At 38.8% G+C, this 64054-nt stretch overlaps 5 protein-coding genes across 8 annotated transcripts in view; all 5 read left to right on the top strand.

Moving 5' to 3' along the window:
* The first annotated feature begins 2588 nt into the window (after positions 1-2588).
* On the top strand, positions 2589-9164 carry sec13 (SEC13 homolog, nuclear pore and COPII coat complex component). Its single transcript, XM_033626257.2, has 9 exons — positions 2589-2742; positions 2944-2988; positions 4366-4481; positions 4802-4953; positions 5139-5272; positions 5478-5611; positions 6904-7024; positions 7526-7672; positions 8082-9164. The coding sequence occupies exons 1-9, from the start codon at positions 2740-2742 to the stop codon at positions 8190-8192; spliced, it is 963 nt and encodes a 320-aa protein (XP_033482148.2). The 5' UTR covers positions 2589-2739; the 3' UTR covers positions 8193-9164.
* A 3858-nt stretch (positions 9165-13022) lies between these two features.
* Positions 13023-22286, top strand: LOC144464502 (deoxyribonuclease-1-like). 2 transcript variants are annotated; one of them, XM_078171723.1, is made up of 10 exons: positions 13023-13100; positions 14273-14358; positions 15226-15314; positions 15775-15861; positions 16575-16678; positions 16905-17017; positions 18210-18364; positions 19491-19587; positions 20420-20491; positions 21850-22286. In XM_078171723.1, the coding sequence occupies exons 2-10, from the start codon at positions 14278-14280 to the stop codon at positions 21853-21855; spliced, it is 804 nt and encodes a 267-aa protein (XP_078027849.1). In that variant the 5' UTR covers positions 13023-13100; positions 14273-14277; the 3' UTR covers positions 21856-22286. The 2 variants fall into 2 exon arrangements, with proteins under 2 accessions (XP_078027849.1, XP_078027850.1); XM_078171724.1 differs by lacking the exons at positions 19491-19587; positions 20420-20491; positions 21850-22286 and adding an exon at positions 18600-18668.
* Positions 22287-26887: 4601 nt separating this feature from the next.
* Positions 26888-36290, top strand: LOC144464505 (deoxyribonuclease-1-like). 2 transcript variants are annotated; one of them, XM_078171727.1, is made up of 10 exons: positions 26888-26965; positions 28153-28238; positions 29106-29194; positions 29721-29807; positions 30522-30625; positions 30828-30940; positions 32133-32287; positions 33414-33510; positions 34352-34423; positions 35782-36290. In XM_078171727.1, the coding sequence occupies exons 2-10, from the start codon at positions 28158-28160 to the stop codon at positions 35785-35787; spliced, it is 804 nt and encodes a 267-aa protein (XP_078027853.1). In that variant the 5' UTR covers positions 26888-26965; positions 28153-28157; the 3' UTR covers positions 35788-36290. The 2 variants fall into 2 exon arrangements, with proteins under 2 accessions (XP_078027853.1, XP_078027855.1); XM_078171729.1 differs by lacking the exons at positions 33414-33510; positions 34352-34423; positions 35782-36290 and adding an exon at positions 32523-32591.
* A 4683-nt stretch (positions 36291-40973) lies between these two features.
* On the top strand, positions 40974-54129 carry LOC117256686 (deoxyribonuclease-1-like). The gene is made up of 10 exons (XM_078171657.1): positions 40974-41072; positions 42606-42691; positions 43722-43816; positions 45241-45327; positions 46591-46973; positions 47239-47351; positions 49885-50039; positions 50127-50223; positions 50312-50387; positions 52390-54129. Exons 2-10 carry the CDS (start codon positions 42611-42613, stop codon positions 52641-52643), a joined length of 1341 nt encoding a protein of 446 aa, XP_078027783.1. The 5' UTR covers positions 40974-41072; positions 42606-42610; the 3' UTR covers positions 52644-54129.
* A 3415-nt stretch (positions 54130-57544) lies between these two features.
* The window catches only part of LOC144464487 (uncharacterized), a 7733-nt gene continuing 1223 nt past the window's right edge, over positions 57545-64054 (top strand). The window contains exons 1-10 of one of the 2 annotated variants that reach the window (XM_078171605.1): positions 57545-57689; positions 59256-59347; positions 59445-59539; positions 61721-61807; positions 62011-62123; positions 62200-62312; positions 62996-63150; positions 63238-63334; positions 63447-63579; positions 63948-64054. The exon at positions 63948-64054 is cut by the window's right edge and continues 1223 nt beyond it. In XM_078171605.1, coding sequence (XP_078027731.1) covers positions 59267-59347; positions 59445-59539; positions 61721-61807; positions 62011-62123; positions 62200-62312; positions 62996-63150; positions 63238-63334; positions 63447-63579; positions 63948-64054 — 981 coding nt within the window. In that variant the 5' untranslated portion in view covers positions 57545-57689; positions 59256-59266. Of the gene's footprint in view, positions 57690-58884; positions 59348-59444; positions 59540-61720; positions 61808-62010; positions 62124-62199; positions 62313-62995; positions 63151-63237; positions 63335-63446; positions 63580-63947 lie in introns of those variants that run through there. The other variant, XM_078171609.1, reaches the window with a different exon arrangement.

The raw sequence follows: 64054 nt of genomic DNA, 5'->3' as shown, positions 1-64054 counted from the left end.
AATTTCATCCCTATTTCCTCAATATTTCTTTTTAATTTTTCTCTTTCCCTTTCATACTTTTTACATTTCATAAAAATATGTTTAACACTTTCTTCCTCTTTACAAACACTGCACTCTCCGTTTCTGTGTTTCCCTATCACAAATAACGTTTTACTTAGTCCTGTGTGTCCTAATCTTAACCTTGATAAAATAACCTCCTCCCTCCTGTTCCTGCCTCCCTGTCTCAGTCCCCCTACAGAGGGGTTTATAAAAAACAGATCTCTTCCTTTCCTTTCATTATTCCAACATTTCTGCCATATATTCTTGATTTCTTGCTTTATTAAAGTCTTAGTTTCTGCTTTACTCATCTTAGTTGTTGCTGTAATTTTATCATATTTGAGAGCTTTCTTTGCATACCTGTCTGCAAGTTCATTTCCTTGCACTCCTACATGTGCTGGTACCCAAACTAATTTTACATGCAACCCTAATCTTTGAATTTTAAAAAGTAACACAAATATGTCATATATAAAGTCCTGTCTGCAACCTGAAATGTCTGATTGCATATTTTCCAATGCTGACAATGAGTCTGTGCATATTATGGCTCTTAATGGTTTTATTTCCTCAACCCATTGCAATGCTAGAATTATTGCAACAATTTCGGCAGTAAACACTGACGGACATATCTGTGTGCGATCCTCAAACTGTTTTTGTTCCGGCAGTAAACACTGATACACCATTACTTATCCTTACAGCTTTCTTTAATTCTAATTCAGGTATCACATAAGCTGCACCTACCTGACCTGTTTCTGGACCTTTTGATCCATCTGTAAAATTTTTAATATATCCATAATAGTTATCTAGATGCATTGTAGTCATCTCTCCACAATTTTTACTCTTCTTAATTTTTGTTTTCAATGATATATCTACCTCCGCTCCTGGTGACAACCATGGAGGGATATGTGGAAACGCTGCAGCTGAACAAAAGTCTTTGCCTGTTATCCCTAACTTCCTTGCTTCTTCCTCTAATGTCCATCCTATACATTTTTGCTTACTGTGACTATGCTCCCATGATGGTTCCAGAGCCCTCCTTGTCGGATGATCTTCTTTATGTCCTTTTAAATTTACCCATTATACCAAACTTATTTGAAGTCTTCTTAAATCTATTGGCAATTCTCCCATTTCAACTTGCAATGCAGGGATTGGGGTAGACTTACAAGCCCTGCAACATATCCTTAAAGCTGCACTTTGTATTATTTCTATTTTATCCAGATGTATTTAGATGCAGATCCATATGCTATACATCCATAGTCCAATGTTGATCTTATTAACCCTATATATAGCATTTTCATTGTTTTCTTATCAGCTCCCCACTCTCTACTTCCTACACTTCTAATTACATTTAATACTTTTTTCACTTCTCAATTGTCTTACCTATATGCACCTGCCATGTAAGTTTGGAATCAAACCACATTCCTAAAAACTTTATCACATTCACCCTTTCTAAAGTTTTCCCATATATTTTGAACTTAAATTCCTGTTGTATTTTCTTTTTGGTAAAGAATATAGCTTTGGTTTTCTCCCCTGAAAATCTGAATCCCCATTTCATAGACCATGACTCTACATTATCAATTTCTCTTTGTAAAGTCTTCACAATGTATTTTACATTTTTCCCCCGTTTCCATAATACTCCATCATCAGCAAAAAGAGATCTTCCTACATCACTTGCAACTGAACTATATATATCATTTATCATGATAGAAAATAAAACTGGACTAATCACACTTCCTTGAGGTACTCCATTCTCTACCGGCAAGCACTAAACTAAACAACTAAACAAAAACTTTTATTTATTCTTACCTTTATTTTCCTGTTATTTAGAAAATCTTTGATCCAATTAAACATGTTTCCCTCTAATTTTTATCAATACTCCCTCTTTCCATAACATATCATAAGCTTTTTCTACGTCAAAGAAGACTGCAGCAACTATTTCTTTATTAGTTTGTGCATTTCTAATTTCTGACTCTAGATTTATTATTGGGTCCATCGTACTCCTCCCTTTCCTGAAACCACTTTGGTATTTTGATATCAAATTCCGTACCTCTAAGTAATATGTTAGTCTTTCTACTATCATTCTTTCCACTATCTTCCCTAAATGGGAAGTTAAGGCAATAGGTCGATAGTTTGTTGCTTTGCCTGACTCTTTCCCTGGTTTCTTGGTTGGAACTATCACTGCTAATTTCCAACCATTTGGAAGCTTTCCCTCAGTCCATATCTTGTTGAATAATTCCAATATAACCATTAATGTATCATCGTTTAAATGTTTCAGTATTGCATAACTTATTTTATCTTTTCCTGGAGAGGTAATTTTTGCTTTCATAATTGCTCTTTTCATTTCATCAAGTGTAAACAAAGAGTTTAACGTATTTTCTTGAGCTTTATTGCTCTCTAGATATTCTACATTCTGCCTTTTCGTATTTTCTCTTCCTTTCCTTCTTCTTCTTCTTCTTCTTTTTTCTTTCTTTCTTCTTCTTCTTCTCTCAATTTATTGGGGGATCTTAATGGAATACGAAGTAAACGTTTGCTATGTGGAACTTTTGTTTAGCGGCTTGGCCGTTTCCGCCGGTAGAAACAGTTGACGGACCCGGTGGGAAGCGGCTTCTGTGCTTGTTGCCACGTCGGAGTAGTTGTTGAACCTGACTTATTCATTTAGAGGAATATAAGAAATCATTTTCTGTAGTGTTTTCTGGTTTAACCGCAGTCATGGTGAGTGTGATAACTTTATATTCAAGCTGTAAGTGAAGCTGTTCGCTAACGTTTGTGTTTAACGGTGACCGTTTGTTTTGCTGACGTGCCCCAGTGGTTAGCTCGTTAGCAGACAGGCTAATGACAGAAAGCTAATCCTTATTGTGAATATCTTAATTCCTGTTTAATTTTAATGCTGCTTTATGTGTTTGTGAATTTCAGGTTTCCGTTATTAACACGGTGGACACCTCTCACGAGGACATGATCGTAAGTTTTCATTATTTTTCATTTAACTGTCGCTGAGCATTGAAGCTAACGTTAGCATTCACTAAAGAAGCAGGGTTGATTGAATGTAGCTTTAGCAGGTTCCAGAAATACATATATGTATGTTTATATGTTGCATTTTTATCAGACAGTGTTTTCACTGTAACGTGACATTATTGTAGGGTAAGGATCAGGTGACTATACGGTGAAACATGCATAGTGGCTACAGGTATCATGTCAGTATTAACACATAGGGGTGGAGGAAGTGTTCAGATTCTTTAAAAGTCCTAATACCACCCTGTAATAATACTGTCAACATTATCAAGCAAATATAGTTAATCTAGGAAAGTCTTACAAGGTCCCCATGACTGTCCAATTTTATATTTAAAGTCATTAGATTATTATGACCCATGCGTTTTTCTAAAAGCAGGATTTTACTGTTGTAGTTTGTTGAGGTGGAACTCATTACTATTAGCTCATTATTATTTTTATTATAGATGAAAACTGATTATTTTCTCCATTAATTGATTGTTTAATTTGTCAAAATCGTGTAAATAGTGACAGTTGGCATCACAGTGATCGAGAGCCCAAAGTGACACCTTCTCAATGTTTGTTTGGTCCAGCCAACAGTCCACACCTCAACATTATCACTAATATATAACAGTTATTAACCTAACAAAAGGAGAAGCTGCAAATCTTCACATTTGTGAAGCTGGAACCAGAAATTGTTTTTAATTAAAAATTACATCAGCCATTAAAATTGTTTCCAGTTAATTTTCTCTAAGTCCACTAATCGTTTCAGCTGTACTTGTATAAACTGTTAGGTAGTTCATTTTATAACAAACACAATATTTTACAAGGTTTATGTATGTTTTGTGTGCAAATACATTAATTTTTTAAAGTAACCAAAGCTGTCAGACGAAAATAGTGGAATAGAAATTACAGTAATTACCTCTGAAATGAGTAGAAGTATAAAGTGGCATGAAAAGAAATAATTAAGTATTGCAGAAGTACCTCAAATGTATACATAAGTAGTACAGCACAAGGGCCAATGTAGTTAGATTCACCACTGTTTTTTTATGATTTACAGATGTAGTGTGGTTTTACTGGTTGTGTCACACTTTTGTTATGATGGCTAAAGCCAAGGAGGTGGTCCAACAAACCAACATTTCAACACAGTGCATCAGAGGACTGAAGTAGAAGTTGGTTAATAACATAGAAACTGTGGATTGGAACTGTTCAGCAGTTCATTGTGTTAAATACTTCTTATGAACATGCTGCAGTCTTGGATTATTTAGCTGATAGTGTCAGTCTTGCTGGGAAGGAAAGGTAGAGTGTGAGATAGTTTTCTCATTTCATGTCTTGTTCTGTCTGTTTTAGCACGACGCCCAGATGGATTACTACGGTACTCGACTCGCCACCTGCTCCTCCGACCGCACTGTAAAAATCTTTGATGTCAGAAATGGAGGGCAGATCCTTGTAGCAGACCTCAGAGGGTAAGACACCCTCGTTACCACCACCAAAGCATGGAGCTGATGTCACTTCACGTAGATAAATACATTAAAATAAATTACAATGCATAAATAAACTGCAGCCACATAAGTATTGATAAAATTATTATTCCGTTTGTAAGTTCTTCTCCTGTAATACCCGATTATTTTGTCAGATCATACATTTAAGAAATTGTTTTTTAATCTGGGCTGTAACACTGAAATCCCATGTAAGCTTTTCCCTTAATTATTGGCACATTTGTATGACATAGTTTGTTTCACATACATATTTTCACTTAAAGTTTTTTGTCTCTATATTTATGTAGCCACGAGGGTCCTGTGTGGCAGGTGGCGTGGGCTCACCCGATGTTTGGCAACATTCTGGCTTCCTGTTCTTACGACCGTAAAGTCATCATCTGGAAGGAGGAGAACGGAGCCTGGGACAAGATGTATGAATACTGCGGGCACGAGTCATCGGGTCAGTAGCTCTGCTGTGTGTTCAGGTGTCATCTGGTTTTGATAACATTAATTTTCCCATTTTTGGTTGTGTCTTCGTCTCCTTCCTTCAGATAAAATCACTAGTGTTTTGGTTGCAGTTCCAGAACTCAGTGTGACTGATTTTCTTGCAACTTTGTTTTTAAATCTGTTCCTGTGTCTCCGCAGTAAACTCTGTCTGCTGGGGTCCGTATGACTTTGGTCTGATCCTGGCCTGCGGCAGCTCAGATGGAGCCATTTCCCTTCTCACATTCACTGGTGATCAGCAGTGGGACGTCAAGAAGATCAGCAACGCACACACTGTAAGTCTGAGACGCTTCTGAGTACTGCAGAACTGATGTTTCTGTGTATTTCCATCAATGCACGAGATGGAAAAAATGTCTAGAATGATCTAAATTTCTGTTTCACTCTGCTTATTAATACTTTTTTTGCATGGTCATGCTGTGTAGCTCGAGCTGTTTTACAGATTTGTTTCTGTTTATTAACTTGGATGTAATTTTCCCGCAGATTGGTTGTAACGCAGTGAGCTGGGCTCCTGCTGTAGTTCCAGGCAGCCTGATTGATCAGCCGTCAGGACAGAAACCAAACTACGTCAAACGCTTCGTCTCCGGAGGCTGCGACAACCTTGTCAAGCTCTGGAAGTAAGTTGTTGTTTAAAATACATTTTCTTGTGTTTAATATTTTTCTGTGTTGTGTTTAATGACTTGAGATGGAGACAGTGGCCATTTTTACGCAGAAATCGTGCTAAGGGATGTTACAAAGTCGCTTCTTTATGCCTCCATTGCATTTTTACACAGAACCAAACAACAGCAGCATCATTCTGCTTCAGTGTGTGATTATAGATGGCATCACAGCTTTGCAAAATCAAAAGAAACGCAACAGGGTGACATGTAACACAACAATGTCGGCCTCTAATGTAACATAAAACTTAGGCGTCGGGCAGCGCTATCTATATAACTGTGGCATAACATGGCAGTAACAATAATTTAGCATCCCTGTTATATGGTGGCTGATTTCCCGAATTCCCAATTTGTGGACATTTTCAGCTGCTGTTCTTCTTGTAAGTAATCTGCTAGCTGCTAACAACTACTTTTAAATCTCCCACAGTGGGTTGCACTCATAAAATGTCATCAAACCGTCACACCCGTGCTGCCAATGATCCTGTCTCGCAGGCTGTCCTGTTAATACAGACTACGTTTGGCACTGTTACTACCTCCTGTGGCAGCTTAAAGGCATGACAACTCTGTCCCCCCTTTCCATGTTTGTACCTTATATACAGAGCAGCATAACAATGCAATATTCCCGCCTTGAACAGGCAGTTTAAAAAGGGGTTAATATGTGGCAGAGAATAAACACATTGTCTGTAAGGCAGAGCCACTCACACTTTTTAATTAACATTAGATGCTCAAAACAGGGTTTTCTTGGCTTTTAGAGACACTTAATTGGTAGCATCAGTTATGTGGTAGGTTTGCATGTTAAAGATATAAGAAGTGTGTCAAAGTAACAAACAGAGACGTTAACAGAGTTGAAAATTATTCAAATGCGTAGAATTTAAGTTTGTCACTCAAGAGGGACTGCTCAGATTTTACACATTCAAGTCTGCTTACAGGTCTTTTGGAGTACTACTGCATTTGCAAAGTTGTATGAAGCCTTTTGTCTCCAGTAAAGTGCGCTGTGGGTAACGTGGGCATCAGCCCAGTTTTGACAAGGAAGACGAATTTACGGAATAAAAAAGACTATCTCTGGTTTTGCTGTGTCAAGTTTGGTTCTTTTTGTTAAAATTCTCTATCATGAGTCAGACATCCTTATAGTAGAGCAATGCTGAATTATTAGAGCACTCTTGTCAGGGAAGTTATTGTTTTTATTAAATAAAGGCTCAAGGTGCTGAGAGTTTATGTCTTTACTGTTGCTAATGGTTACTTCCTGCCTCCAGAGAGGAGGACGGTCAGTGGAAGGAGGACCAGAAGCTGGAGGCTCACAGTGATTGGGTGAGAGACGTTGGCTGGGCTCCTTCTATTGGTCTTCCCACCAGCACCATCGCCAGCTGCTCCCAGGTGAGATTTATTGGAATCAAAAGGATCATTTATTTAATGTGGCACTTTCATTGAGACACTTTTATCAGTCCAACTTTTTCTGCTGCTCAGCTGCACCCAAAATTTTTAAGTGTTTCAGGGAATCACTGCGTAAACAGTCAAACTGCTTCTTTTTATGAGTTTATTGGGAAACATTAAATTATGTATCTGCACCACTAGATGGAGCCAGAGATGACATCCAGTTAAGTAATTTCTAACGTAACCTGCAATATGATTGGAGGTGAAAGCTGAAAATAAAATCTGTATTTACAAACCCACATCTTTTATCCCTGAACAGGCTGTGTTAACTGTCATTACCTCTTTTTAAAAAGCAAGTGTGATGATTTTAAAATGAGTCAGAGTGGAAAAAAGTTTTATTGACAGCTCATGTGTGAAACCAAACACTGTCAGCTCGGTCACATTCCACTAGAGTTTAGTGGGGATACATTTTTTGAGATTTTGGTTTCCTTTGAACGTCTGCAGGACGGACGCGTGTTCATCTGGACGTGTGACGACCCAGCGGGCAACACCTGGACGGCCAAACTGCTCCACAAGTTCAATGATGTCGTTTGGCACGTTAGCTGGTCGATCACCGGAAATATCTTGGCAGTTTCTGGAGGAGACAACAAGGTAGAGTACAAAATGTAATACAGGCACACATACTGGAACTATGGTTTTCAAAAGTGATTTAAAAGATGAGTCTGAGTTTGCAGCCCAGATCTCTTCAGGCAGGTCACTCCAAAGTCGTGGAGCTCTGACTGCAAATGTTCTATCACCTTTGTGAATTAATCTAGACCCCCAAACAACAAGAAAAGATGCATCTGAGGATCTCAGGGTGTGAGATGGCACATGGGTTAACAAAAGATCTGTTGTATAACTTGGAGCAAGGCCTCTCAGGGCTTTGTAAGCAATCAATAGAATCTTAAAATCAATTGTAAAAGCAACGGGTAACCAGTGTGGTGAAGCCAGGATTGGTGTGACGTGGTCATGTTTTCACACACTTCTCTTACACGTGTTTGTGTGTTTTATTGTTCTATAGGTGACGCTGTGGAAGGAGTCGATGGACGGTCAGTGGGCGTGTATCAGTGACGTCAGCAAGGGCCAGGGCGCCGTCTCCACCATCACAGACACACAGCAGAACGAGCAGTGACAAACACAAACACAAACACACACTTTCATAATAATGACCTCTGACTCTACAAGAATGACCTTAATCTTCAAAGATGAGTTAACTTTTTTTGAGCGAACATTGTCCACACAGACTGAGCTACTTTTAATGTCTCTGTTTGGTAATGACATTATGAGTCAAACAGGAGTTCAGCTGTACAGTTTGTTCAGGATAAGTGTTTCTAAAGTTTATCAGAAAGGTAAGAAACCTTCACAGTTTAAAGACGGAGAGTCTCCGCTAAGTGTTTGGGTTCTTTTCCTCTCTGATAATGTCTGGAAATGCAAACATGACTGATAATTCCCCTGACATATTATTTTATCAGATACACTCCACCGAGTTTCCACATGTACATTAATGCCGGTTGAAACAGAACTTGGTATACAGCTTTACACCCATCCTCCCATCTCGTCCCATCACTCTCTGCTCCTGAAACATTCCACCTCCACCAGCGGAGAACAAAACTCTACCATCGCCCCGGATGATCTCAGCAGTCTCTTGACTTTCAACACTTTATTTTATTTAGTTGTTCACTCAAACAGTGAAACAATCTTTGTATTGAGCAGAAAAGCCCCCGTGTGCAACTGTAAAACTGTTACCTCCATTATATCTCATGTATTTGGTGCAAAACTAGCTTCTCTGCTCAGGCTCTAAATAAATAAATCCTCGTGTTCTCACAGTGAGACAAATCAGAGAAAGAAATACGTCCTCAACGTCAGCCAGTATATTTAATAAGAATGAATAAATGATTTATAAAGTAAGCTGTTGACGAGTACACTTTCTTTTCAACACAGTACCACAGGTGTCAACAACCACAAGTCAACAGGTGTTTGTGAATTCAGAACCTGCCTTAATTAATCAGCCACTACGCAGCTATGGCAACCGGATGTGAAATCAGTAAACAGTGGATGTGTTTTTCATATTTGATGTAATTAAATAACTATAATGTTTAAACAATCTTGTTTCTTTGGTTTTTTGACAGCAGTTTGTCGACTGATGTGTTAATCATGGATGAAGTTATCTTTAATTACAGTGCACTCTAATTTTAAGAGTTTAAACCAGTGGTTCCCAACTGGTCCAGCCACGGGGTCCAGATTTGTCCTTAGTCATTAGTTGAAGGTCTACACAGTTTAATATATTCAGCGTCATACTTGCATTTGGCGATGTCGTTGAGCTCATTTGCTGTCTCTGTCAAGGAGTTGTTTGTTAGTCACTCACTCCACGGCAGGAAACAGCACTTCAAAATAAAAGCTCTGTGCTGGAAATTCACTGTACTCTGTACTGGTCCTCTCAGAATCGGCCCGTGACCCAGTTTTGGACCATGACTGACCATTTGGGAACCACAGGTTTAAACCATGATCAGCATTCATATTATTGGCAGAGTGCTGATCATGCGATTACACTGACGTGAGGTACTGAGGGTGTGTTGGGAACCCTCCCAGCATGCACATGTAGGGCTGGCTATCAGTACTTGACACCTTTAAAGTGTCAACTGAAATAACCTAGACTTTTTTCTATGGTTTTGTTCACAGCCAGTCACCGCAAGCATTCATCAGTTTAACGTGACGTGTAATTGGTCCACTACTGCAGCAGTTATCACCCATACATTTTGTGATGTGGTGTATTTGACGGAGTTGGTAGTTCAGCATGCCAAGATGGCACCAAAACGTTCAAAAGTATGGCTATACTACCCACCTGTGGAGTCTGGTGCCATTTTGTCCAACTGAAAGCTTCCATTCACATGATGGGTACTGAACGAAGTAAAACAGGTTTATAGTATTTATACTTTTATCAGGATTTTTAAACGAGCTCTACACATAGGTCAGTATGTTCCTGTATTTTTGCTCTGTTATGTATCCACACTTTGATCTCTGTTAAATATTAGATATTAACAGTGAATGTGGTCAGACTACGAGTGATGTTGGTGCGTGATTTTTGAGGTACTCCCCCACCAACATGGAAGAGATCGTAAAACGATCATCTGAAACCGAGACCGAAACCGCGACACAATTCATCCATGTCTCATATCACCCCCCTCCCTGAGTATTATGATGGAGCATTACTGATATTTGTGTTTGTTTTTGTTACTTATATTATCTTATTGATAATATGTCAGCACTTGAGTGCCTCGATTGTTACAGTAAGAATTATACCCAATGAGCCGATGCTGACTGATAAATTTTTTCAAAGTAAATGACAAAAAAAAAGATAATTTTTCTACTTCTTTTCACCCCTGCAGAACTGAAAATGTACTGAACCGTGAATTTTGTGCATCATCAACACTCTAATTAATCAGAAGCTGTTTTTTAAATGAAACCTCACTAAAATCTCTTAAAAGCAGTTTTAGTTACATTAATAGTTTTCGGCACAGTGAGTTCTGTTCAAATTAAAAATGTCTACGTTAATATCAAATTAAATGCCAAATGTTCCAACTTCTACCACTGGTAGGAGGCCCTGGGGCAGACCCAGAGCACGCTGGAGGGACTACATATCCCATCTGACCTGGGATCACCTCGGATTCCCCCAGGAGGAGCTGGAAAGCTTCACTGGGGAGAGGGACGTCTGGGGTGCTTTGCTCGGCCTGCTGCCTCCGTGACCCGGCCTCGGATAAGCAGACGAAAATGGATGGATGTTCTGACTCCTCTTGAAACAGCTAGAATCTTTTAGAGGAGTTTATTTCTTTTCCCTCACAGTATCTCAAACTGCATTCTGTATATTTTATCATGTATAGGAACAGGTCACTCTTCACTGTGATCTGTTGGTGTGACTTTCAGAAGTAAATTTTCATCATGGTTTCTCAGCCTGCATGTTCTCATCTGGGGTACTGAAGGAGTCCTGGACAGCTGAGTGGTTACAGTGCATAACAGCTTTGGGACCTTTGGAGCATGTCATACCCCTCGACCACTCTCAGCCATTTCTACACTGTTGTCATTATAATAAAGATGATAAGGTGAGCATAATGTGAATATAAGGGCATACATAGAGGGCAGACCTCTGCTAAGGCCAAATGCCTTGTCTCACAGTGTTAACAAAAGTGAAAAATAATTTGTGTATCCTAATGTTAATAATATTCAGATCCGCTCCAGTATTTAAAAGGTTCTCTTTTGGCCCACGCTTAACACTTTCCCCATGAAAATCGAGCCAGTAGTTTTTCTGTATTCCTGCTCACAACCAAACAAAATGAACCAAAACATACCAGTCTCAGCAGAGGTAATAATATCTATATCAAACCTCTTTTATTCTCAACCTGAGAAAGCCATTTTGTCTTTCAAAAATGACTTCATGTTTGTGGTTCACAGTGAAACGTGGGTCATTAGCCAGCTGTCAATGAGCTGCACTTTGCAAGTTAACAAAGAACCCAGCTCTGTCATCACGGTCAGTTATCAGTGAAATACACAGCACGAGTCAGGAAACATTAAGAGGAGGCTACTGACTGCTGTGAGTCACTGGTTTCCTTTCATCATTGTGTGATTTAAGTCTGAAGACATGAAAAGAGAAACTCTGTGCAGAGCTGTGACCACACTGGTTACCACAACAGGTCCTGATGGTGTTGCTGGGGGAGGTGGTGGTGAGGGGAGGAAAAGTAACTAATTTTCATTTACTCAAGTACTCCTGTGATTACAATCTTGAGTTACTTTATTATTCTACTCCATTTCATTTCATTTCACTGACAGATATAGAGAGATAACAGATGTAGTTTACATGAAAATATCTGAACATTTTATAATATAAGAGGATTTCTAAGTTATAGTAATTTTATTCAGCTGCTCACAGACTGAGTGATTCATAAGTGCGGAGTAAAGCCTGGTTATTAATTTGAAGTTTTGGTTGTTTTTCTGATCTGACAGTGAAACAAGGAACAGGATCAGTCCGGTTGTTTCAAACATCCAAAGGAGGAGCTTCCTCTCTTCCTGCAAAGCCATGGAAATATTCAGTAACCCTGTGTGTGGATGGGGGTGGTGTTGGAGGGTTTCTTCCCGCCGATTTTTATCAACCATTTTTTATATGACTCACTGACCACCTGACACTCTGACAGCCAATCATCTGTCATTAAAGTGCAGCAGTATTATCAGCAAAAGTACTTAACGTATCAAAAGTAAAAGGTTTTTTTCGGGAGAAAAATGTGCCCTTGTTTTGGTAGTAATAATGTATGAATGTCAGAGCAGCATGTCACCGCTGTAGCTGCTCAAGGTGGTGCCAGTTTAATGCTGTTTATTTTGTCCAGGGGTTCCCAACCTAGGGGTCAGGTCCTTCCAAAGGTGCACCAGATAAATTTGAGTGGTTGTGAGATGATTAATGAGAGATTGGAAGAAAAAGAAACTAAGCTCTGATTTACGTTTAGAAGTTTAGAGAGGGATGAACTGCCAACACTGCAGAGAGACATCTGAAACACAACAAGGAGACACCACTGAATAATTAGGAGGTGAAAAGACAAAAAGGCTGGTTTAATCTTCCAATGGACTGTATGTTATAAGCTTAACAACTTGATCAGAAGATACAATATCTCCTTGTGAAATGTGGTGGAGAAGAGGTATAAAGAAGCAGAAAAAGAAAATATTTGAGTAGAGTACAAGTAGGCTTCCTCAAAATACTTCTTCTGTTCAGGTTTTACTGAGTTACATCCCTCTGTCGCTTACAGTTCAGGCGGGAAAGAAAAAGAATTAATGCCCTCAGAAATTTTTTTTTCTGGCAGATACTGGCATGAATTTTGACATCAGTGGTTTGAACATCTGTTTGCCTACCAACTCTTTTTGGCGGGCAGAGAAACTTCCTGTATCTCAGAGTTAATTCAGGCTGCTCTCTGCAGAGCAATCACTCATGTCTGACTGCTGACAAAGAAACAACCTCTGCTGCCAGTGAACTGATTGGTTTTTACTCATCTCACAAAGACTGGTGAGGTTTTTTTTACAATTATTTCTTACTAGTTTTCTACTTTTCAGTAACTAAAGATACTTCAGCATAGTAAGTGTTAATTTAGCAGCAATGCAGTTTTTCTGACTTTATGCTTGGTATCATTTTCCACTGTGAAATGCAATGTTATTTTGGTGGGAAAACAAACCGACATTAAAAATATTTTTTAATGGCTGCAATGATGAAATCATGATGTTCAGGTTTTATTTTTAAACATGATTTCCTTTTCAACCAGTGCCTCACTTGTCTTTTCTTCTATATATGTGCTGTTGTTTTTCCTCTCTTCCTTCGTTCTCCTTCAGGCATTTTAGATGTGCATTTACTTGAATAGATGTCTTAGGGAGATGTTCATACAGTAGTATATCCGTATAAGAACAGGCATTCATATTGTATGTATGTGTGAATGCCAAATGTTTTGTATTTTAGTGGTGATCAAAATAATATAACCGTGAAGATTATTTTCTTGTCAAAACCTGATATTACAAAGTCCTAAAAATAAGTGTGAAGTTGCAAATCTGTTCTGTTACTAGAAGTTATCATTTCCTAATCATTCATTATATTTCCACTCCGCTGAATATTAAAGGTATATTCTCAGCTCGATGCCCGTTTTATCAGCTGGATACAATGAAACCACCACCCTGCTGTATGAACTACATGCAGAGGTTTTAATTAATAATGACTAAAAATACACTAAGATAGAGGAAACTACCTGTTGTCTGATGTTTTCAGTGCAACTAAAACTTTAAGCTGTGGCTTTTCTGCTTTCACTTCGCCTTTTAATCAGGTATCTCATCTCTTTCTTCTTCTTCTTCTTCTTCTTCTTCTTCTTCTTCTTCTTCTTCACACTTCCTACTCATATAATGATTTTTCTTTCAAGTTTGATAGTACGGCTGTAGACTTTAAACCTCTGAAATCATGTGAATTTTCCAGGCCATCTACAACCTAGCACCTCTGTACTCTCCGAACTCTTGCACACCTTATTTGGTGTTATGTTATGTTATCATTGATTTCTTATGGTACTTTATCCCTTATCTTGTTGACTTTTTTAAAAAATCTGATGTTATATTCTCTATCTTTGCCTGTGAGGTGACCTTGATCATCTTGAAAGGCGCCTATAAAAAAAATGTAATAATTTCTTTAATTTTGTTTTACAGTTAAAATGAAGATCGCAGCCTTCAATGTCAACAGGCTCGGAATGGCAAAAGTCAGTGATAAGGCTGTGCTGAAAAATCTTATAAAGGTAACTCTGTATGCTGGACTGTAGTGTTACATTTCAAAGTTTATTCAGTAAAATGTTTTATTTCATTTCATATTTTTGTGATGCAAATACAATGAAAGGAGTTGTTTATTATGTTGCTCAGAGATGTGATGGCCACATTCAGTTTCCGAGTTTGTTTCTATGATCATCACAGAAACAAACCTCTTATTGTTTTACACCTTATTACAACAGTTCAGCTTTGGTGGCAGACCTGCACAGTTTCTGTAAAAATTACGTATTGTTTTTCAAAAAATACCGTACGTACATGTTTCTTCTACAGTTACAAATACATTATAATATGCTGTATTTGGTTCTACAGCGCAAATATAAGTGTTAATTTTCTATGGACCTTTTTCACAGAAGACATTTTGACATGTCTCAGTGAGAAAATCTGTAAACAATAAAATGGATGATGGCTCAGAATCTAGTTTATTGCCATGTAGGTTTTCACATATAAGGAATTTGCTTTGTAGTATTGATGCATAACATAAACAAATTAAGAGAAAATTAAGTTTATAATAAGAGCAAGTATCGCAAAAATCATGAGACATAAATGTAGAATTGAAGAAAATCACAATAAAAATATGGAAAAATACTATAAACACCTGAAGAGAACTGAGCTATCATTAATGTTATTAGTTACACCTGTTTTCTCCACTTTGACAAGTCAAAATATCCACTATGGAAAGGCTGGTTGTGTTGTATGTTGCCCCTTCAACCATGTTTCTGCTCTGCTTTATTGAATTCTGTATCAGGTTTTTCTCTGAAGTCTACTCTAAACTTGATGCAGATTATTTTTCAGACTGTATTTCATTGTATGAGTAAGTGGTGTTGTGTGTTGGCTTGCAGATTGTGTCACGCTACAGTGTGGTGGTGATGTTGGAGGTGGTGGATGGGAACGGTGACGCCATGGAAATATTTCATACGGAACTCAACAAGTGAGTACTCTACCCATGAACACAAATGCAAAGTGATTTTCCTGGACTGTCAACTGTTTTAAGTCCAGTAGGATTTAGTGGCATGGAGCAGTGAGGTCGCAGAACTGAAACTTCTCTTGTGTGCCACGTGTGTAGGATAATTATGGTGACTGACCGTAAATGGCCCTAATCATGGCACGATCTCGAGCCAGTGTTTGATATGTCCACTCTGGGCTACTGTAGAAGCAACGCGGTGGATTCCGTAGAAGAAGACATGCTCTTTGTGTAGATATAAACATCTCATTCTAAGGTAATGAAAACACAATGATTCTTATTTTCAGGTGATTATACACTAAAGAAAACATAGTTCTGATAACAAATGCACCTAAATTCTACACACTGGTCTTTGAGGAGACATCCAGAGAATTTTGACTCGGTAAACACATTTGTTGTTAATCACATTTGTTCTGTTTTCCGACAGAAAAAACAGACATAATCCATACATGATGCAGGCGAGTCAGCCTCTGGGACGAGGTGCCTACAGGGAGAAGTTTGTCTACTTCTACAGGTATGATGTAAATAATTCACAATGACTAAGAACCAAGTACAATATCTGTCATATATGTCCAACAAAATAATAAAATCAGCTCTGTCAAGGCCGCACAATCCTCTAAATCTCTCAACATTTAAAAGAAAAAAAAAATGAAGAAGTGAGCCTGCCTCCGGATCTGCATCAAAATGGATAAAGTGGACAACATTTAAAGTGAATTCAAAATTTTTGCCCATTTGAATGAACTGCCATCAAAGTTTGACATCTGTATTTATGTCTCAAATAGACCGTGAATTTGGTATTGAATCATAGGAAAACTTTGTGGAATGTTAAAATCAAGTATTCACTTCCAAAAAGGTTTTGTGAATTCTTTAAAATGATCACATGATGGTGCTATTGGACCAAACACCTCAAACAACTTCCACAAAGTTTCATTGAAATTCTAAATAAAAATATAAATATAAAGACAATGACAGACTTTATGCAGTCCTCTCTGAAATAATAATAATAATAATAATAATAATAATAATAATAATAATAAAAAGACCAGAATTATACATTTCTGTCCAATTTTATGAAACCAAACTAAGACATTGCAGGACCAAAAAAATAGTTCCTGTGTGAACATCATTTTGTTTAATAAATTATGGATTTTATTGTCTGTTTGTTCTGATATGTGTGCTTGTTTCTTTGTGTGCATATGTGTGTTTGTGTGTGTGTGTCTGTCTCAGAGAGGGTGAGGTGAGGATGATCAGCTCCGACCAGTACGTGGAAGAACATGTAGATGCGCTCATGAGAGAGCCTTATATCCTTGAGTTCGAATGTCCAAATACAGGTACTTGTGTGTGTGTGTGTGTGTGTGTGTGTGTGTGTGTGTGTGTGTGTGGTATCTTTATGGGGACCGATACCAGTTTTAGATGTTGTGAGGACATTTTGGATGATCCTGACTTTGGGACAGACCTTCAGCAGGCTGTTTGGAAGGCTCCGTCTTAAGGTTAAAATTTTAGTTAGAACTGGGGTTAGAAAACACATTATGCCAACTCCTGTGTTTCTGCTTGTAGTTGTGAAGAAGCTGGTGCTGATCCCTGTCCACACCAAACCAGAGGATGCAGAGACAGAGCTGAAAGCTCTGCACGATGTGGTCGAATATGTGAGGGGAAAATGGAAGAATAATGTGAGTTGGAAATGTATGAAGTATGGTAACAGTAGTTATTGCTATTTGATGAGTTTGGATGGAATGATTGATATTTGCGAACTCCAAATCTTTTTGCTCTTACCAGGATTTAACACTCTCATGATCCGTTAAAGGTGTTTCACAGTAACAGTGTGCAAGAGGTAGCCAAGTTTACAGTTAAATCTCTCTAAGGTTCTGTAAAATTCACCTAAATTCACCCAAATTGCCAGTCCAAGACATACCCAAAGTAAACTGAAAGCTGTTCTTGGTCAGTTTTTAGAGGGCTATATACATACATGGTCTCTTATGAAAGGTAACACTGGAGTTTTTCTTCAACAGTGTGCGTCACCTTAAGTGCTTTTGTCATTGAGTTATACAAGTTTCAACACACTGAAAGGTTTTTTTTCCATCTTTGCCTCAATAATTTACTGAGAAAAGTGCTGCAGATGACTAGAATTGGGAGGTTTTAGCTGGAAAAGGCAGCTTATCCAAATCACAAAGCCTCACATGGCCCAAATTCAAAATTGATAACAATATCACAGAAAATACACATTCTCTACATGTTTTTTTTTCTAAGATTTTGTCCTGGTGCTTTTAAAAGAATGAGAAGAGGGTAAAACAAATTTACTGAATGTGTAAATATGAGTGAAAAACAAATCAACACAGACAGAAATGTCTATTTAGGAGCTTATTGTATGTAAACACTTCTAGAAAACCTAAATTGTTAAGAAAGACTGTTTTCCCTTAAGACATAATAGGAGCCATTTTTCTTTATCATTACTGTACATTTATAACAGTCTATGGTGCCCATATCGAGTTAGAACCTCCTCCAGAGGTGAGGAATGTCTTTGAATACAAGACCCTGTTGAGTCATGTCAGGTCATCTGTCTGAAGTCATGTCAGGTCATCTACACTATAACCCATAAGACACTGGGCCAATATCTGGCTATTGACTGGCTCTGAGGCCTTACAAATTAAGAGAGGGCCTTTATTTCACCAGAGGCCCTAGTTGTCTGTTGAAGCCTACATGTATACCCCATACCCCTTTTCCACCAAAACTAGCTGCTCAGTGACTTTAGTGTTCATTGCTTAATACCCAGTATGGTTGCTATATTGCATATTACTGTATGACTTTGTTGGTATTTACTGATGGTGGTTTATAGTGAGACATTATGTTGTCTTTTTTCTGCAGAACATTATGATTTTGGGGGACTTTAATGCAGATGGCCGTTATCTTTCCAAGACGGTGAGGAAAAATATCCGCCTCTGTTCTGCTCCGTACCATTGGCTGATAGACGAAGATGCCGACACCACGACAAGTGACTTAAATGACAACACCTATGACAGGTATTTTCACATCTTGTTTTGTAGTTTTTTTGTTTTATGACTTAGTAAAACAATGGGATGTGAGACGAAACAAGACAGAATTTACTGCATTGGATAATATGACAGAATTAACACGACAGGGCAAAACAAGGTTTAGGGTAGTGATGGGCAAAGCAGTTCTTTAGATGTTACTGAATCACTACAATCAGTTAATTAAAAAGATTTGTTCTAAAGATTCGTTCACCAAATCATTCAGTGCTTGGCGGGAGGAGCCCTGACTGTGTGTACCGCGTAGTCCGACCCACTGAACTGATACATGGCTGAGCTGCTGCTGCGTCTGCCCTGCACTGGTGAGTCTCATTACTGGCCAGCCTGACATTTTAAATTTGTTTATCTGGAAAATAAGTCTGTTAAAACAATGGGGAGGTGTGTGATTGTGTTCATGTGGCTTGACTCCTGGCTACATTAGCCGTTAGCTTGGAGAAAACGGTCCCTATAAAAGTGTATCGCTGAGAAGAAATGATTTGAATCACTCAGGTATCGGGGTTATGTCCGAGTGATTTGTTCCCTGAGTGATTCGTCACTCGGTAGGCAGTCCCTCCCTGCACCCTGGCTGCCCCACGAGTGATTCATCGTTTGCACGGACCGAATCAGCAGTTCCGCTCCTGGCCTGCACGCTCGCTGCTGAGCTCAACTGAACTGAGAAATGAACGAATCAGTTCAGGAAGTGATTCAGTTCAGTACGTACACTCAACAGATTCGCTCTTTTGAACGATTCATTCACAAACGACACAACACTAGTTTAGGGACAGTGTAAAATAAAATAAAAAAACGAGGAGCAAAGGCTTGATGCTAAGGTGTGGGTTGTGTGTGTTAGAAAAGTTGACAGGGACTCTGTTGTGTAGGATTCCTGTGTTGGTAAGTGTAGATCTGTGATAGAGGGGAATGGTTTAAAAAAAGAATAATTGTAGGACAAAATAATCAATTACCAATAACGTGCAAAAACCATTGCATCCCAGAAATGTAAACAGATAAGGTAAGGTGCAAATTCAAAATATTCACATGCCCAAAGTTAAAAAGTTAACGATGAGGATGGTAAAAATAAATAGGTCATAAATAAACTCTTAATGGTGCATTCTGCTGACAGGATTGTGGTCTATGGAAATTCCATGGAAAGAGCTGTTGTGGAGGGCTCAGCTGTGCCTTTCAACTTCAAGGAAGCCTACAACCTGTCTGCTGCCGCAGTAAGACTGACATCAATCAATCAATTCAATTTTATTTATAAAGCCCAATATCACAAATCACAATTTGCCTCACAGGGCTTTACAGCATACGACATCCCTCTGTCCTTATGACCCTCGCAGCGGATAAGGAAAAACTCCCCAAAAAAACCCTTTAATGGGGAAAAAAAAAACGGTAGAAACCTCAGGAAGAGCAACTGAGGAGGGATCCCTCTTCCAGGACGGACAGACGTGCAATAGATGTCGTACAGAACAGATCAGCATAATAAATTAACAGTAATCCGCATGACACACTGAGACAGAGAGAGAGACAGAGAGAGAGAGAGAGAGAGAGAGAGAGAGAGAGAGAGAGATGCAGGTAATGACAGTAGGTTACAACAACATTATTGAAAGTAATAATATTATAGTTATAGTTCTGGCTACTGTGGTACAATATGTTGAAAGTATGTATTAATATCTGGCAGTATACATGTGTGACAATAATCATATGTGTATAATAACAGTAGAAGTATGACTAATGACTAATGATAACAGCAGCAGCAGGAGGCATCTGGCAGGACCACGGCAGCAGCACAACCACACACGTCACGCTGTCCAGGCACCGCTGTGATATGAGTTAATCTGAGAGACAGTGGAGCACAAAGGCTCCGGAGAAGAAGCCGAGTTAGTGACATCCAGAATGGCCGAGTTAGCAAGATGCAGTAATAGAATACGTCATTTAACATGGAAAAGCTGGACTGACATCAGTTAGAAAACTTTCATACAGTGAAGTTTACAAACTAATTTCTTCCACCATGTTGATCTTCAAAAGGATTTTTAATATCTTTTCTTACAGGCTAAAGCCATCAGTGACCACTACCCTGTGGAGGTGGAGCTTTGGGGAAGTCAACATCATCAAAGAGGAGAGGTATACTAGCCCAGTCGTCAGAAGAAAATGGCATTATATGTCTATGCAAACCCCAATTGTGTTACATTTGCACATTTCACCTTTGTACCGTTTCAGTCTTTCTAAAGTGACATAGTATGGTATATATAGTATATTACTTGGTCATCAGGAGGTGGAGGGAATAGTCGATGGTGTTACACCTCTGCTCCATAATAACTGACTTTACTCACTTTATGTTTCTACCTGCAATTTGCTGGATTCAGATTTGAGTACTTATCAAGAATGACAGAAAACTTTCCACTAAAAAAGTGTATTTTGATGCTTAAAGTGTCTCAGTCTGTTTCTCTGCTGAAAAATTAAATCCATGCCCATTAAAAAAGTCCCATCTACATGCAACCCCATTTCCTAGAAATACTGTAATATCTATAACACTAATTATAAACAGATAATGGAAGAACTTTTTAATTAAAAGTCTTGATTAAAAGAAGCAATGCCAGTGTAAAAATACTGGTGTAGGCTAAGTAAAATCCCTGCATTCAAAACTTACTTTAGTAAAAGTGCAAAAGTAACAGTATCATAATTTACTCAAAGTACCAAAAGTAAAATAATAATGAATTTTACCATTGGACTCTGACTTTGAGTTTTGTGTGGTACATAAATGTAGTATTCTCACCTTTTATCAGTGCTGGAAGAAGAATTTAGATCCTTAAATAAAAGCAGAAATACTACAATATAAAATTACACAGATACAATAAATTATGATACTAGTAAGTATCATCATAAAGTATCAAAAGTAAAATTACTCACTGCAGAATAGTTTCCCCTGTGAATGTTAATCTACAATATTAGATCGTTAATGATGATGTATTAATGTGTAGGTTGCATTATATTGTCAACTATTTTATGTTTTTATGTACTTAAGTTTGATCCAAAACAATGCATCATATTTTCTATGTTCGTATTTTTTTGTATGTAAGACTGTAATTAGCAACCAGCTACTTAAACTGTCAGATAAATGTTGTACTCAAGTACTGGCTGGCAAGAAATGCCACAGAACCTTGTATTTTTCCTAAAGTTCAGTACTTTCTTGTCACAACATAGCTGGGAATGAATAAGTTGTATTTAAATGTAGTTTCTAAGAGACAGCATTGCTATATGTTGCTGTGAGCTCATCCATCAGGTTCCTGAATCAGGTGTGTTGTTCTGTGCGTACTGCTGTAAGCCGCAGTGATTCTGCCACCAGAGCTCACCAGAGTCAGTTATGTTTAAATTTGACCTATAAAGGTTTCAGTGATGGACACTGATATCTGATGTTGACTGATATGAAGAAATTTGTTTGTCTGAACTTTATTTCCTGTTTTGTTTGTGTCCTTTGTTAGTGGTGAACCTCCAGCAGGATGTCAGAAGAAGAAAGATCTTCTGAAGAACAATCACTTTCAGATGATATCGCAGCTAACTACTAATGCAGATGCATAGCAAAGCTTATCAACATATACATTATACAGGGCTCCCACACATTTTCATGGACAACATATCAAAACTTCTTGTAAACAAATCATCACACATTGATGCATATTAGAGCTATTTTAAATCGACAGCCTCAAAATAAAAATTGTTGTTGTTACATTACATGGAGGTTTATCTATCTATGGAATATTACTGTAAGAATTTCATTACACAGAAGAAATTCCATGACTTTTCCAAAACTTTCAAGGATTTTGACCAATTACATGACTCTTCCAGGCCTGGAAAATGTGATTGTGAAATTCCATGGCTTTTTCAGGTATTCCATGACCATGAGACCCTGATTATATCACTGCTTCTTAAATTTGAATACTTATGGCTTTGGCTTTATGTTATCTCAAATAAATAAAACAAAACATGATTATTGTGTTGCCTTTGTCAATGAAAAGTTTTCTGTTGTTTTTGACATTAGATGTACGAGTAGGGAGACAACAGGAAAACAGAATGTGACTGATAGTAAAGGCTTGATTCACAATAAATAGATAAATAAATTGTCTCGTGCATAAATCAAACACAGACACAGTTACACAAACAGTACATGGACTTGGGATGAATTTATAATAATGCACACTTATAGGTTCAGTATAAACTAATACTAATGTACAAATGTATTAAAATAATTGTTATTAAAACAACCAATAACAGTTTTTACAGTTCCCATTGTGTGTGCAGGCTCCACCTACACCATGGCGTTGTTAAAATTGGGTCTAACCTGCAAATTTTCAAATATCTTTTTCTGATTTCTGATCATACTCATTGAATTCAATCTGAATATAGATTTTTACAGTTTCACAATAACGTCCAGTAAAAATGTCAAAGGTCAGCTGCAACACTGAACAGTTTCACATTTATGTTCGTATAATTTAAACAGACATGATACAACGTGTTATACATACACCTACATACTTAATTTTGAACTGTTCAGAGCATTTTGACCAAAAATAAATTGGCTCAGGGCAGTTTTTCTGAACCTCAAGTGTGAACTATGAGACATCAGTGGGCATATCATATTCGACAGGTTGGAAATAGTCTTGCGTGTAATAGTCTCATGCCTTCTTATCATTAACAGCTGGTCCATGCTTGATTTATGGATTAAAGGCTCACAGGCTCACAATGCAATCTGACATTTTGCTACTGTTTACTTCCATTGTGCATTTAACAATGCTGTTGTTGATGCATGCTTGACAACAATGGTTCTGATCAAACTGGTGGAAACACAGACTGGTTCGCTAGTTAGCAAGAATGTTCCAAGGAAAAACTGGTATCAGTGCGCTTCAGAGGTGCTGCCAGGTTAGCTGTTTCCCCCTGCATCCATTATTCATGGTAAGTTAAGCTAACAACATCTAGACTTCAGCATTGTGCTTAATGCACAAACATGAGATTAATATTGATTTTATTTTCCAGAACTATTTCTTTTTTAAAAAGCAACTTGAGCTTCAACTTTCCCTGATGATGTGACAGGTGACTGAGCTCTGTGGCGTTCATGACAAAGACTCGGCTGTTCTTGCAGACAGGAAACACTTACTGGCCCAGATTACAGATAGACTGTGGGTTTCTTATATTTTGCATGCATCTGCTGTATGTACATTGTGTGTGTGTGTGTGTGTGTGTGTGTGTGTGAGAGAGAGAGAGAGAGAGAGAGAGAGAGAGCTGGGCTTTGTGGTCTCTGTGAGACACTTCCTGTCCTGTGTTTGTGATGTGGGGTGGTAGTTCAGCATGCCAAGATGCCACCAAAATTCTCAGAAGTATGGCTATACTACCCACCTGTGGAGTCTGGTGACATTTTGTCCAACTGAAAGCTTCCATTCACATGATGGGTACTGAACGAAGCAGAAAAAAAGGTATCAAATGAAGCACTCTTTCTGGTATAACTTTAAGGGTAGTACAATAGCTCTACACATAGGTCAGTATGTTCCTGCATTTTTGCTCTGTTATGTGTCCACACTTTGATCTCTGTTAAATATTAGATATTAACAGTGAATGTGGTCAGACTACGAGTGATGTTGGTGCATGATCAGCTGGGGTGTATTGATTCTGAAAGTGAGACTGAAACCGCGACACAATCATCCATGTCTCATATCACCCCCCTCCCTGAGTATTATGATGGAGCATTACTGATATTTGTGTTTGTTTTTGTTACTTATATTATCTTATTGATAATATGTCAGCACTTGAGTGCCTCGATTGTTACAGTAAGAATTATACCCAATGAGCCGATGCTGACTGATTCATTTTTTCAAAGTAAATGACAAAAAAAAAGATAATTTTTCTACTTTTTTTCACCCCTGCAAAACTGAAAATGTACTGAACCGTGAATTTTGTGCATCATCAACACTCTAATTAATCAGAAGCTGTTTTTTAAATGAAACCTCACTAAAATCTCTTAAAAGCAGTTTTAGTTACATTAATAGTTTTTGGCACAGTGAGTTCTGCAGTTCATCATTAATAACTTTTAGTGTTCAAATTAAAAATGTCTACTTTAATATCAAATTAAATGCCAAATGTTCCGACTTCTACCACTGGTAGGAGGCCCAGGGGCAGACCCAGAGCACGCTGGAGGGACTACATATCCCATCTGACCTGGGTTCACCTCGGATTCCCCCAGGAGGAGCTGGAAAGCTTCACTGGGGAGAGGGACGTCTGGGGTGCTTTGCTCGGCCTGCTGCCTCCGTGACCCGGCCTCGGATAAGCAGACGAAAATGGATGGATGTTCTGACTCCTCTTGAAACAGCCAGAATCTTTTAGAGGAGTTTATTTCTTTTCCCTCACAGTATCTCAAACTGCATTCTGTATATTTTATCATGTATAGGAACAGGTCACTCTTCACTGTGATCTGTTGGTGTGACTTTCAGAAGTAAATTTTCATCATGGTTTCTCAGCCTGCATGTTCTCATCTGGGGTACTGAAGGAGTCCTGGACAGCTGAGTGGTTACAGTGCATAACAGCTTTGGGACCTTTGGAGCATGTCATACCCCTCGACCACTCTCAGCCATTTCTACACTGTTGTCATTATAATAAAGATGATAAGGTGAGCATAATGTGAATATAAGGGCATACATAGAGGGCAGACCTCTGCTAAGGCCAAATGCCTTGTCTCACAGTGTTAACAAAAGTGAAAAATAATTTGTGTATCCTAATGTTAATAATATTCAGATCCGCTCCAGTATTTAAAAGGTTCTCTTTTGGCCCACGCTTAACACTTTCCCCATGAAAATCGAGCCAGTAGTTTTTCTGTATTCCTGCTCACAACCAAACAAAATGAACCAAAACATACCAGTCTCAGCAGAGGTAATAATATCTATATCAAACCTCTTTTATTCTCAACCTGAGAAAGCCATTTTGTCTTTCAAAAATGACTTCATGTTTGTGGTTCACAGTGAAACATGGGTCATTAGCCAGCTGTCAATGAGCTGCACTTTGCAAGTTAACAAAGAACCCAGCTCTGTCATCACGGTCAGTTATCAGTGAAATACACAGCACGAGTCAGGAAACATTAAGAGGAGGCTACTGACTGCTGTGAGTCACTGGTTTCCTTTCATCATTGTGTGATTTAAGTCTGAAGACATGAAAAGAGAAACTCTGTGCAGAGCTGTGACCACACTGGTTACCACAACAGGTCCTGATGGTGTTGCTGGGGGAGGTGGTGGTGAGGGGAGGAAAAGTAACTAATTTTCATTTACTCAAGTACTCCTGTGATTACAATCTTGAGTTACTTTATTATTCTACTCCATTTCATTTCATTTCACTGACAGATATAGAGAGATAACAGATGTAGTTTACATGAAAATATCTGAACATTTTATAATATAAGAGGATTTCTAAGTTATAGTAATTTTATTCAGCTGCTCACAGACTGAGTGATTCATAAGTGCAGAGTAAAGCCTGGTTATTAATTTGAAGTTTTGGTTGTTTTTCTGATCTGACAGTGAAACAAAGAACAGGATCAGTCCGGTTGTTTCAAACATCCAAAGGAGGAGCTTCCTCTCTTCCTGCAAGGCCATGGAAATATTCAGTAACCCTGTGTGTGGATGGGGGTGGTGTTGGAGGGTTTCTTCCCGCCGATTTTTATCAACCATTTTTTATATGACTCACTGACCACCTGACACTCTGACAGCCAATCATCTGTCATTAAAGTGCAGCAGTATTATCAGCAAAAGTACTTAACGTATCAAAAGTAAAAGGTTTTTTTCGGGAGAAAAATGTGCCCTTGTTTTGGTAGTAATAATGTATGAATGTCAGAGCAGCATGTCACCGCTGTAGCTGCTCAAGGTGGTGCCAGTTTAATGCTGTTTATTTTGTCCAGGGGTTCCCAACCTAGGGGTCAGGTCCTTCCAAAGGTGCACCAGATAAATTTGAGTGGTTGTGAGATGATTAATGAGAGATTGGAAGAAAAAGAAACTAAGCTCTGATTTACGTTTAGAAGTTTAGAGAGGGATGAACTGCCAACACTGCAGAGAGACATCTGAAACACAACAAGGAGACACCACTGAATAATTAGGAGGTGAAAAGACAAAAAGGCTGGTTTAATCTTCCAATAGACTGTATGTTATAAGCTTAACAACTTGATCAGAAGATACAATATCTCCTTGTGAAATGTGGTGGAGAAGAGGTATAAAGAAGCAGAAAAAGAAAATATTTGAGTAGAGTACAAGTAGGCTTCCTCAAAATACTTCTTCTGTTCAGGTTTTACTGAGTTACATCCCTCTGTCGCTTACAGTTCAGGCGGGAAAGAAAAAGAATTAATGCCCTCAGAAATTTTTTTTTCTGGCAGATACTGGCATGAATTTTGACATCAGTGGTTTGAACATCTGTTTGCCTACCAACTCTTTTTGGCGGGCAGAGAAACTTCCTGTATCTCAGAGTTAATTCAGGCTGCTCTCTGCAGAGCAATCACTCATGTCTGACTGCTGACAAAGAAACAACCTCTGCTGCCAGTGAACTGATTGGTTTTTACTCATCTCACAAAGACTGGTGAGGTTTTTTTTACAATTATTTCTTACTAGTTTTCTACTTTTCAGTAACTAAAGATACTTCAGCATAGTAAGTGTTAATTTAGCAGCAATGCAGTTTTTCTGACTTTATGCTTGGTATCATTTTCCACTGTGAAATGCAATGTTATTTTGGTGGGAAAACAAACCGACATTAAAAATATTTTTTAATGGCTGCAATGATGAAATCATGATGTTCAGGTTTTATTTTTAAACATGATTTCCTTTTCAACCAGTGCCTCACTTGTCTTTTCTTCTATATATGTGCTGTTGTTTTTCCTCTCTTCCTTCGTTCTCCTTCAGGCATTTTAGATGTGCATTTACTTGAATAGATGTCTTAGGGAGATGTTCATACAGTAGTATATCCGTATAAGAACAGGCATTCATATTGTATGTATGTATGAATGCCAAATGTTTTGTATTTTAGTGGTGATCAAAATAATATAACCGTGAAGATTATTTTCTTGTCAAAACCTGATATTACAAAGTCCTAAAAATAAGTGTGAAGTTGCAAATCTGTTCTGTTACTAGAAGTTATCATTTCCTAATCATTCATTATATTTCCACTCCGCTGAATATTAAAGGTATATTCTCAGCTCGATGCCCGTTTTATCAGCTGGATACAATGAACCCACCACCCTGCTGTATGAACTACATGCAGAGGTTTTAATTAATAATGACTAAAAATACACTAAGATAGAGGAAACTACCTGTTGTCTGATGTTTTCAGTGCAACTAAAACTTTAAGCTGTGGCTTTTCTGCTTTCACTTCGCCTTTTAATCAGGTATCTCATCTCTTTCTTCTTCTTCTTCTTCTTCTTCTTCTTCTTCTTCTTCTTCTTCTTCTTCTTCTTCTTCACACTTCCTACTCATATAATGATTTTTCTTTCAAGTTTGATAGTACGGCTGTAGACTTTAAACCTCTGAAATCATGTGAATTTTCCAGGCCATCTACAACCTAGCACCTCTGTACTCTCCGAACTCTTGCACACCTTATTTGGTGTTATGTTATGTTATCATTGATTTCTTATGGTACTTTATCCCTTATCTTGTTGACTTTTTTAAAAAATCTGATGTTATATTCTCTATCTTTGCCTGTGAGGTGACCTTGATCATCTTGAAAGGCGCCTATAAAAAAAATGTAATAATTTCTTTAATTTTGTTTTACAGTTAAAATGAAGATCGCAGCCTTCAATGTCAACAGGCTCGGAATGGCAAAAGTCAGTGATAAGGCTGTGCTGAAAAATCTTATAAAGGTAACTCTGTATGCTGGACTGTAGTGTTACATTTCAAAGTTTATTCAGTAAAATGTTTTATTTCATTTCATATTTTTGTGATGCAAATACAATGAAAGGAGTTGTTTATTATGTTGCTCAGAGATGTGATGGCCACATTCAGTTTCCGAGTTTGTTTCTATGATCATCACAGAAACAAACCTCTTATTGTTTTACACCTTATTACAACAGTTCAGCTTTGGTGGCAGACCTGCACAGTTTCTGTAAAAATTACGTATTGTTTTTCAAAAAATACCGTACGTACATGTTTCTTCTACAGTTACAAATACATTATAATATGCTGTATTTGGTTCTACAGCGCAAATATAAGTGTTAATTTTCTATGGACCTTTTTCACAGAAGACATTTTGACATGTCTCAGTGAGAAAATCTGTAAACAATAAAATGGATGATGGCTCAGAATCTAGTTTATTGCCATGTAGGTTTTCACATATAAGGAATTTGCTTTGTAGTATTGATGCATAAAATAAACAAATTAAGAGAAAATTAAGTTTATAATAAGAGCAAGTATCGCAAAAATCATGAGACATAAATGTAGAATTGAAGAAAATCACAATAAAAATATGGAAAAATACTATAAACACCTGAAGAGAACTGAGCTATCATTAATGTTATTAGTTACACCTGTTTTCTCCACTTTGACAAGTCAAAATATCCACTATGGAAAGGCTGGTTGTGTTGTATGTTGCCCCTTCAACCATGTTTCTGCTCTGCTTTATTGAATTCTGTATCAGGTTTTTCTCTGAAGTCTACTCTAAACTTGATGCAGATTATTTTTCAGACTGTATTTCATTGTATGAGTAAGTGGTGTTGTGTGTTGGCTTGCAGATTGTGTCACGCTACAGTGTGGTGGTGATGTTGGAGGTGGTGGATGGGAACGGTGACGCCATGGAAATATTTCATACGGAACTCAACAAGTGAGTACTCTACCCATGAACACAAATGCAAAGTGATTTTCCTGGACTGTCAGAAAGTGCAGGCCAGCTTCTGCCCCTTTACTGCAGCCATTTAGGACCCTAACAGGCTGCTTTCAACCAGCTTTTAAGTCCAGTAGGATTTAGTGGCATGGAGCAGTGAGGTCGCAGAACTGAAACTTCTCTTGTGTGCCACGTGTGTAGGATAATTATGGTGACTGACCGTAAATGGCCCTAATCATGGCACGATCTCGAGCCAGTGTTTGATATGTCCACTCTGGGCTACTGTAGAAGCAACGCGGTGGATTCCGTAGAAGAAGACATGCTCTTTGTGTAGATATAAACATCTCATTCTAAGGTAATGAAAACACAATGATTCTTATTTTCAGGTGATTATACACTAAAGAAAACATAGTTCTGATAACAAATGCCCCTAAATTCTACACACTGGTCTTTGAGGAGACATCCAGAGAATTTTGACTCGGTAAACACATTTGTTGTTAATCACATTTGTTCTGTTTTCCGACAGAAAAAACAGACATAATCCATACATGATGCAGGCGAGTCAGCCTCTGGGACGAGGTGCCTACAGGGAGAAGTTTGTCTACTTCTACAGGTATGATGTAAATAATTCACAATGACTAAGAACCAAGTACAATATCTGTCATATATGTCCAACAAAATAATAAAATCAGCTCTGTCAAGGCCGCACAATCCTCTAAATCTCTCAACATTTAAAAGAAAAAAAAAATGAAGAAGTGAGCCTGCCTCCGGATCTGCATCAAAATGGATAAAGTGGACAACATTTAAAGTGAATTCAAAATTTTTGCCCATTTGAATGAACTGCCATCAAAGTTTGACATCTGTATTTATGTCTCAAATAGACCGTGAATTTGGTATTGAATCATAGGAAAACTTTGTGGAATGTTAAAATCAAGTATTCACTTCCAAAAAGGTTTTGTGAATTCTTTAAAATGATCACATGATGGTGCTATTGGACCAAACACCTCAAACAACTTCCACAAAGTTTCATTGAAATTCTAAATAAAAATATAAATATAAAGACAATGACAGACTTTATGCAGTCCTCTCTGAAATAATAATAATAATAATAATAATAATAATAATAATAATAAAAAAAAGACCAGAATTATACATTTCTGTCCAATTTTATGAAACCAAACTAAGACATTGCAGGACCAAAAAAAATAGTTCCTGTGTGAACATCATTTTGTTTAATAAATTATGGATTTTATTGTCTGTTTGTTCTGATATGTGTGCTTGTTTCTTTGTGTGCATATGTGTGTTTGTGTGTGTGTGTCTGTCTCAGAGAGGGTGAGGTGAGGATGATCAGCTCCGACCAGTACGTGGAAGAACATGTAGATGCGCTCATGAGAGAGCCTTATATCCTTGAGTTCGAATGTCCAAATACAGGTACTTGTGTGTGTGTGTGTGTGTGTGGTATCTTTATGGGGACCGATACCAGTTTTAGATGTTGTGAGGACATTTTGGATGATCCTGACTTTGGGACAGACCTTCAGCAGGCTGTTTGGAAGGCTCCGTCTTAAGGTTAAAATTTTAGTTAGAACTGGGGTTAGAAAACACATTATGCCAACTCCTGTGTTTCTGCTTGTAGTTGTGAAGAAGCTGGTGCTGATCCCTGTCCACACCAAACCAGAGGATGCAGAGACAGAGCTGAAAGCTCTGCACGATGTGGTCGAATATGTGAGGGGAAAATGGAAGAATAATGTGAGTTGGAAATGTATGAAGTATGGTAACAGTAGTTATTGCTATTTGATGAGTTTGGATGGAATGATTGATATTTGCGAACTCCAAATCTTTTTGCTCTTACCAGGATTTAACACTCTCATGATCCGTTAAAGGTGTTTCACAGTAACAGTGTGCAAGAGGTAGCCAAGTTTACAGTTAAATCTCTCTAAGGTTCTGTAAAATTCACCTAAATTCACCCAAATTGCCAGTCCAAGACATACCCAAAGTAAACTGAAAGCTGTTCTTGGTCAGTTTTTAGAGGGCTATATACATACATGGTCTCTTATGAAAGGTAACACTGGAGTTTTTCTTCAACAGTGTGCGTCACCTTAAGTGCTTTTGTCATTGAGTTATACAAGTTTCAACACACTGAAAGGTTTTTTTTCCATCTTTGCCTCAATAATTTACTGAGAAAAGTGCTGCAGATGACTAGAATTGGGAGGTTTTAGCTGGAAAAGGCAGCTTATCCAAATCACAAAGCCTCACATGGCCCAAATTCAAAATTGATAACAATATCACAGAAAATACACATTCTCTACATGTTTTTTTTTCTAAGATTTTGTCCTGGTGCTTTTAAAAGAATGAGAAGAGGGTAAAACAAATTTACTGAATGTGTAAATATGAGTGAAAAACAAATCAACACAGACAGAAATGTCTATTTAGGAGCTTATTGTATGTAAACACTTCTAGAAAACCTAAATTGTTAAGAAAGACTGTTTTCCCTTAAGACATAATAGGAGCCATTTTTCTTTATCATTACTGTACATTTATAACAGTCTATGGTGCCCATATCGAGTTAGAACCTCCTCCAGAGGTGAGGAATGTCTTTGAATACAAGACCCTGTTGAGTCATGTCAGGTCATCTGTCTGAAGTCATGTCAGGTCATCTACACTATAACCCATAAGACACTGGGCCAATATCTGGCTATTGACTGGCTCTGAGGCCTTACAAATTAAGAGAGGGCCTTTATTTCACCAGAGGCCCTAGTTGTCTGTTGAAGCCTACATGTATACCCCATACCCCTTTTCCACCAAAACTAGCTGCTCAGTGACTTTAGTGTTCATTGCTTAATACCCAGTATGGTTGCTATATTGCATATTACTGTATGACTTTGTTGGTATTTACTGATGGTGGTTTATAGTGAGACATTATGTTGTCTTTTTTCTGCAGAACATTATGATTTTGGGGGACTTTAATGCAGATGGCCGTTATCTTTCCAAGACGGTGAGGAAAAATATCCGCCTCTGTTCTGCTCCGTACCATTGGCTGATAGACGAAGATGCCGACACCACGACAAGTGACTTAAATGACAACACCTATGACAGGTATTTTCACATCTTGTTTTGTAGTTTTTTTGTTTTATGACTTAGTAAAACAATGGGATGTGAGACGAAACAAGACAGAATTTACTGCATTGGATAATATGACAGAATTAACACGACAGGGCAAAACAAGGTTTAGGGTAGTGATGGGCAAAGCAGTTCTTTAGATGTTACTGAATCACTACAATCAGTTAATTAAAAAGATTTGTTCTAAAGATTCGTTCACCAAATCATTCAGTGCTTGGCGGGAGGAGCCCTGACTGTGTGTACCGCGTAGTCCGACCCACTGAACTGATACATGGCTGAGCTGCTGCTGCGTCTGCCCTGCACTGGTGAGTCTCATTACTGGCCAGCCTGACATTTTAAATTTGTTTATCTGGAAAATAAGTCTGTTAAAACAATGGGGAGGTGTGTGATTGTGTTCATGTGGCTTGACTCCTGGCTACATTAGCCGTTAGCTTGGAGAAAACGGTCCCTATAAAAGTGTATCGCTGAGAAGAAATGATTTGAATCACTCAGGTATCGGGGTTATGTCCGAGTGATTTGTTCCCTGAGTGATTCGTCACTCGGTAGGCAGTCCCTCCCTGCACCCTGGCTGCCCCACGAGTGATTCATCGTTTGCACGGACCGAATCAGCAGTTCCGCTCCTGGCCTGCACGCTCGCTGCTGAGCTCAACTGAACTGAGAAATGAACGAATCAGTTCAGGAAGTGATTCAGTTCAGTACGTACACTCAACAGATTCGCTCTTTTGAACGATTCATTCACAAACGACACAACACTAGTTTAGGGACAGTGTAAAATAAAATAAAAAAACGAGGAGCAAAGGCTTGATGCTAAGGTGTGGGTTGTGTGTGTTAGAAAAGTTGACAGGGACTCTGTTGTGTAGGATTCCTGTGTTGGTAAGTGTAGATCTGTGATAGAGGGGAATGGTTTAAAAAAAGAATAATTGTAGGACAAAATAATCAATTACCAATAACGTGCAAAAACCATTGCATCCCAGAAATGTAAACAGATAAGGTAAGGTGCAAATTCAAAATATTCACATGCCCAAAGTTAAAAAGTTAACGATGAGGATGGTAAAAATAAATAGGTCATAAATAAACTCTTAATGGTGCATTCTGCTGACAGGATTGTGGTCTATGGAAATTCCATGGAAAGAGCTGTTGTGGAGGGCTCAGCTGTGCCTTTCAACTTCAAGGAAGCCTACAACCTGTCTGCTGCCGCAGTAAGACTGACATCAATCAATCAATTCAATTTTATTTATAAAGCCCAATATCACAAATCACAATTTGCCTCACAGGGCTTTACAGCATACGACATCCCTCTGTCCTTATGACCCTCGCAGCGGATAAGGAAAAACTCCCCAAAAAAACCCTTTAATGGGGAAAAAAAAACGGTAGAAACCTCAGGAAGAGCAACTGAGGAGGGATCCCTCTTCCAGGACGGACAGACGTGCAATAGATGTCGTACAGAACAGATCAGCATAATAAATTAACAGTAATCCGCATGACACACTGAGACAGAGAGAGAGACAGAGAGAGAGAGAGAGAGAGAGAGAGAGAGAGAGAGAGAGAGAGAGAGAGATGCAGGTAATGACAGTAGCTTACAACAACATTATTGAAAGTAATAATATTATAGTTATAGTTCTGGCTACTGTGGTACAATATGTTGAAAGTATGTATTAATATCTGGCAGTATACATGTGTGACAATAATCATATGTGTATAATAACAGTAGAAGTATGACTAATGACTAATGATGGCAGTAGCAGCAGGAGGCATCTGGCAGGACCACGGCAGCAGCACAACCACACACGTCACGCTGTCCAGGCACCGCTGTGATATGAGTTAATCTGAGAGACAGTGGAGCACAAAGGCTCCGGAGAAGAAGCCGAGTTAGTGACATCCAGAATGGCCGAGTTAGCAAGATGCAGTAATAGAATACGACATTTAACATGGAAAAGCTGGACTGACATCAGTTAGAAAACTTTCATACAGTGAAGTTTACAAACTAATTTCTTCCACCATGTTGATCTTCAAAAGGATTTTTAATATCTTTTCTTACAGGCTAAAGCCATCAGTGACCACTACCCTGTGGAGGTGGAGCTTTGGGGAAGTCAACATCATCAAAGAGGAGAGGTATACTAGCCCAGTCGTCAGAAGAAAATGGCATTATATGTCTATGCAAACCCCAATTGTGTTACATTTGCACATTTCACCTTTGTACCGTTTCAGTCTTTCTAAAGTGACATAGTATGGTATATATAGTATATTACTTGGTCATCAGGAGGTGGAGGGAATAGTCGATGGTGTTACACCTCTGCTCCATAATAACTGACTTTACTCACTTTATGTTTCTACCTGCAATTTGCTGGATTCAGATTTGAGTACTTATCAAGAATGACAGAAAACTTTCCACTAAAAAAGTGTATTTTGATGCTTAAAGTGTCTCAGTCTGTTTCTCTGCTGAAAAATTAAATCCATGCCCATTAAAAAAGTCCCATCTACATGCAACCCCATTTCCTAGAAATACTGTAACATCTATAACACTAATTATAAACAGATAATGGAAGAACTTTTTAATTAAAAGTCTTGATTAAAAGAAGCAATGCCAGTGTAAAAATACTGGTGTAGGCTAAGTAAAATCCCTGCATTCAAAACTTACTTTAGTAAAAGTGCAAAAGTAACAGTATCATAATTTACTCAAAGTACCAAAAGTAAAATAATAATGAATTTTACCATTGGACTCTGACTTTGAGTTTTGTGTGGTACATAAATGTAGTATTCTCACCTTTTATCAGTGCTGGAAGAAGAATTTAGATCCTTAAATAAAAGCAGAAATACTACAATATAAAATTACACAGATACAATAAATTATGATACTAGTAAGTATCATCATAAAGTATCAAAAGTAAAATTACTCACTGCAGAATAGTTTCCCCTGTGAATGTTAATCTACAATATTAGATCGTTAATGATGATGTATTAATGTGTAGGTTGCATTATATTGTCAACTATTTTATGTTTTTATGTACTTAAGTTTGATCCAAAACAATGCATCATATTTTCTATGTTCGTATTTTTTTGTATGTAAGACTGTAATTAGCAACCAGCTACTTAAACTGTCAGATAAATGTTGTACTCAAGTACTGGCTGGCAAGAAATGCCACAGAACCTTGTATTTTTCCTAAAGTTCAGTACTTTCTTGTCACAACATAGCTGGGAATGAATAAGTTGTATTTAAATGTAGTTTCTAAGAGACAGCATTGCTATATGTTGCTGTGAGCTCATCCATCAGGTTCCTGAATCAGGTGTGTTGTTCTGTGCGTACTGCTGTAAGCCGCAGTGATTCTGCCACCAGAGCTCACCAGAGTCAGTTATGTTTAAATTTGACCTATAAAGGTTTCAGTGATGGACACTGATATCTGATGTTGACTGATATGAAGAAATTTGTTTGTCTGAACTTTATTTCCTGTTTTGTTTGTGTCCTTTGTTAGTGGTGAACCTCCAGCAGGATGTCAGAAGAAGAAAGATCTTCTGAAGAACAATCACTTTCAGATGATATCGCAGCTTTTAACTACTAATGCAGATGCATAGCAAAGCTTATCAACATATACATTATACAGGGCTCCCACACATTTTCATGGACAACATATCAAAACTTCTTGTAAACAAATCATCACACATTGATGCATATTAGAGCTATTTTAAATCGACAGCCTCAAAATAAAAATTGTTGTTGTTACATTACATGGAGGTTTATCTATCTATGGAATATTACTGTAAGAATTTCATTACACAGAAGAAATTCCATGACTTTTCCAAAACTTTCAAGGATTTTGACCAATTACATGACTCTTCCAGGCCTGGAAAATGTGATTGTGAAATTCCATGGCTTTTTCAGGTATTCCATGACCATGAGACCCTGATTATATCACTGCTTCTTAAATTTGAATGCTTATGGCTTTGGCTTTATGTTATCTCAAATAAATAAAACAAAACATGATTATTGTGTTGCCTTTGTCAATGAAAAGTTTTCTGTTGTTTTTGACATTAGATGTACGAGTAGGGAGACAACAGGAAAACAGAATGTGACTGATAGTAAAGGCTTGATTCACAATAAATAGATAAATAAATTGTCTCGTGCATAAATCAAACACAGACACAGTTACACAAACAGTACATGGACTTGGGATGAATTTATAATAATGCACACTTATAGGTTCAGTATAAACTAATACTAATGTACAAATGTATTAAAATAATTGTTATTAAAACAACCAATAACAGTTTTTACAGTTCCCATTGTGTGTGCAGGCTCCACCTACACCATGGCGTTGTTAAAATTGGGTCTAACCTGCAAATTTTCAAATATCTTTTTCTGATTTCTGATCATACTCATTGAATTCAATCTGAATATAGATTTTTACAGTTTCACAATAACGTCCAGTAAAAATGTCAAAGGTCAGCTGCAACACTGAACAGTTTCACATTTATGTTCGTATAATTTAAACAGACATGATACAACGTGTTATACATACACCTACATACTTAATTTTGAACTGTTCAGAGCATTTTGACCAAAAATAAATTGGCTCAGGGCAGTTTTTCTGAACCTCAAGTGTGAACTATGAGACATCAGTGGGCATATCATATTCGACAGGTTGGAAATAGTCTTGCGTGTAATAGTCTCATGCCTTCTTATCATTAACAGCTGGTCCATGCTTGATTTATGGATTAAAGGCTCACAGGCTCACAATGCAATCTGACATTTTGCTACTGTTTACTTCCATTGTGCATTTAACAATGCTGTTGTTGATGCATGCTTGACAACAATGGTTCTGATCAAACTGGTGGAAACACAGACTGGTTCGCTAGTTAGCAAGAATGTTCCAAGGAAAAACTGGTATCAGTGCGCTTCAGAGGTGCTGCCAGGTTAGCTGTTTCCCCCTGCATCCATTATTCATGGTAAGTTAAGCTAACAACATCTAGACTTCAGCATTGTGCTTAATGCACAAACATGAGATTAATATTGATTTTATTTTCCAGAACTATTTCTTTTTTAAAAAGCAACTTGAGCTTCAACTTTCCCTGATGATGTGACAGGTGACTGAGCTCTGTGGCGTTCATGACAAAGACTCGGCTGTTCTTGCAGACAGGAAACACTTACTGGCCCAGATTACAGATAGACTGTGGGTTTCTTATATTTTGCATGCATCTGCTGTATGTACATTGTGTGTGTGTGTGTGTGTGTGTGTGTGTGAGAGAGAGAGAGAGAGAGAGAGAGAGAGAGAGAGAGAGAGAGAGAGAGAGAGCTGGGCTTTGTGGTCTCTGTGAGACACTTCCTGTCCTGTGTTTGTGATGTGGGGTGGTAGTTCAGCATGCCAAGATGCCACCAAAATTCTCAGAAGTATGGCTATACTACCCACCTGTGGAGTCTGGTGACATTTTGTCCAACTGAAAGCTTCCATTCACATGATGGGTACTGAACGAAGCAGAAAAAAAGGTATCAAATGAAGCACTCTTTCTGGTATAACTTTAAGGGTAGTACAATAGCTCTACACATAGGTCAGTATGTTCCTGCATTTTTGCTCTGTTATGTGTCCACACTTTGATCTCTGTTAAATATTAGATATTAACAGTGAATGTGGTCAGACTACGAGTGATGTTGGTGCGTGATCAGCTGGGGTGTATTGATTCTGAAAGTGAGACTGAAACCGCGACACAATCATCCATGTCTCATATCACCCCCCTCCCTGAGTATTATGATGGAGCATTACTGATATTTGTGTTTGTTTTTGTTACTTATATTATCTTATTGATAATATGTCAGCACTTGAGTGCCTCGATTGTTACAGTAAGAATTATACCCAATGAGCCGATGCTGACTGATTCATTTTTTCAAAGTAAATGACAAAAAAAAGATAATTTTTCTACTTTTTTTCACCCCTGCAAAACTGAAAATGTACTGAACCGTGAATTTTGTGCATCATCAACACTCTAATTAATCAGAAGCTGTTTTTTAAATGAAACCTCACTAAAATCTCTTAAAAGCAGTTTTAGTTACATTAATAGTTTTTGGCACAGTGAGTTCTGCAGTTCATCATTAATAACTTTTAGTGTTCAAATTAAAAATGTCTACTTTAATATCAAATTAAATGCCAAATGTTCCGACTTCTACCACTGGTAGGAGGCCCAGGGGCAGACCCAGAGCACGCTGGAGGGACTACATATCCCATCTGACCTGGGATCACCTCGGATTCCCCCAGGAGGAGCTGGAAAGCTTCACTGGGGAGAGGGACGTCTGGGGTGCTTTGCTCGGCCTGCTGCCTCCGTGACCCGGCCTCGGATAAGCAGACGAAAATGGATGGATGTTCTGACTCCTCTTGAAACAGCCAGAATCTTTTAGAGGAGTTTATTTCTTTTCCCTCACAGTATCTCAAACTGCATTCTGTATATTTTATCATGTATAGGAACAGGTCACTCTTCACTGTGATCTGTTGGTGTGACTTTCAGAAGTAAATTTTCATCATGGTTTCTCAGCCTGCATGTTCTCATCTGGGGTACTGAAGGAGTCCTGGACAGCTGAGTGGTTACAGTGCATAACAGCTTTGGGACCTTTGGAGCATGTCATACCCCTCGACCACTCTCAGCCATTTCTACACTGTTGTCATTATAATAAAGATGATAAGGTGAGCATAATGTGAATATAAGGGCATACATAGAGGGCAGACCTCTGCTAAGGCCAAATGCCTTGTCTCACAGTGTTAACAAAAGTGAAAAATAATTTGTGTATCCTAATGTTAATAATATTCAGATCCGCTCCAGTATTTAAAAGGTTCTCTTTTGGCCCACGCTTAACACTTTCCCCATGAAAATCGAGCCAGTAGTTTTTCTGTATTCCTGCTCACAACCAAACAAAATGAACCAAAACATACCAGTCTCAGCAGAGGTAATAATATCTATATCAAACCTCTTTTATTCTCAACCTGAGAAAGCCATTTTGTCTTTCAAAAATGACTTCATGTTTGTGGTTCACAGTGAAACATGGGTCATTAGCCAGCTGTCAATGAGCTGCACTTTGCAAGTTAACAAAGAACCCAGCTCTGTCATCACGGTCAGTTATCAGTGAAATACACAGCACGAGTCAGGAAACATTAAGAGGAGGCTACTGACTGCTGTGAGTCACTGGTTTCCTTTCATCATTGTGTGATTTAAGTCTGAAGACATGAAAAGAGAAACTCTGTGCAGAGCTGTGACCACACTGGTTACCACAACAGGTCCTGATGGTGTTGCTGGGGGAGGTGGTGGTGAGGGGAGGAAAAGTAACTAATTTTCATTTACTCAAGTACTCCTGTGATTACAATCTTGAGTTACTTTATTATTCTACTCCATTTCATTTCATTTCACTGACAGATATAGAGAGATAACAGATGTAGTTTACATGAAAATATCTGAACATTTTATAATATAAGAGGATTTCTAAGTTATAGTAATTTTATTCAGCTGCTCACAGACTGAGTGATTCATAAGTGTGGAGTAAAGCCTGGTTATTAATTTGAAGTTTTGGTTGTTTTTCTGATCTGACAGTGAAACAAGGAACAGGATCAGTCCGGTTGTTTCAAACATCCAAAGGAGGAGCTTCCTCTCTTCCTGCAAGGCCATGGAAATATTCAGTAACCCTGTGTGTGGATGGGGGTGGTGTTGGAGGGTTTCTTCCCGCCGATTTTTATCCACCATTTTTTATATGACTCACTGACCACCTGACACTCTGACAGCCAATCATCTGTCATTAAAGTGCAGCAGTATTATCAGCAAAAGTAGTTAACGTATCAAAAGTAAAAGGTTTTGTTCGGGAGAAAAATGTGCCCTTGTTTTGGTAGTAATAATGTATGAATGTCAGAGCAGCATGTCACCGCTGTAGCTGCTCAAGGTGGTGCCAGTTTAATGCTGTTAATTTTGTCCAGGGGTTCCCAACCTAGGGGTCAGGTCCTTCCAAAGGTTCACCAGATAAATTTGAGTGGTTGTGAGATGATTAATGAGAGATTGGAAGAAAAAGAAACTAAGCTCTGATATACGTATAGAAGTTTAGAGAGGGATGAACTGCCAACACTGCAGAGAGACATCTGAAACACAACAAGGAGACACCACTGAATAATTAGGAGGTGAAAAGACAAAAAGGCTGGTTTAATCTTCCAATGGACTGTATGTTATAAGCTTAACAACTTGATCAGAAGATACAATATTTCCGGGGCGTCGGTGGTTTAGTGGTAGAGCAGGCGCCCCATGTACAAGGCTGTTGCCACAGCGGCCCGGGTTCGACTCCAGCTTGTGGCCCTTTGCTGCATGTCACTCCCTCTCTCTCTCCCCCTTTCACACTTGTCTGTCCTGTCCATTAAAGGCTAAAAATGCCCAAAAGAAGATACAATATCTCCTTGTGAAATGTGGTGGAGAAGAGGTATAAAGAAGCAGAAAAACAAAATATTTGAGTAGAGTACAAGTAGGCTTCCTCAAAATACTTCTTCTGTTCAGGTTTTACTGAGTTACATCCCTCTGTCGCTTACAGTTCAGGTGGGAAAGAAAAAGAATTAATGCCCCCTAGCAACTGAATGGCATGAATTGAATCTGTTTGCCTACCAACCCTTTTTGGCGGGCAGAGACACTTCCTGTATCTCAGAGTTAGTTCAGGCTGCTCTCTGCAGAGCAATCAGTTGCATCAGTCAGCTGACAAAGAAACAACCTCTGCTGCGGTTTTGTTGATTTATTCTTACTCATCTCACAAACACTGGTGAGTTTCTTTGTTTCTTACTAATTTCTGCTTTTCAGTGACTGAAAAAAACTTTCAGCACTTCAAGTGTTAATTTAGCAGCTCTTTGTACTGACTTTATACTCGGTTTTGTTTTCCATTGTATGATGCAATATCATTTGGTGGGAAACCAACCTGACAATGCAGTGATGAAAACATGACGATGTTCAGGTTTTATATGTTAAATATGTGTGTTTTAAACTTTTTTCTACAAAGTGCTTCACCTCTCTTCTTTCATATATGTGTTTTTTTTGTTTTCCCCTCCTCCTTACTTCTCCAGGTGTTCAGATGTGCATTATTCTGCACAGACATGTGTGAACGCCCAAATTTTATTTTTTATTTTTTGGTTGTATATATGTAGATATTGTAAAGTGTATGTATGTACAACTGAAGACACACAAATATATGAAGTGCTGGATGGTTTTGATAATCTATGGTTTCTTGTTGTGGAATGATTTAACTGTCCACACATGATAAAAACATATTTTCAGTAGCAATTTGATTTTATGCAAGTCTGAGTTCGCTCAGCAGGTCATTACAGATTTGAGGTGATCTTCAGTCTTGCACTTTTACACCTTTCGGATAAAAAGATTAAAATAATTTCCTCTTCTCTGGGCGGAGGTGGTGAGTTCTGATGTTTTGGGAGATTTTGGAGATATGTGCAAGTCTGGGGACAGTGTGAAAATGATATAATTTGTATTTATAGAACAAGTATGTACATGTCAGTGGAGAAAAAATTACTATAAGTAGTCTGAGGAGTGCTACTTCACACATTCAAGTGCCAAAAACAAGTGTTCATTGGATCCAAGGAAACTTCCAGAGATAAAAAAGTTAGTCAAAACCACAAAAATACCAAGGCACACTATTTTACAAAAATTAAAAAGCCTTTATTAAACTGGCTTAACGCCTGCGCGTTACAACATGTAGTCTTCATCAGGGGTTTTATGCCCTGATGAAGACTACATGTAGATGCCTTGGTATTTTTGTGGTTTTGACAACCATTTTTTAAGTACGTACATGTATTAAGAAAATGGTTGTACACATAAATGTATAATAAAGGAAAATGAGCAGAGAAGTTGGCTAAAAGAAGTTGCAGAAGTTTCAAATCTGTTCCTGAAAAAGTTTTGTTTCTGGAAGTAATATTTTCCTCATCATTAATGTATATTTCCTCTCCACTGAATGTTTCCTGACAACAGACTGTGTTCTCTGCTTGATTCCTTTAATCTTCTGGAAACACCGAACTCACCACCCTGCTGTGTGAATTATGTGCACAGTTTTCTAATTAACAGTCAATAAACATACATTAAAATATAGAAAATGACCTGCTGTCTGATGCTTTCGGGTACATCTAAAGGTGTGAGCTGTGGCTTTTCTGCTTTCACTTCCGCTCTCTATCTGCTGTCTCATTTCTTCTATTTCACATTTCCCTCTCATGATTTATTCCCCCCACAAAATCAGTAGCATGATGGCTGTTATGTTTAAACCTTTAAAATAATGTAAGTTTTGTTTTTATAGTCACAATGAAGATCGCAGCCTTCAATGTCAAACAGCTGGGAATGAGTAAAGTCAGCAACCCATTTGTGAGGGAAAATCTTATCAAGGTAATTCAGTGTGCGTGACCACAGTCAAATCTCTGATCATCATGATGAGTAATTTTGTTTCACTTCTTTGTGATGCTTGTACAGTATGGTGTGTTAATAGGGAACTGTTTATATGTAGCTCAGAGATGTGATGAACACATTCAGTTTCAGAGTTTGTTTGATCATCACGGAAACAAACATATTTGACACTTTATGACAGCGAGGCAGATTTAATGACACACTAAATGTTGTTCAAAAACACTACATAGATGATACTTAGACAGTCAAAAATACTGTAATAATATTACAGTGTTTGGTTCTTTGTCTCAGATATTAATATTGATTGATGAAATCCATTTAGCTGTTTCAAGTTCAAGCTTATTGTTGCAGCTCAGTCACCAGAAGAAAATGTTGACATTGTACATGTCTGCAAACCATGGACACGTTATCTTTGTATATTTAATATGTATCATATCAACATTTCTAAAGGGACCTATGGTCCTGATTTTAATGTATATGAACTTGCTTCATTAATGGGATGTATATGGGAAAGTGTAGACTGCTGCAGACCACTGGTCGAGACCAATAAACAACAACACCAGTTGTTGTTTAGTGAGTAATCTCTGCATTTCCAGTGGGTACTGTGCCACTGAAAGTGGGTGTTTTGAGCAAAAATATGACATTTACCGAACCATAAGCAAGTGGGATTTGTGCCTAAAAATAACAACATGTTAACCACTGCAGTGTCCAAATGTAAAGTTTCAACATATGCGCTACATGATAATGTACAGATGTAATGTATCCGTGGTTTGCAGAAACATACACTACCAACATTTGGCATGTTGGCTCACTGTCACAGTGTCATGGTTTACTGGGGAGCTTCGTTAATGGCATTAGTAACACTTGTGTTTCTCCTAATCTGACAACTCAAAATTTCTGCTGGGAAAAGTTATATTGTGTTGTATTATTATTTTTGTTGTGTTTAATGATTAATTAGACCATATCTCATTACTTGAGTTATTAGTGTGTATGTTGGCTGTTTTTCTTGCAGATTGTGTCCCGGTACAGTGTGGTGGTGATGTTGGAGGTGATAGATGCAACTGGTAGGGCCATGAACAAGTTCCACACAGCCCTCAACAACCACAAGTGAGTTTTCTATGTAAATACTCAGTGATTCCTCTGGAGCATCTTTGCACAGTAAAATAGTACAAATAGAAACTTCACATAATGCTCTAAAGAGCTAACTTTGAAGTAGCATAAAGTGCAAAATAAGACATATATGTAAGGATAGTAATGCCCTACTCAGAATTTTTTCATGTTGCTTCAGATAATGTTTGCGTTTGTCATAACCAATTATTTATTATAAAGTCAACTCAGAAATTGCATTCCAGCTTCCGTCTCTGGAAGCTGGCGTGCGACTGCAGCCGTTAGGGACCCCAATAGGCTCCATGTAACCAACTGAAGAAATATCTGGAGCATTTTTAAGTAAAAAAAAAATGGCAGGTATTTTGACATGCAGGTGTAATTAAACACATTAGTAAAGGCTGCATTCCACTTAGATGCACACCAAAATGGCCCATTGTGGTTCCAGCTCCACAAAGATGTTTTAGACTGATCTGTGGTGTTAACCCAAGTTCAAGTTCAAGATATCTTTATTGTCCCTGAGGGGCAATTTGTGGTGCAGCCAGCAGCAGAACAATAGAAATAACAATGACAATTACAGTTCAAATAAGCAATCCACAAAATACAATAGAGAATAACAATAAATAGTAAAAAACATAAAAAGGTAAAGTGACCACAGTGCATGCAATACACCTTAAAATGGCTTAAAAAGGGCTAAAAAATCATCATCCATTATTTTAAAGGCCAATGGCTGCTGGAACCCAGGACTTTTTAATTCTGCCTGTCCTACATCTGGGCATACAAAATCTGCATCCAGATGGGAGCAGCTTGAATTCTGATGCCAGGGGATGACTGGGGTCAGACAAGATTTGTTTTGCTTTCCTCAGGGACCTAGTTTTGTGTAAAAGAGAGATGTCTGTCAGTCTTAATTTTGCCCTTACATTTGTCTAAAAAGTAAGCCCCCCTGGCTATTTGCTACAGGTCTGCACTGCATTGGGCTTACATCTTACTGGAAAATTTTTTTGTGTTATTGTATTCACACTTTTTACACATTATAAAATTTGTAATTCAGGCATAGCTTTGTTGCAGATCTTATTTGGTGATTATTTTGTTCCCATAGATCTTAGTCGTTGTTAAAATTATTAGAGCGGACAAATAGTTTTCTTCAAATATGAATAAAAAAGCTGAGGAACATGTTTCAACTTTTCAGAAATGTCAGTAGCAGAAATGAGAGAATAATTAGAGTGACAGAGACTCAAGGAACAGATGGGAGAGGGTGCTGGTCTTTGTTTTGCTATGCAGATCGAATCTAGTTTTTCAATAAACTTAATTCATAGAATCTCATGAATAACATTAGGATGTGGGGAAAAAAACATATTTTACCGATGTTGTGATCTTGTGATGACTTAGTAAGTGTTTCAGTTTTAGTTGTTTCTGTTTTCTGACAGAGATAACAAACAACGTCCGTACGAAATGAAGTGCAGCGAACCTCTGGGACGAAGCTCCTACAGGGAGAAGTTTGTTTTCTTCTACAGGTATGAAGTGAATAATTGACTATGAATGAAAGCCAAATACAAAATCTGCTTATTTAGTAAAACATTTAAAAGAAAAAAAAATTTTTTTTGAAAATATAACCTGCCTCTGGATCTGCATCAAAATTGACAAAGTGTGCAAAATTTAGAGAAAGTTAAAGGTCAAGTTTGTAGGATTTAAGGGGATAAATGGCATAAATAGAATAAAATGTTCATAACTGTATTTTCATTAGTGTATAATCACCTGGAGATAGTGGTGTTTTTGTCACCTTAGAATGAGCTGTTTATATCTACTTAAGGAGTGGGTCCTTTCCCATGGAGTCCGACATTTTGTTCTTGTTTAGTTTTAGGATAATGTGTGTTATGAATAGCACCTGTATAGTTCAGGAGCATAGACTATATTAAGCAATTTAACAAAGCCACAATGGCATCACCCACTGGCTTGTGGGCTCCCTCTTTAAAGCCTCAAGTTTGACATTTTGGAGAGGGCTATATAAAAATTCACCCAATACACTTATCATAAAGGGGGAAATTAACAATACAGACCAATTTTTTTTTTCTACCAGGTTGTAAAAATGTTTATTTCTGCTGTAAATTTGGGCATTTTAACGTGGGGGTCTGTGGGGACTGGAGCCAGACTGAAGTGGCCATCCAAAGAACGTTGCATTCTTTATCATGACCACATGATGGTGCTATTGGACCAGTTACCTCACACAGCTTTCCACAAAGTTTAGCTGAATTACTTCACATTGTTTTTAGTGATCCTGCTAGATAACAAATACATGACAAAGCAAAGATCTAAATGCAAAAAAGGTGACAGAGGTATTGAGTACATCTGCAAAAATGATATTGAAATTATGGATGTTATGTTCTAGGGCGGCACGGTGGTGTAGTGGTTAGCACTGTCGCCTCACAGCAAGAGGGTTCCTGTTTCAATCCCAGGAGGGAGGGGTGCAGAGTTTGCATGTTCTCCCTGTGTCAGTGTGGGCTTCCTCCGGGTGCTCCAGCTTCCTCCCACAGTCCAAAGACATGCAGGTTAATTGGTGACTCTAAATTGTCCGTAGGTGTGAATGTGAGTGTGAATGGTTGTCTGTCTCTATGTGTCAGCCCTGTGATAGTCTGGAGACCTGTCCAGGGTGAACCCTGCCTCTCACCCAATGTCAGCTGGGATAGGCTCCAGCCCCCGCGACCCTCCAAAATGGATGGATGTTATGCTCTGTCTACTTACGGGGACTGATACTATGCATGTGTTTGTGTGTGTCTCAGAAAGGATCAGGTGAAAATGATCAACTCCTACCAGTATGAAGAAGAAGAAGAAGAAGAAGAAGAAGAAGAGGATGATGAAGAAGAAGAAGAGGATGATGAAGAAGAAGAGGATGAAGAAGAAGAAGAAGAGGATGAAGAAGAAGAAGAGGATGAAGAAGAAGAAGAAGAGGATGAAGAAGAAGAAGAGGATGAAGAAGAAGAAGAGGATGAAGATTATGAACATGGTGAAGAATATGAGGATGAAGAAGATGACGATGATGAATATGAGGATGATGAAGATGAAGATGATGAGGAAGATGAAGATGAAGATGATATAGAAGATGAAGCTGCGGACGTGCTCGCCAGAGAGCCTTACATTCTGCAGTTCAAGAGTCCTACAACAGGTACCCACGTGTGTGTCTGTCTTGCACACTTTGTGAGGACCAATACCAGTTTTAGATGTGAAGGTGAATTTGACGACATTTTGACTGATCCTCAGTGTTGGACAAACTTCAGGTTGTTTTAAGGTTAAGACTTCATTTTAAAGTTGGAATTAGGTTAGATTTAGGATTAGGGTTTAGGGGATGTTTTATGTCTATGAGGGTCCTCACAAGTATGTGTGTGTGTTTTTGTGTTTGTTTGTCTTACTTTGTGTGTTTGTGCTTCCAGTTGTGAAGAAGCTGGCACTGATCCCTGTCCACACCAAACCAGGGGACGCAGAGAGAGAGCTGGACGCTGTGGACGATGTGGTTAAAGCAGTGAGGAAAAGATGGAGGACTACTGTGAGTTGGGAATGTATAAAGAATGTAAAGTATTGTAAAATTAATGGTTAATATGTGATTGGTTTTTGATTGTTATTTTTTAGATATTTTTTTATTTTCTTGGTATACTTCAAAAGACACACAACAGAAAACTGATGACAAAAATCACACAAAAAAAACAGAAAAACAAAAAAAACAAATAATAATAATAAAAAAAGAACACAGCAAAGACAAAAAACAAACAAACAAAACAAACAAACAAGCCCCCCATACCCTCACACACACACACACACACACACACACACACACACACACACACACAAGGAGAGAAACATAGACATTATATAAATGAGTCCATATTGACCAATCCTCTAGATGACCAAACTGATGTCAACAGCTGACTTCATCAAGACGACACTCAGCTGGCAAGAGACCAAACTGCTTCACTGGTTATTGCAACCAAGATACTTCATTACAGGGCCCCAGGAGTCATCCCATTTGTTTTGAAAAGATTGTCTGCTGAATCGCAATTTCTCCATATATACTAGATACAAGTTCATGTATCCAGTTCTGAAAAGATGGTGGATTTGATGACTTCCAGTCTGCAAGTATGAGTTTTTTGGCTAGCACTGTACCCATTAACAGGGCAGATTGGATGTAGGAAGGAAAGGCTAATGAGTTGGCTGAACATCCAAAAACGGCCAAGTCTCTGTCAGGTAGAAGTGAGATGTGGAATACTTCAGAAAAGAAAAGAAAAATTCTTGACCAGAATAAACATATAGCTGGATAATCCCAAAATAAATGTAACAAGGTACCATTGTTTAATTTACATTTATCCCAAATTGGAGAAACAGAAGGATAAAATTTTTTGCAGCATGACCTTAGAATAGTGACACCGATGTATGACTTTCAACTGAATTAACCTGTGTCTGCTGTTTATTGAACATCTATGAATGTATGAAAGTGCAGTCGTCCATACCCTGTCAGGTCAGGGAGAACATCACTCATTTCTCTTTCCCAGGCCCTCTTAATAGAGAGTGCCGGTTCAGGCTCTTTGCCAAAAAAAAACTGTAAAATTGGAAATAAGTTTCTTTCTATTCGGAGAAATTGAGAGTAATTCCAAAAACGTATGTCCTTTCCCTATGGTTTCAAACTGAGGGATGTTCTCCCGTACGAAATGTCTAAGTTGCATATATCTAAAAAAAAAAATGAGAATGAGGTAAATTATATTTTTCACTTAATTGGCCAAAAGATGCAAAGCTGTTGTCAATATAGAAATCTTTTAAACATCTTAGCCCTTTCACATACCATGCTGCAAATAAGAAAGCATTTAGGTTTGCTGCTCCCTCTGCCTGGAACATGTTACAGAAAACTTTGAAACAAAATGAGTTGGTCTCATTGAGCACTTTTAATGGGAAATTGGAAGACCTGGAGGCAGAAACATCTGGTTGTAGATGTTTTGCCTGAGGCTTTTATTACTGTAGCTGACCTTGAATTGTTGCTGTTTTGGATGCTAAGTGTTTTTAATGTTTGTGTCCACCTTGTGTTTGTGTGTATGTGTGATTATGCTGCTGCCTGTCTTGGCCAGGACACTCTTGTAAAAGAGATTTTTAATCTCAATGAGTCTTTTCCTGGTTAAATAAAGGTTAAATAAAAATAAAATAAATGTGCTGTCCACTAATGCTGGGGTAAAGGCATGATTATGGCAGACTGGTGTATGAATCGATATGTTGGGAGCTTTATGGGTGTTTTTTATTTGAGTGAGGATCTTAAGTGAGTTTCTCACTATAAGACTATGGCTTACTGACTTAACAGATGCAACATTAGTAAACAATAAAGAAGACAAGGAGATAATGGCTTTAATAGAGATGCAAGTTCTAATTTTATCCACAAGGGGGCAGAGTTGAGTAATTCATGGTCTGGTGACCCCCACTGCCAGTATGCCAATGCCCAAGCATTTGCTGCCCAGTAATATTGTTTGAATACCGGAAGACCCAAACCTCCATTTTGGGTAGGTCTGAAAATATGTTTTTTAGATAATCTGTGTTTTTTATATCCCCAAATAAAATCCAAAATAATTGTCTCTATTTTCTTAAAATAATCATTTGATATAAATATTGGTAGATTTTGAAAGAGATATAAAAATTTTAGTAGTATCATTTTTATGGCATTTACTCTACCTATCATAGACAGTGGCAGGGTTCTCCAGTATTCTATGTTGGATTTCAATTTATCAATAGAAACCAAGAGGTTTAGTTCTAACAATGATTTTTGATTGTTATTTTTTAACAAGGTGGATGAACCCCTATTGGTCTGTGAGTTTCCTCGTTGGCTGAACCACTGCTACAGATGCTGCGCTGTTAAAATAAAAACGTTCTATCGAAACATGTTAATTCTCAATAACTCATTGGTTGTAGATCTGGGTCAGAGCGATTGGATGGAAGGCAGGGGGACTCATTTTGTTAACAATAGGGATGGTCACCCCTCTCAAATGTTTCTGCACACATGGATTTGTTTTATCATAATTATGGTTGTGTTGTTATTTCTTTTGCAGAACATTATGATTTTGGGGGATTTTAATGCAGGTGGACGTTATCTCTCCAAGAAGAGGAAGAAGAAGATTCGCATCTCTTCTCCTCCTTATCACTGGCTGATAAAGGATGATGTCGACACGACGACGAGCAACTGTAATGACAACACTTACGACAGGTAGCTCACATCTCAGGGCAGTTGTCTGAGTGGATTTGTGCCTTGTTTAAGTGTTTTAAAAGGTTGTGATGCATGTCCTGCCAACAGGATCGTGGTGTTCGGACAGGCCATGCTGAAAGCCGTCGTCCCCAGGTCAGCCAAGCCCTTCAACTTCCAGAGAGCGTTCAGACTGACTGATGAACAAGTGAGGCTCATCTTCAGTGTGAAGTCATTGAGTACTTATTGTATTTTAAAGGAGACGTGTCATTATTCAAACTTTATTTGTTTTCCAGGCGCAAAGCATCAGTGACCACTACCCTGTGGAGGTGGAGCTGAAGCCCCATACAAACGCCACCAAAAGAACCTCAGGTTGACCTCAGTGACACAAACTGAACTATTTCATCAAACGGCATTTTGATTTTATTTCAGTTCACATTCTGAACACAATTCAATTATATTACAGTCTACTCAGTCTGATCAATCACATCACAGTCTTTAATGATCATCACTTAGCTCAGATTCAGACTGAAAACACTCCAGCGCTGAAACAGTGTAGGGGGCTGCATTGATGGGGGCAGGTACCAATGAGACAATGAAATAAAACCCAGAAAATCCAACGTGAATTACAGATTAATGTGTTTCAAGGCAATGCATCTTTATTGATACAACAAACAGGCAATTCAAAGTGCATTACACAGGAAACTAAAAGCATTAGAGTGACATTTCACAAGAGACATCCATGCTAGGATTGCCGTCTGTGACATCACAGAGTCTCCACTCCCTCGAGGGATGCAGCCAGTACCATAATCTCCCACTAACAGGGAAACAGGTTGTATGGTTTCACCTTTTAAGTTACTAATTGTCATATGCAATTAGAGGAAACAATTGTTGTTTGTTTGTTTGGCGAACAGTAATCTTAAATTTCAGGTTCCTTCTACCAATGCTCATTTAATACGTATTAAGGGAAATCTCTCAAGTAGCCATTGCTCATTTAATTCGTACAAAAGGAAACACACAAGTAAAACAAACTAACAAACAATAATCCTATGTGTTTGTCCTTTCTCAGATCATTCCATCATTCTTGTCATGTCTTCATTCGAAGGCTTCATCACATCGTCACAGCCGTCTAATCAGTTCCACAACCAGAAAACCTTCCATCAGCTTCACAGAAAGCTATTCATAACAATCTCGTCCAATGCACACCCTCAGCCCATTTCGCTAGTTAGCGTCAGCTCCCCCGTTCCTCTCTAGATGTCACGTTTATTCGCAGTTTTACCACCCATTGTATCTATAAAACAATAATAATAATAATAATAATAATAATAATAATTATAATAATAAAATGTCCTTTTCTGCAAAGAACTACTTATTCGGAGCCAGCTTTTCATTAATTTGGCCACTGGCAGTTGCAAACCGCGACATACATTCTGATGTTAACCAAAACTTGCAAAAAGGTTTCTGCTCTTACAGCAAACGCTTGCCACTCACTTCCGACCTTCTTAGCCCTGCATCCATTCTCGTTCAGGCTACTCATCCCCTGAGTCAACCCCTCTGTAGCGTCCATAGTCCGTGCTTTGAATTCCTCCCAATGCATCTACCACCCTCCACTTTGTCCCTGTTTTTCTAACGCAACTTAATACTTCTGACTCTCTCTTGTTCTCACTCCTGAGCAGTAAATCAATGCAGCCTCCACCGCTGGCCACCACATTCGCTCCCATGTTTGCAACAGTTGTAACCATTTCCTCTTCCCAGACACTCATATATCCGTCCCAGACAAGCAGTAATGGACAACCTCCTGCCGCACATTCATCCCCTTCTCTCATTTGTTTATTCTTCCTCAAAATTTTGTATTTCCCCGTCTTACTAAAGCTTTACAGATCACTTGGTCATGGTGCAGTCCTAGTGCTAGTAAGCCAGTTTACTAGTTGGCTTAAGTCTGGAAGCAGGACCATGCCTCACTACTCAAGACCTCATTATTCCTAGCCCTTGACCCTCATCCCTACATCTCTCAACCCTTCATCCCTTCATCCCTCATCCATTCGACCCTCATCCCTTCATCCCTCCATCCTCATCTTTCAGTTCTCTTATCCCAAGATCCTCACCCCTTCACCTTTTCTCTGAACTCATAATCCATCATACGCAATAAACCATTCAGAATCTTTATGTTATTGGTGTGGTCTTTGTTATTGAAATGTAGTTTTATAAGTAGGCTCAAAAACAAAGACCACGCCTCGAACATATCCCATTTACACCCAAAAGTATTTAAGCGTACCTGATGCAATCTCTTTCTCTTTGACACATTTCTCACATCCCATCCATGCAGTTCCTTCTCGCCTCTTACATCTTTTCCTCTGCTCCTTTCTGCATACAGAAACCAGAGGGGGCTCTATCCGAAGCCGAGCTCACGAAGAGACACCTCCCCTATTCAGTCTCACTCCCAGGATCTCTCCTGCGTTCCTGCCTTCGACCCAACACATCTATCATCACCCTCACCTGCAACCACTAGCCTTCATCCCTCGACCCTCCCATCGCTACACCCCTTATCACTTCACCCCTCGTCGCTTCTTTCCTCTCTCTTCATCCCTTGATCCTTTATCTGACTTCTCTATCCTTTCATCCATGTAGCCCTTGACCCTCATCCCTACATCCCTCAACCCTTCATCCCTTCATCCCTTCATCCCTCCATCCTCATCCTTTCATTCTCTCATCCCTCGATCCTCACCCCTTCACCCTTTCCATCATACACAATAAACCATAAGAAATCTTTATCTTATTGGTGTGGTCTTTGTTAGTGGAAATGCAGTTAGAATAGAGCAGATCTACAGTTACAATGCATTAATGAGTTGATAGCTCCCCCAAAGACAAATTAGACAGCAAAACACTGTAAATCCATTATCTGTATCTATTCATACATTTTGTTTTTCTGGGTCAACTGCACATTTCAGTTTTGTTCTGTTAATGTTGACTGAACACTAACAGGAGCACAGCAGAACGAGACAGCTGGGCCAGCAAAAAAGAAGGGAGGACCATCATCAAACTTCCCAGCCAATTTCGTACTAGTGGCAAACTTATTGATCAAGCTCTTGCATTAACCTGTTAAAGTAGTGTTATTAGTTATTAGCTCTAAAAATCCACTTAGCAATCTTGAATTTCTTGCATGAACAGCTTGTATTTTATCTGCAGTTAAATATTGTGCTGAATTAAAGCTGCAGTAGGTAGAAAGCCTGAAGAAGCTTGATTTTTGAGTCTCATCTGAGTTAGGTTTCATTTGTCTTCGCCCTGAGCCCCTCCTACCAGACAAGCACGCGAGTATTTTATCCTACTTGGTTCTATTTCTCCCCCTCTGGGAGCCTCGGCTCTCCCTCACCGCGCAGCAGCCCTCCCCATCCCCCCCTTGCGGCCCCGCACATACTCCCGAGCCTTGGCTCTCCCTCACCGTGCAGCAGCCCGCCCCATCCCTCCCTCGCGGACCCGCACATGTAACCCCGAGTCTCGGCTCTCCCTCTCTGCACAGCAGCCCGCCCCATCCCTCTCTCGCGGACCCACACATACTCCCGAGCCTCAGCTCTCCCTCACCGCGGAGAGCCCTCGGCTCTGCTCCCATGGGCGGACCCTCACGCCCTCCGGCCGGGCCCGGCCCCACCTCACCCTTCCCATCCCTCCGGGGCTCCGGGGAACCGAGTTCTGTCTTCCTTTTTTTGGGTTGTTTAGCCGTGTAGGAAGTTGTAGCCAATGCTTGAATAGCTATTACCTGGTGCACTGTTCGCCATTGCCACTTGCTGTCCCCTTCTGCCGGTGGCACGGGAACGCGCATATGCAGTAGAACAGCCAATAGGAACGCAGTGGTCTGAGCTGACCTTTGATTGGTTGATGCACATCGGCACGATGCTGATTCTTTAGAGGCTGAACACAGAGCCATGGTGAGGTGCAGAAACCTTTTGTTTGTCTCAGACCACTTGATTTACATTATGCTTAGAGGATATTATAAAATTTTTACTCAATTATACCAAAACAATGTTGCCTACTGGAGCTTTAATTTAGATGCAGCTTAAGCTTTCCTTCTTTGTAATTATATTTTAAATGTTGCTGGGTAATAAAGTTGAAATCCCCCTTCACTCAAAAATGTGTGCTCTGTGTTCTTACTTCTCTCACATGTTAAAGCTTCTCACTGTGCAGAATGATTTATGTGCAGAGTTTGACACCCAATTGTGATGTAGAAACTTAAAACCTTGAGGTCACAGACAGAGAATTTACTTTTTAGTGAAGTACAAGATGTTTAGTGATGTACAAGATGTTGTGACCAGCTGATAAACATTTAAAATGAAAATATTTATATTCAGGCCAACCATTAGAAATTATGGACAGGGGGACAAAATGTTCTGAATTGGGTCCCTCATCCACACCCCTCCCACCTTAAAGTACTTTTTATCTATCACCATTTCCAAATCTATTGTTTATAATGTGTTAATCTATGCAAATCTACCAATAAGCAAAAATATAGAAATACACTGTTTTGAAAAATGGCAATGCCACTCGCAAAAATGTAGCCTAACTTTGGAGCATTATTTAGCCTCTTTGCGTGAGTGTAACATGGCTTGTGCAGTCTTCAGTGTTGCCTCTCAAAGCTACAATAACTGCAAGGGTGTTGGGGTATAAGGTGAAAGGTTTTTTAATCAATTTCAATCAATTTTATTTATAAAGCCCAATATCACAAATCACAATTTGCCTCACAGGGCTTTACAACATACAACATCCCTCTGTCCTTTGGACCCTCACAGCGGATAAGGAAAAACTCCCCAAAAAAACCCTTTAACGGGGAAAAAAAACAGTAGAAACCTCAGGAAGAGCAACTGAGGAGGGATCCCTCTTCCAGGACGGACAGATGTGCAATAGATGTCGTACAGAACAGATCAACATAATAAATTAACAGTAATCCATATGACACAATGAGACAGAGAGAGAGAGAGAGAGAGAGAGATGCAGGTAATGACAGTAGCTTACAACAACATTATTGAAAGTAATATTATAGTTATAGTTCTGGCTACTGTGGTACAATATGTTGAAAGTATACATTCATAGCTGGCAGTATACATGTGTGATAATAATCATATGTGTATAATAACAGTAGAAGTATGACTAATGACTAATGATAACAGCAGCAGCAGGAGGCATCTGGCAGGACCACGGCAGCAGCACAACCACACACGTCACGCTGTCCAGGCACCGCTGTGATATGAGTTAATCTGAGAGACAGTGGAGCACAAAGGCTCCGGAGAAGAAGCCGAGTTAGTGACATCCAGAATGGCCGAGTTAGCAAGATGCAGTAATAGGATACGAGAGAGAGAGAAGGAGAGAAGGTGCCCGGTGTATTATAGGGGGGTCCTCCGGCAGACTAGGCCTAAGTCAGCCTAACTAGGGGCTGGTACAGGGCAAGCCTGAGCCAGCCCTAACTATAAGCTTTATCAAAGAGGAAAGTCTTAAGTCTAGTCTTAAATGTGGAGACGGTGTCTGCCTCCCGGACCGTAACAGGAAGATGATTCCACAGGAGAGGAGCCTGATAGCTGAAGGCTCTGGCTCCTGATCTACTTTTGGAGACTTTAGGGACCACGAGTAACCCTGTGTTCTCAGAGCACAGTGTTCTGGTGGGATAATATGGCACTATGAGCTCTCTAAGATATGACGGAGCTTGACCATTTAGAGCTTTATAAGTTAACAGTAGGATCTTTGACATAAAGGGAAGATTAGATATTGGTCTATAGTTGGCTAACACCTCTGGATCCAGGGTGGGCTTTTTTAAGGAGAGGTTTAATTACAGCTACCTTAAAAGACTGTGGTACATAGCCTGTTAATACGGATATATTGACCATATCTAATATATGAGTGTTAACTAAAGGTAAGACCTCCTTAAGTAGCCTAGTTGGGATGGGGTCTAAGAGTACACGTTGATGATTTAGATGAAGAAATCACTGCGGTCAATTCTTGAAGAGAAATCAGGGAGAAGCAATCTAAATATATATTAGGTCTTACAGCTGTGTTTGAGGTTAGATAAGTACTATCTGAGGACAGGAGGTCATGAATTTTGCCTCTAATAGTTAGAATTTTGTCATTAAAAAAGCTCATAAAATCATTACTGCTAAGGGCTAAAGGAATACAAGGCTCAATAGAGCTTTGACTCTCAGTCAGCCTGGCTACAGTGTTGAAAAGAAACCTGGGGTTATTTTTGTTTTCTTCTATTAAAGCTGAGTAATAGTTTGCTCTGGCATTGTGGAGGCCCCTCTTATACGTTTTGAGACTGTCTGCCCAGATTAAACAAGATTCTTCCAGTTTGGTTAATCGCCAATTCCTTTCAAATTTTCGCGATATTTGTTTTAACTTACGGGTTTGAGAGTTATACCAAGGAGCGAACTTTCTTTGCTTTGTTAACTCCTTTTTAAGAGGAGCTACAGAGTCGAGTGTTGTTCGCAGCGAGCCTACGGCGCTATCAACAAAATGATCAATTCGGGAGAGGTTAAAGTCGGCACGGGAAACCTCTGTTACTGAAGGACTTGGTATTGAATTTAACGACGGAGTAATCATTTCCTTAAATTTAATGATAACAAAAATGTATTTATCATCTAAAACATATAACATGTATTGTCAATGCAGTAGGTCAGTAAGTAAATTGTTTCAACACTGGACTGTGTTGTTGATACGCCAATTGGCTAACCCAGTTCCCTTTCTGAATGACAGATACAGATTACCGCAGCCTGCTGGCGCGGTACATACAACATATGTGCTGGTTGGCCGCCAGCTGAAGTTTTTGCCATGTGATCATGTGTAATTTTTGGCAAAGACACAGGCGCTATTTACAGAGATAGCACTGGCGATCTGAACCGGTCAGTGGCGAAAAAAGCACTTTTAATGCGCAAACTTATACGGGACGCATTTGCCCCCGTTATCATTTTAGCTCGTTTCGCGGCTCCCGGCTGCATCCGCCTCCCTCAACACTGAACCAATTTTAGAACGAGTTGTACCTATGAATCATACGCACACATAAACATGGGGAAATAGAGCCCAGGTTGAAAAATACCGAAGTTATCCTTTAATCCATCTTTTTTTGTTACTTTACCATATCATTGTTAAAATAGGGTCTAACTAAGTATATAATGTTACTTTTTTTTACTTTATTACTTTATTCTTTCTCTTGAATCATTGTTCAAAGAGGGAGCTTCAGGGGTGTTGGTAGGTGTATTTTTAAAGTCTGGTTTCTGGTTTCCCTCTGCTTCGAGTCTTTATGCTAAACTAAGCTAACAACATCCAGACCACAGCTCTGCACTTATCACACAGACATGAGGTTATTATTGATCTTTTCATCTCACTCTCAAAAGAAAAAGAAAAATGACTTAAATTTTTAATGTGGCAGTTGACTGAGCTCTGTGGTGTCTGTTTCTCACAGACAGGAAACACTTACTGGCCCAGATAACAGATAGACTATAGGTTTGTAATGGTTTGCATGCATCTGCTGTATATACATTGTGTGTGTGTGTGTGTGTGTGTGTGTGTGAGCTGGCTTTGTGGCCTCTGCTAGACACTTCCTGTCTCAGAGGTTTGACAGTTGTTCTGTATTCTGCAGAACTCAGTCTCCGTCTGTCTGCTGATGTTGTCACAACTTTGCATATTTGAACCAGACCGATGAGTTGTTCTTCTGTTTGTTTTACTTTCCCGCTTTTCTGGACTGAGAACTCCTCTACAGCACCAAAACTGATGCTCTTGCATGAATATTTAAGGAAGTTAATTCAGTGTCATTTTAAAGACTCCAAAACGAATGACAATATGTTGACATTACTGAGGAAGCAACCTACTAACATTTTGAAATTTACATTATCAGAGACAGGACGAGGAGCTGAGCCTTTATTAATATGTAATATATGAAGCATTTTAGTTTGTGGGAGCGCTAGATGTTTAAATTGTGTTTGTTTGGAGGTAAAAAAAACTCCATCATATTTCAGAGGAAAGTAGTTTTTTTTAATCTTCAACATTTATTTGACAGCTGTAGTTACTTTACAGGTTAAAACACTTCATATATAACATGTTACCATCTTAAAAAATATGATGCATTTTTACAGATCAAAATGAAGGTAAAATTTGCACCAGCTCAACTTGCTGCAACATTAAAATGCTGTTTACATGTTAATGCATAAAATAATAATAAAATATAACATATACAATAATGCCTATAATGCTAACCTCTGTATTGTGCTGTTCTGCATGACTACTGCAAATTTTGTTTCTTTATGTAGACATTTTGTTGTTCATACTTCTGTACTGTCTTTTAAAGTAGGAAATATACAAAGCTATTCAGCCCATTCTTACCATTATAAAACAAAACAATATCCCAAAAGCTCTTTGAGACACATAAAAGATGTTTAATAAACTGTGATCTTTTCACACAGAAGTGAAACATTTAGTCTAAATAAAGTCTTTTAACATGCCTGGAAGTAGGGAAATGACTTCACATGAATAATACTCTCTAGTCTGAATATCAGGTTCATCATAAAACAAATTTTTTCTCACAGCCATTTTTAATTACTATGAACTCTTTACTCTTTATAATTATAGTCACCTCTGTGCTGCATGTTGAGACGAAGATCACTAGATTATAATGTAGCTGCTTCGCTGAAGACAGCTGTCAACTGACGTGTCTCAACAAAACCAACTGTAGTGTTTTTGCCCTGCAGCTATTTTTATTCTCTTGAGGGCTCAGTTTTTGGTTTCACACGCTACATTTACCTCAGTTTCTTCTTTTTTTATGTATCAAGTTCGCTATTTTCTTCCCTGGTGTATTTTGTTTAACCTGTAGAGTAGAATGTGTAACCTAATAGTTTTGTTTTATCATGTTTTATTGTCATTCCTGTTCCTTTGTGCTGGGACAAACTGTTAAACATTGATTAACAGATCTCTGTGTGTAATTCATGAACCTCTTATCCAGGAAGACTCTGAGATGTTGAGGGTGTTAGGGCAGATTGACTTAGACTCTATTGGTAGGTTAATTAGCCTGTCCAGGGTTTTCTGAGTCGTATTCACCTTTGTTGTCACTCAGACCCAGCCCACAATCCCCTCCTCTGAGTGTTGTTCCTCAGAGCGAGCTCCACAGCTTCACTGTGAACTTCTGTCTCCACTGCACAGTGGCTAAAAACTCATCTGAACCCGACACAGAACTGGACCTGAAAGATTTTTTTTTTCTTTTCACACCTACAGTTTGAGTCAAAATGAAGATCGCAGCCTTCAATGCAAAAAACCTGGGATGGAAAAAAGTCACAAACAAGACGGTGGTCCACTACCTCACCAAGGTAAGTGCTCAATTATAATGACTTTATTGACAATACACCACTGATAATAACAGTACGTTATTTACACAACACGTTGTGTTGCCTGTGTGTCCTGCAGATCATGTCTCAGTACACTGTGGTGGTGATACTGGAGGTGATGGATAAGAGTGGTAAGGCCATGCAGAAGTTACTTAAAGAGCTCAACAACAACAGGTGAGTTCTCTGCACTGTGCAACCTGTTATAAAGATAATGTCATGAAGAGGGAGAAGCTCTTTTTAATACTTCCATTTTCTGCAATTTAATTTTGTCTTCATACTATAATGAAGGGTGAAGTGCCTAAACATGCAGTTGATTTGTCACAGGTCTAGTATGAAGGATTTAGTGACATATATTGGCAGAAATTTAATATAATAAGTATGTTTTCTTTAGTGTGTGATCACCTGAAAATAAGAATCATTATGTTTTCTTCACCTAAGAATGAGCTAATTATATCTACATAGGGAGGGTCCTCGTCTACAGAGATCGCCATGTTGCACTGCCATGTTTCTACGGTAGCTCAGAACAAACAAACCAAACACTAGCTCTAGGTAGGGAGACTTGTCTTATCGCATTTTCATGTCAGCCACAGTCGTTAGAAGCCCCTCCACGATGAGCAACATTGGAAAAACACCAATTCTGACGGCTGAGAAACTGTTTTATTCAGTGTTTATACTGCTTTAAATCACTGGGTCATGAACATCTGGATCTGAAGTTATCACAGAAAAAATATGAGCACAGATCAGCAGGTGCTGGGCTAAAAGCCTGTCTCCGACATGCCAAATGGCATCAGAGAAACACTGATTTGTACCCTGAAACTGCTTTATTCAGTGTTTTACTGGTTTAAATCGCCTGGTCTGTTTGTTTTGGAGAGGAAGAGACCTCTGCCGATAATTCAGCTCCCTGTAAAAACCTCCTGAACACTGAAGGAATTCTAACCAGGACAAGTTTCAACTGGTTGCAATCTGCAATCCTCGCTGCTAGACGCCACTAAATCCCCTTAAATCTTACACACTGGACCTTCAATAAGATAAATATGGCAGACAAGGAGGTTCGATGTTGACAACTGTCACAGCCTGCATTCTGCTCCCCTTCTCTCCCTCACCTGCTCCTGGTAAATTTTTTAAATTTGCCAGCCAGCCACGCACTCTCTGCATATAAGCAGCTGCTGTCTTCCCCTCAGTGCCACATTGTTCTTGAGCCTCATGCAAGACTTTGCAGCACTTCTTACCTGCCTGCTCTCCTGTTACCGACCCTGCCTGCCTCTGACCTGTCTACTTCATCTGTTTCCTGGTAAACTCACCAGCCTTCTGTCCCCGACCACGAGTTCTGCCTTCGCGTCTGTGGTTTACGTCTGCCTGTGGCTGTGTGGTGTGGTTTTCCTTCCATGACGTTTCAGCGAGTGTTCCCACCTGCTTGTCAGTTGCCTGCTGCAGCTCAGAGGCTATCTGGGAGACACCACACACTGCCTTGTGTGTGTGTCCACCTTTCACTTACCTGTCTGCCGCTGAACCCAGAGACTGTGTGTGGGCTCTGAGCCCAAAGAATGAACTATTAATTGAATATCTTCGTCGGCTCAAGTTTCTGTTTATTCTGTGCTTAAATAAAGGTCATCAATCACACCCGTTACAGACGACAGCCCTTAATAAAAAACAGTTTGGATGTAACAAAGGACATACTGATGGTTCAGCCTTTACTTTCAGAGCCTCACCTGTCGTATAAAGTTTTGTTTGTGAGATGGAACTACGACATAAGACATGAAATTATTAAAATCATGATGAGTTTAGCAAATGAAATGGTAAACCAATCTGTTTATTGGACAGTTAGTTGCATGTGTTGATGCATGTGGAAAACTATAATGACAAGAGTTTACAGTTCTGAAGAAAAATTGAAAATCTGCCCAAGAGATTCCAGTATTTGTTGTGCACTTGTGGAATATGGTATCATGAGAGGAAAAGGCCGGGTTATACTGAAAAAGAACAACTATATGATTTTGTTTTTGTATTTATTTAATTCACTGCAAACTGTCACTCTTGAATAACCAAGTTATTTCTTTGTGGGCTCCATATCAGCCTGAGTGTAACAACAATGACTCCTACAAGCATTCTCTGATCTTTTATCCCTACTGTACAGATTTAGGTGACAGAAAATATTCAGGTGCTTGACATAACAAAGATCATGGTCATGGTTAAATGAACCAAACGGTGAGCGAGTGGTTGGGCGAGGGATGGCTAGTAAGCTGTGCCTAAATATATCCTCACAGAGATGCTGACGGGACAAAACCCAAACTGAATTATTACATATCTGAAACACACACTTCAAGTAATTTAACTTTCATGTTTATCTGTTTTATTCAGCTCCAACAAAAACCGTCCCTACTCCATGACCGCCAGCTCCCGACTGGGACGAGACACCTACAAGGAGCGCTTTGTTTGTTTCTACAGGTAGGAGAGCTCAGGTGCACTGTCACTCCCAAATTAAAGCTATTATGCAGTATTATGATTCCAATGTGTGGGATTTACATACAGTTCGTGGTAGCACACAGACTCAGAAAGAGTGCATGGATTCATGTAGCATGCACAAAACACATCAGTGTCCTACAACATATGCTTGTGCTTATATCCTGTCTCGTGTGTGTGTGTCTCAGAGAGGATGATGTGAAACTGAAATCATGTCACCAGTATGAAGATAATCAGGTTGGAGATGTGGATGCCTTCGCCAGAGAGCCCTTCATCCTGCGCTTCAGGTGTCCATCTACAAGTATGTGTTATGTTTCTATAAGCATTGTATTTTTTTAAAAAAATATGTTTTAACTGTCTGGACCTGTGTATTACAGAGGTGAAAGATCTGGTTCTGATCCCGGTCCACACCAAACCAAAGGACTCTTTGAAGGAGCTGGACGAGCTGCATGACGTAGTTGATGCTGTCAGGAGAAAGTGGAGGACTAATGTAGGTTCACTTGTTTGACTCTTTTAGAGAGTGTCAAGTAAATCATATAGGTGAGGGTGTTTGTTGACTTCCCAACTCTGAATTTAATGCCTGACACAGATGAGCTGTTTGCCAATGGTTACACCATTTTACGATATTCAAATCCGATTTGGAAAACAATTTTAATGGACAACAGAAGTATTTAAAACATTGCAGCAAACACTGTTTTAACATTAATTTTAATGATAATTTTCTGTTAAACTTTAGTTAATATGACACAGAAATGTTTTCTGTCTTTACTGCATACGTTTTTAACTGTTCTGCTCTCTGACACTTCAGCCTTTTATCAGTTTATGACTGTTTCATATTTAAATAATTACAGATATGTTACTTATGCCTGGTGTGATAAAAAAAAATGCAAAGGCTGTTTTGTTTGTCCGTAATGTCTTTACGACCAAAGGCACATAATAAAGACTGAACAAAAATTTAAATACACTTGTTTTTGCTCCCATTTGTAGAGGTTTAAATTACAGATCTAACATTTTGCTGATAATACTTATGGACTTTTAATGAGTCATATGTCATGTGAGGAATATGTAAGCCAACTAACTTCATTTTTATATCTTTGGATATCCACAGTGGGGTTAGAGTAAAAAAAAAAAAATTTACATCGTAATTGTGGTTGTTTTGTTATTCTTTTGCAGAACATTATGATTTTAGGGGATTTTAATGCAGATGGACGTTATCTCTCCAAGAGGAAGAAGAAGAAGATCCGCATCTCCTCTGCTCCTTATCACTGGCTGATAAAGGATGATGTCGACACGACGACTAGCAACTGTAATGACCACACCTACGACAGGTAGCTCACATCTCAGGGCTGTTATCTAAGTTGATTTTTGTCTTGTTTATTTGTTTTATAAGATTGTGATGCATGTCCTGCCAACAGGATCGTTGTGTACAGAAAGACCATGCTGGACGCCGTCGTCCCCGGCTCGGCCAAGCCCTTCAACTTCCAGAAAGAGTTCAACCTGACGGATGAACAAGTGAGACTCATGTTTGTGTTGATCAGCACATATTCAAACCTCTTCATCACGGATAGTTTTACTCTATTTTAAAGTGGATGTGTCATTATTCGAACTTTATTTGGTTTCCCAGACTCTGAGTATCAGTGACCACTACCCTGTGGAGGTGGAGCTGAGGACCAATCAGAAAGCACCAGCACAAGGGCCGATGGCTCTGCCCCGCACAACAAAGACAACATCCATCAAAAGACGAACTCAGAAGAAAGGTAGGCTATCATTTGTTTACTGACATCAGGGACACATTTTGTTTTGCTTTCACCTTGTACTGTTTTATATAGGAGTAGAGTTATTAAATCAAAGGGTTTAATGCATCATAAATCTCACATTCTGACCACAATTCAACCATATTCCCATCTTTAATTGTTAATTTTTAATGGTTTTCAGCATGTCAAACTAGTGCACTGCAACGCATCAGTAGTTTACAGCAGTGATTTTGCTTTTCCAAAGTAACAATAACAGTCACAAGGAGAAGAGCAAGGCAACATGCTGTACATGTTTAGGTGTTTAAAGGATCATTTTTTCAAGTATATCTTAAAAACAGTCCTCCTTGTTGATTTAAATTTAACACAAACAGGAGCACAGAAGAAGAGGAGGGCGAAACCAGCAGGAGCAGAGAAGATCACAAAGGCAGAAAAGAAGAAGACAATGCCAGCAGCATTACAGAAGAAGAAATCTGAGTCA

The sequence above is a fragment of the Epinephelus lanceolatus genome, chromosome 1 (genome assembly GCF_041903045.1).
Source record: "Epinephelus lanceolatus isolate andai-2023 chromosome 1, ASM4190304v1, whole genome shotgun sequence".
In the NCBI taxonomy this organism is placed as follows: domain Eukaryota; kingdom Metazoa; phylum Chordata; class Actinopteri; order Perciformes; family Serranidae; genus Epinephelus; species Epinephelus lanceolatus.
The sequence above is the reverse complement of the archived record's forward strand: the minus strand, read 5'-3'. Positions and strand labels throughout refer to the sequence as shown.

Coding starts and splice junctions, on each gene's coding strand:
- LOC117256686 (XM_078171657.1), top strand. CDS start 42,611: ATGAAGATCGCAGCCTTCAATGTCAAACAGCTGGGAATGAGTAAAGTC. Junction 42,692..43,721: donor TGAGGGAAAATCTTATCAAG/GTAATTCAGTGT, acceptor TTTTTCTTGCAG/ATTGTGTCCCGGTACAGTGT. Junction 46,974..47,238: donor GTTCAAGAGTCCTACAACAG/GTACCCACGTGT, acceptor TTGTGCTTCCAG/TTGTGAAGAAGCTGGCACTG.
- LOC144464502 (XM_078171723.1), top strand. CDS start 14,278: ATGAAGATCGCAGCCTTCAATGTCAACAGGCTCGGAATGGCAAAAGTC. Junction 15,315..15,774: donor TTTCATACGGAACTCAACAA/GTGAGTACTCTA, acceptor GTTTTCCGACAG/AAAAAACAGACATAATCCAT. Junction 18,365..19,490: donor AATGACAACACCTATGACAG/GTATTTTCACAT, acceptor TTCTGCTGACAG/GATTGTGGTCTATGGAAATT.
- LOC144464505 (XM_078171727.1), top strand. CDS start 28,158: ATGAAGATCGCAGCCTTCAATGTCAACAGGCTCGGAATGGCAAAAGTC. Junction 29,808..30,521: donor AAGTTTGTCTACTTCTACAG/GTATGATGTAAA, acceptor TGTCTGTCTCAG/AGAGGGTGAGGTGAGGATGA. Junction 30,941..32,132: donor GGGGAAAATGGAAGAATAAT/GTGAGTTGGAAA, acceptor TTTTTTCTGCAG/AACATTATGATTTTGGGGGA.
- sec13 (XM_033626257.2), top strand. Junction 7,025..7,525: donor CCATCGCCAGCTGCTCCCAG/GTGAGATTTATT, acceptor GAACGTCTGCAG/GACGGACGCGTGTTCATCTG. Junction 7,673..8,081: donor TTTCTGGAGGAGACAACAAG/GTAGAGTACAAA, acceptor ATTGTTCTATAG/GTGACGCTGTGGAAGGAGTC.